We start from the raw sequence: 72089 nt of genomic DNA on the forward strand, positions 1-72089 counted from the left end.
AGAGATATGATGGGTGAGGAAGTCGGTTATGCAAGGGGAAGGTATTAGCACCTCTAACATCCATGATACTCCATAGGAATTATTTTGATTGTTCTCGCTCAAATGAGTGTTATCTAAAGATTACTCGCAAAAGAATGGGGGAAAAGGATAGATAAAGTGCTCGGTGAGGATTGGGGCCCTCAAGCCTACGTATCCTCATAATGGAATGAGGAATTCAGAGCTTCGTAGTTCATAGAACTAGTGATGGGAGATGAAAAGAAGTGTGAAAAAGGTAAGGTCTGAACCAAAGGATAATGTTGTGTGAACTCCAATAAAGGTGAAAGACGTGAACCCAAGAGTAAAATTGGTATGAACCAACAAGTGAGTGGTCTAAGACATGGTATCACTGTATTGGAATAACCTAAAAAGAAAGGAATTAAGTGTTTGATTTCACAACACAAACAACTTTAGGTTCACAAAGAGGTACAAGATAGAGCACAAAGAAATACTGTATTTGGCTCAAAGGATAGGTGAATCACATGAAGTAAATGAAGGTAGATTATGAATGCATCATGGAGATGAATGGAGGAATTCCCTAAGGTAGGAAGCATAAATAAGTATGTTCGCGGAGGATTCGAACCCTCGTGCCTACGTATTCTCATCATGCAATGAGAAAATCGGAGCAATCATAGTTCAGCCTACTACGGCTGAAACAAAAGGGAACGAGATTGATTTTCCATGGTTCAATACCCGTCAAAGCTGAAAAAGTAGTGCCAAGGTTCATGACCTTCAAGGTGAGGTATCAATACCAGAGTTTATTGCTGATGATGTCGGGGAATCGAATTGCCAAGGTTTAACACCTACAGGGCGAAGAGAATCACGTGCTAGAGTCTAAGACTCTCAGGGCGAAGACCAAATCAAATAGTCAAGGTTTAACACCTCACAAGAAAAAGAGAGACTTATGCCAAACTCCATGACTCTCAAGGCAAAGATCAAATTTGAATAGCCAAGGTTTAACACCTTACAAGGCAAAAAGAGACTTATGGCAGAGTCCATGACTCTCAAGGAAAAGATCATAATCGAATAGCCAAGGTTTAACACCTTGCAGGGCAAAGAAAGTTAAATGCCAGATTCTACGACTCTCAAGGAGAAGATCTAAATCGAAGATCCATGGTTTAACACCTCTCAAGGCAAAGAGTGGTGCCAAGGTTTAACACCTTACAAGGCAAATAATGTGCCAAGGTTTAACACCTTACAAGGTAAAGAAAGTTAGATGCCAAAGTCTACGACTCTCAAGGCGAAGATCTAAATCAAAGAGCCGAGGTTTAACACCTCACAAGGCAAAGAAAGTTGCCAGAGTCCATGACTCTCAGGGAAAAGAACTGGATTGGAAATCCAAGGTTTAACACCTTCTAGGCAAAGATTGATTAGAAGAGGGTGTACAACCACAAGTTGCTAATAGCAAAAGATGCTCCACTATTGGGGTGTTGAAAGATTGAGGTTTGCTTGAAGAAGACTTGTCAATTGCATGATTCAAATTGCACTAGAGTTTAAGAATAGGGGCAAGTGCTTTGAATAGCTAGGGCCTACGCCCCGTACGCAAAGTCACTCTAGACAAGGATAGGAGAAACTTTGTCTCATCATTCCTTATTACTTAAGGCTCGTAGTTTGTAACTCGAATCAAAATTAACAAGTTGCTGACAGGAGATCCTGCGTTGATCATATTGATGTATTGTCATTTGTTGTTTGTTGTATTGACGAGGCTTGACAATTGTTTGATACAAATTATGCTAAAGCCCATGAATGAGGGTGAATGTTTTGCATAGTTGGGACCTACGCCCCGTACGCAATATCATTCTAGACAAGGATAGGAGAAACTCCGTCTCATCATTCCTCATTACTTAAGGCTTATAGCTTACAATTTAAATCACACTTGTCAAGTGTTGACACATTTGTTGTGTTGGAGAATGTAGTCCACTTTGCTAGCTATGCTTGAAGGATGTTGACTTGAAGTCTTGATCTTGAATTTGAACCTTGAGGTCTTGAGCTCTTGAGATTCAGCATATCCATGATAGCTTGGGCGTAATGAACTTGTCATATCAAGTGATCAATGGTCTTTTGATCACTTGAAGTAGGCTTGGGCTTATAGCACGATTGCAAAGGATTTGGTTGACCAAAGCAACCTTTGGTCAACACTAATCAGTGAGATTGAAATAAATTGAATTATGTACGATAATACTCCAATTGAATTTATCAACTAAGTAAAATTAGACAATTCTAATTAAGGCCTTAAGTTAAGGGATCATGTATTGAAAATCGAGATTTTAAGCCCCAGGGGAAAAATGCTCATATGCATAAAAATGATTAATTAGAAAGAAAAAAAATTCTAAAACAATTTCTAATCAAAAACTAAATTACCTAATTATATTCTAACAGTATATTAAAACTAACTATCATAAATCTAATTAGCATCTAAGAACTTAATCAACTTCCACAAACTTAATGAATCTAATTAACCACTAAAATATAATTAATTCTTAGAAACTAATTCTAAAATCTAATTACCTTATAATCAAATCCCAAATATTCTAAAAATTATAATATAAATAATCATAAAAACAAATACTATGAAACTACTAACATGATTAAAAGAGAATTAGTGATGCACGTCCATGAAGTACAGATTCCCAGCCTTTTGACTTGGGTCTGAATTTAAGTTCCATCTCTAAGGCCTAAGCATGACAACAGGGCGGATCGGGAACGGTTTTTACCTCCCACAAACTCAAACCTAAATCCCCAAATAATCTTCGTTCCCCGTCCCAACCCAAACAGGAATGGAGAATCAAAATCCAAATCCGTCCCAAACGAGTTCGGGTTGGGTTTGAATATCTCCGTCTCGCCACCATTCATTTAGTAAAATTAATTTTTTTAATAGAAATGTTTATTTTTCTAAAATAAAATTACATTACAAATAACAAAATAAAACATTCTAAAAAAAGTCCATACATCCATTTCCAATATTTTAAATAATAAATTAAAATTAAAATATCAAAATATTTACCATATATTTAATATTCTAAATTATCAAAAATAAATAATAATATAAATAATGAAATAAACGGGGCGAGTTCGGGGACGGATTCGAGGTGGGTACTAATGTCCCCATTACCCGACCCGTCTTCATATTTTAAAATCGGGGAAAACCCAAGCCCAATCAAAACGGATTTTCCTCATCAACTTTGGGACGGGTTTGGGTTGGTACCCGCGGATACGGGTTATGTTACCATGCCTACCAAAGCCCACTCGAAAGAGGGGTTGCAACGGCTCATGTGGAGTGTATTTCCAGAATGTTTAGGCGTTTGGCCAAATCCAATCTAAAGCATAAATAGTACAGTAAATTATTACCAGCCAGGGTCGGACAAAAACGCTACAAGCTCAGACGCAAAAACACTTCTACTCATAAGTTGGCCATTTCAACAAACTGGAGCAGATGAAAACTCTTCTCACAAGAAGGAAAGAGACGTTTCTCAAAAGGTTGCGGTCTCTCCACCATTTCAAAACCTTCATTCACTTGGACCGAAACTTTACCTCCGATAAGGGCAATAAACCGAAGGCCACACGATCATCCAAAACGCCCCATTCCTCTCCTTGGCGCGCATAGAAGCGAGGACGGTGAAGTCCACTCCGATGCTGTGCGAAACAAATTCACGTGCGGAATCTGAGTGAAGACTCAAAAAAATGCGAGGCCTACCGGAAAAAGATCTCTGATGCGGTGGTTCTTCTACGGCTACGACGACGGCTTTACCGGTAAGGCTTCTTCCATCTTCTTCCTCGTTTCACTTATTCTTCTTCTCAGTGCATGTAGTATTTAGGGAATGAGGAATGAATTATAGATCAAGATAGAATGATGTGAGATTCTCATAGATGAACTGTAAAGAAAGAGCTTCAATCTTTGAGTTTGAGAGCAAAGAGCATTCGATTCTGAATATGAGAGTGAAGAATCTTTGATTCTGGTGCAGAGTTTCGATCCAAATGAGATTGGAGTATAAGAGAGAGTTGAGAGTGAAGAGTGGTATGGGATTTCTGTGATTCTTTGCTTTGGGATTTTGATGAACTGGGTTGAAATGAATGAAGAGTGCAGAGCATTGTGTTCTCGCAAATGGTGATTGAAAAATTCATCTGGTGAATGATGAATGTGTTTAAATTGACAGTTGGATTTAACAGAGATAAACTTTGTTAAATCGTGCTTAGTTCAAATCGGTTGAGGGTTAGAAGTTCTGTTTAAAATATTAGGATTCATTATGTCAGTTTGTTAGAGTTGTTTTAAATGCAAATTCTGTTATAATGACATGAAGATGAATTTGAGTTAATTGCAAATGTGAATTTCAGTTAGATTTTGGTTTTTGATTCTCTGCATTGCTTCTGTAGTGTATGGTGGGACTTGATTTTGTTCTTGTTTGGAAAATTATGCAGGTGAATTAGTGATTGCCAATGATTCTGCAGAAGGGTCTTTGCGTTTCTGCTATGTTGTTGTTGTACTCAACTTTTTCTCCTTTTATTATTTGGACAGGATTGTGGATATTATAACTGGTTTGGATAATTTGGACATTTGTAATGGATAATTTGGATGTAGATATTGTTTTGGATTGGTAATGGATAATTGGATTAGCTAAATGGGCTTAAGAATCTGAATTTTTTAACATGGGCCATTAGTGAAATAAAAAAGAAGTTTCAAAAATTAAAATAGAATGTCAAAATTAATTTGAAATAATAAAAAACAATGTTTTCTACAATTAATTTGCTAAGAAAATGATGAGATAATTTCCCCAAAATTAATCTAATTCTCAAAAGTCAATTTTGAATTATAATCAAATTTGAACTTCAAAAATCAATTTGAAACTTCTAGAATTAATTTGAATTTCCAAAATCAATTTGAAAAAAGGCGAAATGATTATGGGCACTTATGTTAAACGGGACGATCAAGTATGGGTCCACATAGAAATTAAAACGATGCCAAATTCAAATTCGAACACATGTCATGAACCATATATCATGCAATGGATGACATAACCAGAATCATAGACTATTATAATATGCACCACAATGGATGAATGACCCTGACTGAAAATGGATCGTGGTCAAAGGAAATGAACGGAAGTACAATTGTACTGATGAATCATGAAACATGTAGTCGAGAATCAAATGGATGATTTGAATGATTAACACTATAAACCATGATCCTCTAGTGAATTTAATGAATGACATGATGCAGATCATAATGATTAAACAACCCCTCCCATGTGCTGGGGTTTCACAATCCTCAAATCCAAAATTCTAGGGTCTTGATTAATCTCCAATCCAAAATTCTACCAAGCAAGTCATTTGAACACCAATTACCCCTGATTAGGGTTTTAAACCAAGCACAAAGCTGCTCAAATACATATCAAGCCATTGACCCACCATTAGGGTACAGAAGTCAAGTTAAGAGATGATTGATTCCAGATACACATAGCGTGATGCATACCATAATGGACAAATGTAGGGTTCCAGATGCACAGATGAAAGCTTCATGAGTGTCAACACCATGTAAGATCAAGAACTAGGGTTTTAAATCTATGAAAGAATGTCATGATTGTAGTCTTCTTGCACCAAGGTCCAAAAGGGCATGGAATTAGGGTTTGTATTCCTTGTAGTGAGAAATTCCACATTCTTCAAACAAAACCCCAGTTTTAATTAACCCCCAGCTTTAATTCTATGAGATTAACATGAATGCATGATACAGATGAATTTCAAGTCATAGGTTGGATAAAATATGGAGAAGGAGAAGGAAAATTTTGGGGTACGACTCCTGGGAGTAGAAGTATATAGAGAGTAAGAGTTTGGTGTGATTGTTTAGAATTAATAAGAATTTTAATTAATTATTAGAATAAATAATATTTTTTTCGAATTAATTAAATAAATAGTAAAATAATAGAATTTGGCCATTTGTGAGATTTGGAGAAATAGAGGGGAGCAAGGAGTTAGAGAGCTGGGGAAATTGTGTGAGTTAAGAAAGTTAAGGATTAATGAGGTAGTTGTAAGGAAGTGTTAGAAAACCCTAAGGATATATTGGGAGTAAAAGGAAATTAGCCTAGTTTTGTCAGTACGTGAAATTTGAGAAAAAAGGCAAAAGGAGAGAAATAAAAAAAACTAGGAATTTGAAGAATGAACCATAGAGATTGCTTGACTCATCATTAATTGTTGGAAATCTAAGGTAAGGGGGGAGAAAGTGATACCAATTAGGTCTATTGCATGATGGGGTAGAGATGAGAAGTCCTTAATCTCATTAAGGTTCTAGGTTTTCTTTTGATGATTGTTATATGATGAAATTCTGAAAATTGATTGGTTGCTCTTGTGTTTATATGTCTTGTTATGATTGAATTCATGTTTGAATGATCATGAATATGTATGTATGAGGTTATGTCATTGATGAGAATGTGAAAGCTTGAGTTTTATTCATGATTGATGATGAATTTGATGTTAAAATTATGGATGGGATTGCTACGGATTATAGTGAAATAAGTGTTGTTTATGTTAATGATTATGCTAACATGAATCACTGTCAAATTCGTTTTTTAATCAATGGATTTAGGGAAAAATTAGTTAGAGACATGTATGAAGGTTTAGGGGTAAGACGGGGGAAGATCGTATGATGAAAACTGGAATTTTTGGAAAAAAAACTATAGTGACAATCGATTGCACCAGATGACAATTGATTGTATCAGTTGAATTTTGAAAAGAAATAACAGTGCAATCAATTGCACCATATGACAATCAATTTCATATCCTAGAAAAGTGATTTGGGTGAAGTCAATAGAGAAATATGTTTTGGTGACAATCGATTGCACCCTATGACAATCGATTGTCATAGGCCAAATAGTGAAAAATTATGCTTTTGTTTTTGTTGCATTGTCCGACGATTTTGGCCGTATCTTTTGATCCGTAGGTCCAAATGATGCACCATTTGAAGAGTTAGAAAGTAAACATGTAGAGTTATGCCATGGTAGTGCTTGGTCAAATGTTTGAGTCATAGTAATTTACCTACTGTAGGGGTGTTTGTGCTGACTTGTATGATTGGTTAGTGAATCATTATGTTTCTAGGATGATGTGTTGTTGTTTTGATGAAGTAACATGAATGAATGCCTATGACATTAATTTGGGTGAGTTGCTGCAGTTTTTTGTTATTTATTGATGTTATAACATTGATTAATTGTTGTGTATGATAAATGATGAGTGCATAAATGGTGATATGGGCTTGTTAATGCTTTTAGTGAACCTTTTTGGTGAAAATACATGTTGTTGAGAGTCATGCATCATGGTGTACAGAATTCAGATATGTTTTGGTGTGTTATGGTCCAGTGGTATATATCAGAAGTGAGTAGCCTATTCTATTTTGGAATTGGTGAAGCGTTACTTATGGTGATGGTAATGAACTTTGGCATGCTCTTGTCCTATGATGGGGATCGGGAGCGAGTAACCGATTTCAAGTAAGAACCGGTGAAGCGTTACCTATGGTAATGGTAACAAAATTTGGTGTGCTCTGGTCCTATGGTGAGGATCGGGAGAGAGTGGTCAATTTTATGTGGGAATTGGTGAAGCGTTACCTATTGTGATGGTAACAATTTAGCGGCTCTGGTCCTATGGTGGGGTTCGAGAACGTGATGAGCATGAGTGTTCATGAATGGTACTTCATGCATAATGAGTCAGTCGTGGAGTACATTTGCATACATGATTGCATATGTAGTTGAGTTTTCATGATGGTGTCGATTAGATGTGAATATGTAAATGTTGTCATGATTTGAGTGTGAGAACATGTTGTTGATTGGATGTGAATATGTAAATGTTGTCATGATTTGGATGTGAGAACATGTTGTTGATGGATGTGTAATGAATATGTGTTTGTTGTATATTCTCGACCTTTCCATTCTTTACATTATGTATATTAGTTTGTTGTTTCTCACCTCCTTTTCTTTGATGTTGTCCACCATGGACATCTTGCAGATACTCAAGAGTAGAGTTTGCTGGTGTAAGTGGAAGTTAGCTCATGGAGTTACTTCGTTTAGTTTTTTATGTTAGAAGTCTTGCTCTGATTCTGTAATATTGGGGTCGTGAACGTTATTCGATTATCACGTTTTATTTGAGTTTAAACCTTTAATTGGTTTTGTGTTGGAGTTGTTGAGAGTTGCTTATGAGAACTGTGTTTTTTAAAAATATTATATTTAAGTAGAAATTTGAGACTAAATGTCTTGTTGTGACAGTTTTAGTTAAATCGAAATAGGAACGATGTTGCCGCAATGATACCCTGGGTAAAGGTGAGTGTGCGATGACAGGTGTTGATTGACATTAGTAATTTTGTTGTATTGTTTCGTTGACTGTTAAATGTTTGTTTTGTTAAAGTTTTTGTCATTGGTGACACATTTGATTGCCGTGTAATTCTTAAAATATAAGTTTCGGGGTTTAGGGTGTTACATATCCCTCCATTCGCCGAAATATCATACTTCGTCGAGGTCTTTTCCTTTATTTTGGTTGCGCTTTCATCGTCGATGTTATTGATTTAACTTCATTACATGTTTATTGGTAATAAATTGTAGTATTTTATGGTTAATTATTGGATTTTTGCACCTAGGTTTTGAATTTGGAACACGGCTTGATCTAAATTTTTAGTGGTTTTTTGGTCAAATTGATTGCAAATTAGGGTTTAGGAAGGGATTTTAGGTAATGTTGATGTTTTTTGGATTTGGAGTGTTTTTGTGGATTTCTGGGAACGGTGGGATGAACATGATAGATGTTTGTCTGTGTTCATTGTGTCCTCCCCAAGGACCACCGTGTTTAATCCTTTTGGTGGTGGAATATTGGTGTAAAATTTATTTGTGTGGAGAGAGAGAGAGAGAGAGAGAGAGAGAGAGAGAGAGAGAGATGAGGGGAGAGGTATGGATTAAGAGAGAGAATGAGAGTTCAGGATAAGCCCTCTCTCATGTGTCCTTTTTTTTACCTGGTCATCCTTCATTTCCCAGGGTCACACGTGAAGGCCCTGATCATTGTTGGGTTTTTTGACCTAGCCATGGTTGACCAGGACTTATATGTGCCTCTCCAACCTATACCATGCACCTGGCTCATTTATGAACTTTTGATCTGCATGCAGTTAGATCATGAGTCTGGGGTTGAGTTAACCTAGTTGAATCCCTCAGACCTCTCTCTTGGGCTTGCAATGCATGGGCCTTCTTGAGCCTCGTGACTATTAACACCCCTTATCTCTTCTATTGTTGTGCAACTTCTTTTTTTATTTTTGTTTTGGATTGTTGTTAGGGCCTTGGCGCATGTTTTTTTTATTTTACTATCCTCATAATCCCATAATACTATCTGCACCCCTCCTATTTTCAATACAACCAATTTTTTTATTATTTCCTTTTGATTTATTTTAAGTCATTTGGCCAATGCTTGTCTATTTTTTTTTCTACTATTTCCATAATCCCATATTCCTCTCTTGTACCTCTCATCACTTATTTATTTTATTTTATCATTTTATTTATTGCTTAAATTAATTAAATAAATGATTGGTAAATGAATATTTTCAATATTAAAAACCATTGATCCAACGTCAAATGGTATTTTCAAAATTAGTTTCTTTTGATCGATTTTGAATTAAAGGAAATAAAACCTCAATCTATATCGAGTGTATTTTTTAAATCAAAATAAAAATACTTAATCATTTTGAATATATTTTCACAAAGAGGGTGAAAAAGGAATGGTCTAGTGTCTACTATTATTTTCCTAATTGCTTGGATACGAGTTGTCTAGCTCGACTATCCAAGCATTTGTCATCCGTCTAAAAATATTAAAGCAATTCATCTTAAACCTCTTTCGTAATCAAAACTTAAGTGATCTTATTTTCATAATAAATCGGATGAAAAAGGAGCAATCTAGTGTCTAGTACTCTTTTCCCTGAATACTTGGATACGAGGTGTATAGCTCGACCATTTAAGTATTCGTATTCCATTAAAAACACCTAAACCATATTTAACCATTTTTAAATTAATTAGGTGAAAAAGGAACGGTCTAGTGTCTACTATTCTTTTCCCCAATTGTTTGGATACGAGTTATCTAGTTCGACCATTCGTCATCCACTCAAAAATAAACGTCAACACATCAGACTTACTTTTTCTCGCCCAAATGCTTAAGGCTCCAATCGCGAGCATACAAGTAAAGTTTAACCGCTAGAACGTTATCTAAACATTCGTTCAATAAAATCAACCAACCAACACATAGTTTTCTACAAAGAACTACATAGCTTTGAATTCCTCATTGCACCTGAGAATATGTATGAGCAAAACCCGCAATCTTGTCAAGCACCCTAATAAAAACCTTTTTGCGACCCATTTTCCTTTCCTTTTGAATTTTTAATCATTCAAAGAAAAAAATGGCATACGCTAACATTCGAATAGCAAATCTAACTAAATAATTCTCATTGAGTACAATGGATGTGAGGTGTGTTAGTACATTTCCTTTGTATAATCCACTCCCGAACCCGAATTTGGTTACAACGACCATTTTCTTCTTTCTTTTAAGGGTTTTATCAATATTTTCCGTTTTGTTTTGGAATAAATAAACATAAGTGGTGACTATGTTTATCATCTCGAGCATGTGAGCACTTCATGTCATTTTTCACGTTGCGGCATCTGGAGACTTTGTTGGGGAATACGCTTTAGCTAGAGAGTCAAGCCTAATTTGGTTAACTTTGCGATTAATATGTTGGATTTGTTTAATTATTTTCCTCTATCTATTTTATTATGTGTCATTATTGCTGCTTGTTCATATGCTATGGACGGGGTCTTTGATTATTGGCACTGTGTGAGATAGGCTCTACACCCGAGTTTGAGAAAAACTTAGGATTAAGATAGTGGTTGTGTAGTATCAGCCTGCGAGGTGTATACCTCCTTGGGATGGTACGAAGACCCCGCCTAGAGTAGACCATCTTGGAGGTATTGTTGTCTGATGAGTCTTCATCGAGGCGATAATATTTTCATATAGGATAGATGACTCTATTAACCTTTTTAGAACCTTGGAGTCGATGGTTGTGTAATGTCGACCTGCAAGATGTATGCCTCGTGGGGTTGATATGAAGATCTCACTAAGAAGAGATCGTCTTGAGGGTATCACTTTCTTACGAGTCTTCGTCAAGGCGGTGATATTCTCGATAAGCGTCCACGACTCTAGGAACCTACAACCATATAGCCTACCTATGAGGTCCCATTAATCAGAGGTACATGTACATTCTCCCATCTTTTACTATGATTGACCTGAAGTTGATATACATGTGATCCTGAACCATGCATATGCATTGCATTTTCATGAACATAACACTTAGCATTTGAATTTTTGTTTCCAGGGAATCTAAGAGACTGTAAGCATTCGAGAGTATGGGCTCAGGTAGAAGAAACATATATTCATGCTGATTCAGATCTCCCAAGCTGGGCAGTTTGCTAGAGTTGGTTTCTCGACTACATACACTTAATAAGACCAACTTTGAGGCAGAACATGGGAATCTCCTAGGCCTCTTAAGTCAAGAAGTAGATTCACTAGAACTTCTGACACTAGCTCAGTTTTATGATCCTCCATTGAAATTCTTTACTTTTTAATATTTCCGTATAGCTCCTACATTAGAATTTTTTTGAAAATCTTGTGGGTATCAACATGAAGAACCAACTTACTTTCCTTGGTATAGAAGAGTTCCCTAAGCATGAATTCATAATTGTTGCTCTCCATATGAACAAGTAAGATATCACTCTCAACCTAGAGACCAACAGAAACACTCAGGGTTTATCAATCAAGTTCCTAGTGGAAAAAGCTCATACCTTTGTTGACGCCCAAAGTTGGGAAGCATGTTATGTTATGTTAGCACTCTTTATCTATGGGATCGTCTTATTTCCAAACATTGACAATTTTATAAATATGATAGCCATATGCATTTTCCTCACAAAGAACTCAGTTCCCACTTTGTTAGCTGGTGTGTACTACTACTTCATCCTAAGACATGAAAAGAGAGGATGAACAGTTCTTTGTTGTGCTCTTTTGCTATACAAGTGGTTATTGACTTACCTCCCAAAGAAGGGACCTTTTATGGATCAGTAAAATAGTTCCATTTGGCCTCAAAGAATAGGATACCTATGAGCAAATGATGTATCATGGTATTCATGAGATTATGATGGCATTGAGATCGTCTTCGGATGTGAGGAATTCCCAACATACCACTCATTAAGACCCTGAGGTTGCATCAACTCCAACCCAGTCTTATCTTTAAGACAATTTGGGTACCCAATAGAGAACCCGCCAAAGGAGAGGATGTTAGAAGCTTTCATCTTGCATGACCTTGGGGTTAAGAACCCAGCCATGTTCAAGAAGATCAAGAAAGCTTGGGGAAGAATCAGTATAAAAAAGGAAAGTTGAGCTTGGAAATGAAAATTTCATTGCCATGGAGCCTTACACCAATGGGTAAGGGAAAGGGTGAAGTTGATCAAGTTACCCTTTAGAATTGAGGTTCCTATTCCACCTCCAGTGTCTGGGCCTACTCGCATTCTGATAGAGGAAGCAGAGGAACTCATGGCTACCATCTCCAAGATTTAGGAAGAGAATAAAGAGTTACATTTGAAGCTTAACCAAGTAACCTATGACAAAAACGGGCTCAGATTTGATCTTGGCCAAAGGGAGAAATAGCTTGGCAAAAGCGAGGAAGTTGGTGCAAATGAAAGTAAGAAATGAAAAAATAGTTGGGGAATGCCTGGTAGGGGCAATCCTTAAGCTTAGTAAGAGAAACCAGGAGCCCTGAGATTCTAAACAAACGAATAGTGAGTGGAAGAGTCTTTGGGGTAGTACTTTGGAATGACAGAAGAAGATGAGGGTGGGATTTGAAGCTCGAATCCAATAGCTCACTTAGCTACTCCAAGAATCCCAAGATCATGCAGCTCATGAGACTCGTCTCCAAGAAGAGATTGAGAGGACTTCCTCAAACCCTTATGCTAGCCTCAACAAGGCCCTCAAGGAAGTGAAAAGTCTCAAGCCCTCCAATCAATGCTTAAGGGAAGCCACAAATACTATAAGGAACTAATGGGGATGAAGATTCCAACAAATGGAAAACATGATATGACAAGACACGAGAAAATATTCACCATGCACCTCTAGAAGCCGGAAAATAGTATGGGAGGTTATTCAGGTAGTCGAGCTTGCCAATAGTTTGTTGCATACCTTACCTTTGAGGTTGAGAGACACATTTGAGGAGATAACACCTGAGAATACTCCTCTGGTCATATTTGATTTCATCATTTTCTGTAAACATATGGTTAAAGATCTCCAAGATGAATTAGAGTAGCTTAAGAAAGCACGAGGCAAACTAGTGGCTAGGAGACTTTGTACTTTTACTCTCACACATTGTATTTATCTACAAATGAATGAATGAAAGATGCAGATGAATACAATGAACGGAAAACATAAAATTTAAACTGATGCGTTTAATGATTAAGAAATTAAAGCATGGGATGCACAAACAAATCACATACATAAACATGTATACATCACACAACATATTTAGGAAATAGAATAATTACTCATATGCATACTCAAGAAATAAATGAGGGTTGGAACAATCATACCAATTTAGATGATCTAAGCTTAACCTGTTGCATATGATATTAATTGGAAATCAATAATAAGAATAACACAAGATTTTAAAAACATGAACAATCAAATATGAATTGGATATAACTCATATTGCACATCTGAAGTACATTATCAAACTCTCCTTCATAAGACTTCATATGAACTTTGAAATGGCAACATTATGATTATTACTGATTGACATAACTTGTCAATCCCGAATCACTAATTCATATTTTTTACAATTGATTAGAACTTCAATTATATTCCTTGAATATTTTGTAGTTGGTTGAAACTTTGGAGAATCATTGCCAATAGCCACAAAACTGCCTTCATCTTCTTTTTACGATGACCTTGGAAGACTAGGTCACTAGAATATGCTTTTGTTTTCTTATCCTTTTCTTATAATAATTTCCAGGATATTATCGTGTGAATTCATAATCATTTGAATTAGGATCAATATGGAACAAACTTTAAGAAATAATGTCAAAACACATTGCACATATCTCAGAGAAATTGTTGGTTTAATCTTGGATGAATCAAAACTTAGATAACATATCAAATACAATTAATGCTTGAAGAATATTCTAGTAAGATTTTACTTTGAATTAATATGTGTAATGCACTTAAACAAATAATAAAACACAAGTAAATTAGTGTAGTTTCATTGGGATTCATTGAATTGCATGAGCTTCCAAACAATTTGGAAAACTCGTCTAGGATCGAAGGAACGATATCCTCAACTTTTTGAGTCGTTAGACTTTGATAAAAAAAAATAGGCTCTGGTGCCAAATGTTGGGTGAGAATATGGTTACAAAAGGGTCTAGAAGGAGGGGTTGAATAGACTTTTATTCCCTTAAGACAATTTAAAAAACTTTTTAGGTCCCATAAAAGAAATCATTGATTTTAAGAAGCGCAAAAGCAAAACAAAAAAACATGAGAGATTGGAAGAATCTCAATGAATCAACCCACATGAAATGGTGCATGAGGTTACCATGAGATTGATTATTTCTAGTGCAAGTCACTTACAAGACAACCAAAGCCGCTTTAGACGAAGCGATTTAAAATCACATTACTTAGATGTTCTTAACAATGCATAATTGACTTCATAATGAATCCATAAGATTGATACACCACAAGCCTAAGATTATACATTAAATCGTTATAAGCATGTTTAAACCTATATGGTATACAATCAATGCAATCATACAATGATGCAACAACAAATATGAATGAATGCTTGCAAAATAAAAGAGATCGGGAAAGATAAAGATACACAGAGATATATAGTGCTTCAGAATTCATCCTCATTTTGCCTACGTGCATCCTTCAATAGATGATACCATCGGAACATAATTACGGTCTTCCACTATTTTGATGAAAATGATTATAACATTTTGATCACAAAGAACTATCACGCGATAAATCCCTCTATTGATGCAGACATTAAACTGTCAACAAAAAATAAATCCCTCAAGATCATGATCCAATAACCTTGCTATGCACAATAACCTACTCCAAGTATTCGTGTGTGGCGATCCCCTAATCCCACTTATTTCTTGTTTGAGTGATTATATTTAACTGAGTGTATATTTGACAACTCTCAACTTTGTCTACGAGCAATCTTTCTCCAATGCCACCAAAGAAGGACAACTTCCAACTCCTTCTTACGGACCGTTGATACTTGATCTCACCAGAGTCTTCCTTTGAGTATATTGGAAACTCTCTTCTTGATAGATAATAAATCAATATCAAACTACATTTGAGAAACAATATCTGAATCTATTACATAACAACCAGCTCCACACAAAAAATATTAGATACCCTAATGTGCCACTAGTCTCCCTTAACACTCAATCTTTAGAGGAAAGGTTCACAATCAAAGGAAAAAGACTAAGGATGTAGATGATAAACAGTGCCATATAATCTCAACCAACCACTGACATTATAAGGTGTTAGTCAAGTAATTCAGTTTTGGTGAATGAAGAACAACACACAAGGCTCAATTAAGTTTCTAGATGAATGGGTTCTGGTTCTCTATTGATATTAAGAGCTTGATCAATCACAAGAAGATTGATCAACTCAATATGTAACTCACATAAAGACAACAACCAATTTTCACAAGAATAAGATGCAACAAAAAAATAATGAGTTGACATGGATTAAATATCAAGAAGTTGATTTTAGAGAAGAAGAGAGAAACATGGTGTAAGAATGAACACACTAAGAAGAGAAGACAAAATCATATTTTTGTCTATATGGATTTCACCATAGGTCCCACACACTTGTTACTTTCACCAAAAGAAACAACTATTTAAATAAGTATGGAAATTTGGATTTTTTGATTCGTGATTTGAATCAAGAAGGATTTATGATTCTAATCAATCTGGATAGGCCCAAAAAGGGTGTTTTTTAAAGCTCATGGTTCGAATCATGATTTGCACTTGATTCGAATCAAATGAGCTTATGATTCGAATCATGTTCAATTTGTGATCCAAATCATTAGATCCAGAAGTGAATTCCAATTTTCAAAGGTGAGTGATTCGAATCATAGATAACACATGATTCAAATCAAATACCAAAACATCCAAATCCAAATGTTCTAACTTGTGATTCAAGTTACGCATGTGAAAATGATAAAAGAGTAATTTCATGGGCCCCAAAATGAAATACTAACAAGGATAGAAGGAACTTAATTCATGAAATGTAGAGGGTTTTCGGTGGTACAAATTAATACTAGCCAAAGTGATTACAATCAAATAGAAATGATATAAGCGTACAAGCACACGGATGAAATAACATTCAAATTACAAATATGTGATTCTACTTATATCAATCAATAATCGAATTGTAAAAACATAAAAACATACAAATGATACTCAAAGCACATAAATGATACCAAATGCTACTTTGTGATTTCATAGCTTACAAGTCTTGACTTATGTGCCCACATCTACATGAGCGAGTATTTAGGTAGTTCGGGTATTTGCATGGTATCACTAGGAAACCCATTTTAGTTGTGCCTCAAATAATATACCATATAGATTTTGATGGGATATTTATGAGTATCATGAGCTTTCGATATCATAGGGTGTATAAAATGTGCCAGCAATTAGTCCACGTGGTATGGTATATAGTTACATTTAATGGTATTACTGAGTTTTCCACATGTGTATGACGTCAATGCTAGATGGAGATCCCCCAAGGCATGTTCATCGAAAGATCTTAAATTAGGAACATACTAGGGTGGATCATGTTTTGGATGTCTAACCTAGATGTTGTCACGTCATCACTATGCTCGGGGGTGTCATCGCTAGAGGAGAGGTATATGAAGTCACTCGTATTTAGGACTTCATATAGGGAAAATTAGCAGAGACACAATGTGCTCTTTAATATATGAGGCAAATGAGGAACATGGGTGTCTATTAGAGTCATCAGTTATACTCTCTTATAGACCATTTTGTATTTTTATAAAAAAATTTAGTTGTCATTTATGACATTGGTCTTAGGAATTTCATAAGAATATGTGATTATGAGTCAACTTATGTATGAAAATCGGTTTTATATATGTTATCTTGTTTTATATGTTTAAACAAAGTGACTTATATATGTTAACTTTTGACTTTATTGGTGTTACTAAAAACATGTATTGTTATTCAAATAGAAGATTTATAGTTGTATAATGGGTTTATCCATATATTAATATATGGATTCACCTGGTAGAAAATATGTTTACTATACGAGGTTTATAGTTGAGGTTTATAGTTGATCAGGGGTTTGTTCTGATAGTAATATGTGAATACACAATGTGTTTAAAAATGTTGATAAACATGATTATTAGCTAAGTCCATGTTTTTTTATAATAATATCTAGATACGTTTTGCGCGTAAAATATGTTGGATAAACATGATTGTTAGTTGAGTTAGGGGTTTGTCTGAATAGTAATATTCAGATACACCTCGCATATTGCTAATATATTTAATCAATCTCTTAAATTTAAAATTGTACATACTAGAAAAATAACTCATGCCTTGTCAACTCAATAAAAATGTGTCATACTCATTTACTACAAGATGGTATATTTTACGGAAACACATTTATTTTTCACTCGATATTAGAAGACCAGTTCTACCCGGAATCAGAGCTTCTAATCTATTGTTGTATCATTTTTTATTCTCATATAACCTCGTGTAGTCTTCCTTGTAAGAAGGTAACTCTTTCATTAAATGTTTACGAACAAGTTTATGATTCTCCTCCTTGTTACCTAAACGACTGACAATAAAATGACCGACTTACTTGTTATTCACTCCATGATAAAGTACAATGCACAATATATTAAATGTCCAAACATTTTTGACTAAGTGGTAACGGTGCAAAATAAAATGACAATCACACTTTCTTATTTCGGTGTCATAATATTTCAAATTTCAATTATTCCGACTCTTTCTTTAAGTGATGTTATTTAAAACATGTTGATTATTATTTTATAAATTCAGCAATAATTTATTAAATTGATAATAATAATAATAATAATAATAATAATAATAATAATAATAATAATAATAATAATAATAATAATAATAATAATAATAATAATAATAATAATAATAATAATATAATAATAAATAAGACGACATGCTTATCCATATGGTATACAAGAATACTAGCAATTACCTTCAAATTCATTGGGTCGTTATTCTATTGATATTGGGAATAAAGAGACAACAGTACGGCAGCACAAACCGTCGTTTGCTCTCATCCAAAACGACCACGCTTCCAACTTTCGTTTCACTTTTACCTTCTTACGCTCAAACAATTAGAATCTGAATTCAAAACAAGAATGGGAATTGGGAAATTTTGAAGATAAGCATCGACCATAGATAAGGTGAAATCTTTCGCTAACCCTTTTCTTCTTAATTGCAGTTTCATTCAGCTCAATTTTCCCTATAATTTCTTCTCTTAATGCGTTTTTTCCTTCCAATTTTCCATCTTTATCGTTTAATTCACACGGGTTTTGCACTTTTGCTCCGTTTTCTATACTACCTTTAAATTAAGTTTGATCTTAACTCCTTCGTTTTAAAAATTTTAACTTTTTCTCACTTTGACAGTTGAAGCCCCTAAATCACTTCGTTTCCTTGTCACTTATAAGTGTATGAACATTGTTTATGTGTTTAATCTCAAATTGGTGTTTGGGGTTAATTGATTGTGTAGTGTGAGAAATTTAGAAGGTTTGCTAGTACTACATGAATGAATGTGCTTTATTGAGAAGTTGATTCTAATCAGTGTGAGAAATTGGTGTTTGGGGTTAAGATTTGTATTAGTTTACTTATGAGTAAGGAAAATTAAAGGGGGTTTATCATTGTCAATTGTTTATTTTTTTCTACAATATTTTGATGACTATCACATGTAGTAGAAGCATGGTCCGGGATAGAACATTATGGCAGTAGTTGGTCCATATAGCCGACCTCACTTAGTGGGATGAGTTTTGGTTGTTGTTGTTGTATAATTTTCCTATGGTCTTATTTCCAACTTAAGCAGTAATGGAACATCACATAAGATTAAACTTAATGGAGAAAAATAACATTTTGGTAGTTTTAAAATAGGGTTGGTTCTATGAATTTGATTGCTGAGAAGTTAGGTGATTATTCTATGAAGTTAAATACCTTTATCTGAAAAAATGTGTAGGGACAAACTATCAAGCTGTGGTTTTTGGAGGCGACAAAGATTACTGCTTGAAGAGTTGTAGTAAATTACTTACTTTATTTTGATAGTTTTGGTTCTCCAAGGCTGAAATAAGTTGTCTAAGTATCTAACCTTTGATTTGATTGTTTTGCATTTTTCGGAACTTATGTGTCTCCTGCCAAAGGTCTGAAGTTGAACTGATGGAGTGTACACCTGCTAGAAAGACGCAGAAAGCTGATCGAGAAAAGTTAAGGAGGGATCGACTCAATGAACAGTTTGTAGAACTGGGTAACATCTTAGGTAAATGAAACTTCGCTTTCTTTACATAGGAGAGTAGCAAAGAGTAAGCAGACTGATGAAAAACATCACTGGTTCTTTATATGTTCTATTATTATTTCTTGCTTTCTGATGATATACCACTTCCAGATTCCCATTGGTTAGATAATGTTTTACTAATGAAGCACTATAACCGACACTTGGTTATTTTATTGTTATACAAATGTTGGCATCGTTTACATGTGGCAAAGATTCCTTAAGTTTATAGATGCTGATAAATTTTACCAAACTATTGTTGGTTGTTGGTTCTCTAGAATTCATCCTTGTGTTAGGAATTTGATGCTTAGAACTAATAAAATAGAATTCCTCTTAAATCACTATGTGCCTTTGCTGACTCTGAAATGCAGACCCTGATAGACCCAAAAATGATAAAGCAACCATTCTAGGGGATACAGTTCAATTGCTGAAGGACCTTACTTCTCAAGTTAGTAAACTAAAAGATGAATATACTATGCTAAATGAAGAATCTCGTGAGGTAATACTATCACAGTTTGATAAATCACCTTGATGCTTTTGGGACCTAAAGTTACTGAAGAAATTATTTTGTTTCTTTCAATTTTCAGTTGTCTCAGGAGAAAAATGATCTCAGAGAAGAAAAGGCTTCTCTTAAATCAGATATTGAGAATTTGAATAACCAGTATCAGCTGCAACTCAGGACTATGTATCCATGGCCTGCAATGGATCCTTCAGTAATGATGGCTCCACCGTCATATCCGTATCCAGTTCCAATGCCTGTACCTCCCGGTTCAATTCCAATGCAGCCGTACCCCTACTACGCTAACCAACATCCTACAATCATCCCTAACCCGTGTTCGACATATGTTCCGTTTTTAGCCCCCAACACAATTGTTGAACAGCAATCCACACAGTACGTATCCCCACCTCTTCATCCAGGTAGCCGGTCCCACATATCAGGAAAACCAGAATCCAAAAACAAATCATCAAGGGAGAGCAGAGCTGAAAGAAATGCAGATTCTAATGATGTCGCCACAGACCTTGAGTTGAAGACTCCTGGGTCTTCTGCAGATCAGGTTTGTGCTATAAAAAAGTTCCGGAAATCTCTTAACCTACATCTATAGTAAAATAGGTATTGGATTAAAGTCGTGTATTTTCTCGGATTTTGCAGGATTTATCATCCGCACAGAAAAAATCTAGAAAGTCTCCTTCGAGGAAGGAAAACAGTTACACAGAAGCTAGTTCTTTAGGCAAGTGTTCTTCATCTCACAGTGTTCAGGATAGCTCATCAAGTAGTGTAGTTGGTAGCAGAAAGGCTAGTGAATGAGAAAGGATATAATGTTAGACAAGTGATTATGCTTTTTGGAACTACTATGATGAGGGTTTTCACTTTGCTTCTGCTGCAGCTATTCTAGAGGTATATGTCGGATTTACTCTTGTCCGAAAAGAAAGCTGCTTCTGTTCTCTCTTCCTGACTAGGAATTTATGTTTTGAGTACTGTGTAATTTAATCATAAACTACTTTTCCTTGTGATGGAAAAGCTTCACAGGTTCAATTGTTTATATTCCTACTTGTGAAAAATTGAAATTGCAGATGGAAAATGTCCAATTTGAGACCAGTGTGACTAATGTGTAGGCTTGTAAATCTCTTATTCACAAACTCTACTAAAAAGACCATGCCTATTTTATCTAATGTATGTTTGAATTATAGTTGAAGATGTTTAACGTACGTTTGGACGAAACATTTATAGAGTTCCTTTGTGTCAAACATAAAAGAAAAATTGTAACAGAAATCCAAATACACCAGGTCTAGACAATGGACAATGCTATCTAGACAATTGAATTTTTTTAAAATAAAATTCCAGACATTATTAATACCAATATTAAATTTAAGAATTGTTTTCAAGTTTATTGAATTTGAATGATTCCCCTGGTTGAATTGAAAATGTGGTTTTGGCACCAACATGGTGTGACACAAATGATAGACATTTAGATTCAAGAAGATTTTGGCAGTTTTTTTTTTCTTTCTCGAAATTGAATTGTGTTTAATAAGGCCTATGATAATTATCTGTTCTCATTCTTCTCAATCAAGAAAATTCTTTTGTACTCTTCCAGAAAAGGTAAAAGAAACACTAGTACCAGACACTTACAAGTTCTAGCACAGACCAAAATATGTTAATAGGTCTTAAGTTACACTCAAAGAATATATGCCAAAACCCAAAACCAACCTTATATCAGAAGTAAAAGAAGTTCATAACCTCTTATATAAACCTTAGAGAACAACAAAGTCCTAATGTGTTGTTCATGACATAGTCTGTTTTTCTGAGTGAGATAAAGAAAGATTCACATGGGGTGGTTGTTCTCCAAGAAGAGGAATGCAGAATGGAAACACGGATACACAGAGCACAACATGGCACCTGTTTCTTCTCCTTCGCCAACTCTTCATCTGTTTGTGATATTTGGCATTGTTATTAGCTTGTTGTGGCTCTCCCATTACAAATTTATTTAGATATGTAACAATCCTTACTCATTTTTCTGTATGTCACTGTCTGAAAGTTTACTAAAAATTACATTATAGTACCTTTTTTTTTAATGATTTGTGCTGAATATGTCATGTAAAAATGTTATTTAAATTTTTGAGCTTATAAGAATAATAATAAGACTTGTGAGAATAACCAAACCTTTCAGAGAAACTCCATGATTTCATAACATCTAAATAGTTACAAACAAGACTATGGGATATGTATCACATATTCAAACTTCATAGTTAATAATAGTTTATAGAAACCAAAAACATAGAGGCTAAAACCAAACCAACCTACAGAAATTACAAAAACAAGTAAAGTAAAACAAGGATTACAAATCAATAAAACCAACCCTCAAGAAAAGAAGATTGAAACTGCACCAATAGCAACAAAACAACAATCAAAGCAGCCACACCCCATGGAGAGCTTCCTTCTGAGGGGGTTTGGTAGGTTGTCCTGCGCCTTCCCCATATGGAAGAACCAGGAAACCATTCTGAATCATCCATGGATGATAACAAACGAACTATAAGTATGAGAACCACTGGTGTGGCAAATAACACCCAACCCAATTGTTCTTGAGCATTTTCAACAGCTTCTTCATAGGAAAAGTACCATGAACTACCAAGGAAGATGAAGATCACTGCTAAGATTAACAGAACAGGATATGGCAGGGGATTCAGAGTGAATCCATCCAAAACAGAGGAACCTCTGTTTCCTTCATAAGCCATTGAGTTTTATGGTTTTCTTTAAGAAACCACTGATATATAGTAAGTCAAAGAATTAGAGATAGTGTTGTGTTGGCAGGTAGAAAATTCAAAAAGAGGTTTCAGGATTTCCTTCCTTAAAAGTAGTGAATGGTGTTGTAGAAGGACATAACATAATATAGCAAGATAATGTTGTTTATCTTTTCAAGCTATAATTAACTATTGATTATGACCTTTAATGATACACGATTTTCCATATAAACAGTACTAGTTGTATAAACATGTTTGTTACTGTCAATAATTACATGTACATTACAGATTAGTAGTGTTAATAAAAGCATATCAAAAGTTTGATTTTCTTTGATGTCACTTTGGCCCATTTCCTACTCAGAAGATTTGTATTGTACCTACTACAGTAGGTTTTAAAAAAGAAAAAGTGATAACCTCCAACACAAGAACACTATTTACATTTCTAACGCAACATGGGTGTCTCTTTCAGCCGACTCATCCAAGTGCTTTCCTACCACTGCTGCAAGAATTTAACTTTTGCAAGTAATGTATAGTCCACTTAAATGCCGACATCATTTTAGACTGGTTCACATAGCTATCATATTGTGGTGATGTGTGGTAAATGAGCCACTTTAAGATGCTGGGTGGTGATTATTGATTTAACCATTACCTACTAATAAAATGAATTTAGTTGTCTCCTTTTTCTTACACTCTCTCATTGAATACAAAAATCAATGCATTTCCCCCCGAAACCCTCTGTCTTGTAACTTGTTTAACACCAAAAAGTGAAGACACAGACATATAAAATATAACATTATATTATATTATAACGTTAAAAATAATACTATACTAATACATCAGAAAACTATGGTTGATATGAAACATTGGAAGAGACTCAAATAACAAGCACAGATAATGGGGTGATAGAACAAAATACAAACAATTCAATCATCACCCACCACCAAGCTCTTGGACAAACACTACCTACCAGTAACAGTAGCAAGCATGGGTGCAGTGACAGTATCTTGGCTTGGCACAAACCCTTTTCCTAGAACTTCCCAACCATGACACCAAAAGCAAGATCAGAATTACAATTATTGGTACTACAAAAGGTGAGGAACCACTCTCTTCTTCAGCTTCTTCCTCTTGTTCACCAGAGAAGATCTTTGGTATAGCCAAAAGAATCAACGCCACAGCCAAGATCAGAACAACATTTGAAGTATGAGCATCATTAGCCCTGGGTTTACAATAGTAATAACCCATCAATTGATTAGAATAGAAGCCTCAGAAAATGGGATGGATGAGTTTATAGAAGGGATTCACAATGATGAAGTTGGAGCATACAATGATGACAAGGGAATTGCCCCAACCATATCAACATGGAATTTTATAAAAACAGGTGGAATCTAAACAAAAACGGATAATTATTCATAACATTATTGTCCACCACATAACTTTTTGGTAGTTGCTCATTTAATATTATCTTTTTAGTTAGGCTATCACATTCCGTGAGAAAGAAGATAATATCATCACACATACACAACGGTGGGGTCAATATAGCATTTATAGAAAATTTGACTTAAGGCTGTGTTTGCCGTTTGGTATGAAGTGTACGATTCCAATACTTCTATTTTAACATAAAATAATTGTAGTACAGATTATCATTTGATCATTCACAAGAACATAAAAAATGATTTATTTGTTTGTACTAATTAACCAAAAGGTAAATCCACATTCCGGACTCACTATTTCTGTGACTCAGAATTGACTTTTACGGAGTGTAGAAGTTTAATTTGTCTTATATCACTATCACTATATAGGAAAAACAGGAAAAATATTCTAATGTCAGAACTTATTCCCGTACAAAAAACAGTTGGGACTAAGATAAATTATTGGATATTAAATGTTACATCATATTTGGAAGCATATGGCCTACAAGAAATCAGCTGTTGATACACCTCATTGCCTAATATTCAACACTGGCAACTGATATCACAAACTTCAAGCAGAGTTAACCAGTTTCTGTATATTTGAATTGCTAATGTTATCACTGAAATGATCGGACAAGTACACCATTGTCACAAAATTTCCAATTAGACAACAGCAAAATTGGACAATTTAGTTTAAGTTATCTTCATACTACGAATGAAAAAAAAATACAAGAATCAGTTAAATAATTATCTATGATAGTGTTGACTGTGGAACTATTACAGCTGAACCTAGTGACATCAATGGCGCTAAAAATTTCCTCAGTATAATGTGTCTCCCACAACCCAATAGATGGGGACTTTGAAAAATGGCCACCCGGAATGTTGTAAACCGAGTTCTGTCACAACGTGCAAAATTGACAAAACACGGTTCCCCACAACAACAAAGTTGGCTTTCCATAAATATTACATGAAACTTAAGTTATCAATCGCAGCGGAAAGCGTTCTGTGTGGTAATAAAATGAGGACACAAAAATTTACCATCAACAGAGTTTCAAGGTCACACTTTTCCTTCATATTTAAAATTGAGTTTGTAACCATGTTGAAGAGTTGCCAAGGTACTTCTGCAAGGTCCCTCTACAAAATGAAATAAAATATTGAATTTAGATTCTTCTTTTAATTGCTTTTCTAGAATTTGATTAAATCAAGGTTTGCATACCTCCAAAAACAGTGTGAAGATATTGAAGATCATCAACGGAGCAAGCATCTATCAAAGCATAGACACCAGGTTGTAAAGCTTCATCTATTTCTCTGCAAATTATGGTGCGAATAATTAGTATTACCTAATGGTATTTGGCTACGCTTTTCTAAAGTTAGCCAGAGCCTACCAAACTTCATCTCTATAGATACTTTTTTTTTGTTATTCATTTCAAAATATGGGCAACAGAAAATTTAAATGCATAGTCAACATTGGTATTTTGAGAAACTCTGAGATGACAAAGTTGAGTGAAAGTTGGGGAGAGAAAAAGAGTATATGAGTGATTGAAAAGTGTAATCCTGCAACAGATAGACTATGGCTGAAAAAATAAATGAGTCAACAACAACAATAATATACAACCTTCTGATACCACTTCTCCTGGGACCATATCCTGAATAAACTGATATGTAATTGGATAAAAATAGACAACATTGCCGACCAAATACATCTTTTTGTTGTTTTATCTGCATCATGATCATAGAAACAATCTGGGTAAGCAATCAAATATAAGAAACAAATACATGATTTGTTAAATAAAGACTGGGCCTTTTTGGAGGCTTTTCGTGATTTGAAAACAAAGAAGGTAAACACATCATCCATTTAAATAAGAAAAACAAAACAGAATCTTGGAAGATAAAAAATAACTACGGAAAACAAGTACTAGCTGGTGAAGTAATAATGCCATATCGACTTTAAGAAGAATACAGGCTTAGGAACTACAAATGCCTGTTACAAACTACAATTGCCTGCTACAACTTACAAACAACTTCTAGACGGTGTTTCATGTCAGCTAGCTGAAATAGGCAGCTCTAAGTCCCTCCCATGACCACTTACTAGACCGTGTTAACTTTGCTATTAGTATAAAAGTAGGCAAAAGTATATTGATGTGTACAGAATAACACATGGACTCTTTGAAATTTGACCCACTTACCTCTGTCCTTTGTCAAAATTAACATCAACAGAAGCAAGAGCATAGAAGCAATTATGCTCTTTATGCAAAAATAAACTTCTGTTTTTGAAAAGGCAGGACAGAGAGTATCTGAGATGAGACAAGGAAAATTACTAAATGGAATGCAAAAGATGTTAATGATGCATTTGTGTTAGCTGCTCAGAAGGTATAGACACACTAATATGGGCGTACATACCTCTTCATATATTCTTCGAAGAAAACAAGCACATTTCACTCCCTCTTCTACTTCCCAACAAAACCAACCTTCATTCACTGTTGATTTGTTCTCTAAAACTGTCTCCAAGCAATTAAGAAGAACAGTGACAGAGGCTTCAAGATGGGCAACACACTGTTTGCACTCACTGGAAAGATTATAAATGAGCAGAATATCATGCAAAGTCTAAATGTTTGGGATTAGAAATAAGGCAGCAGATTGCACAAAGATGCTACTCCTTCCGTCTCGTAAAAAGTGTCGCATTTGAGCAATGCGCGGTTCTTAAGAAAATAATTAGATGGGTTGATTTTTATGATAAATCTAGTATCATTTACTAGAATACCCTTATCAATTGTAGCTAACAACATAGTTGAAAAAAATGAAAGTTAATAAATAGGGGTATAATAGTGGAAAAAAATAATAAATGTTGCATTGGTATTGTAAAAGGACAATTATTTTGAGACAGAAAAAATACAAATGAGACACTTTTTATGAGACAGAGGGAGTATTAACTTATTAAGTACTAGTACATCAAATAATAATACCATCACATATTTGATATCTCAATCCATTCAATATGTAAAGTTGTACTTTGAACAAAGTGAGTCAAAAGTAACAAAAATCAAACATACCTTGGACGGTGCCTTATAATGGTGCACAATAGTTGACAACAAGCAACAAATAGATTAATTGTGAACTGGTGATCTACATGACAGAAATTCACTCCATCTTCTGAATGAGAATTTTGCTCTTCCAAGACCATAAATGAATCTGAAGGACGAGAAGCTTTAGAAATTCTATGCTGATGGAAATTCTGAAAGAGTGCAGCGGGGATATGTAACATGTGACCCACATGACACACATCCATTGAGAAAAGACCATGTTTCCTTGAAACTGTAGTTAGCACTTCAACACACATGAGAATGGCTGACCCTGGATCTGGAGTACCGGCAACTGTTTTACATCTCAAGTTAACATAAAATATATGTGGGCTCTGTAAATGCACAATAATGTTGAAAACAGCAGATACTAAGCTCTGACAGTGTCTTTTGATCAGCTTCAAGCCTTTCCGACCTTGAAAACAGGAAGAAGAAAAAAAGTCATAGAAATAGAATAACAAATGAATGATACTAGTATGCCCTGCCCATATTTTGTACCCATCGAACATGCAATATATTGATAGAATAGAAGCAATCAATAAAAGGCATCAATGTCAATCTGATAATATATGTATTTCTATTAAGGATTATAAATAGGGAATGCAGTATCATAATATGAAAGCTGCAGAAAATGTTAGGATTCCCAGAAAGTGATTATAGATAACATTTGAGTGGGAATTTAGGGTAAATTAACAAAACAAGTGAATACATGAAAGAACCGAGTCCTGACAGTTTAATTTTGGAGAACAGAAACAGTATAATAAATAACATTCCTGTGTGTGTTTGTATAACATGTACTTATATTATATCATAAGTTAGATTTATTTATTATAGGATATTATGACGCATATGATGTGTGAAGCGCGCCACATTTAGTGGAAAAGGTTTTGGTTATCATTGTTGTTTGTATACAATATTCACTACATTCATCAACAAGTTATTTTACCCTGCTAGTTCTACATCTCCATCAGCATGTGAAGCAAATCATAATTATTCAACAATCAACAAATGACTTTCATAACCCAAAGTGTGCACAGTGCCGAATCCTTTTTGAATAAAAAAATATAGTAAAACTATAAAAATCATTTAATATTATTACAAATTTTCTGAAGTGAATCCAAATGCAGTACTAATGCACTAGCTTTGAGAATGGCAAAAGGATATTAAAGGGATGTAGTTTGCAAACATTAATTAGACAATGAAATGAAAACTTTATTTTCAAGCCAAAGTATGTGCCCTTCGCAGATGTTCTTAATACCTGAAACAAATTCGAGAATCATGTCCAAGCAATCAATGCCAGCTGCCACAAGTGTTGAAATTTCACCCCCATCTTTATTTGTTTTTATGCCATAGATTATAGTGCATCCTTCTTGTACTCCAACTAGTGCTCTCTCAATGGCCTGTATAGTAGACAAAAGGTGCAACTCCGATTGCCCCTCTATAAAAGCTTTGAATGACACCCGCAACCTAGTTTTCAATTCATTCAAGCAAAAGTAGTGCATCTCATTAGAAGAGCAAGCTTCAAATGGTCCTTTATGCAGTGTCTTTGTGCTCGACTGTCTTTCGTGCAAGGTTAGTTTTGCCCTCTTTCCTTGCAACAATATGGACTTGCCTATTGCCCTCATGTGAATTTGTACTAATTTTGTATAAACTTTACTCGATGAGGTAGGATCTGTGAAAGGAAAATAACTTGCTAATTCTCTCAGATAGCTGAGAGCACCATCTAACAAAAGAAAAGCAGATTGTTGTGGGACCCCAACCATCTCTGTAAATTCTAATAACAATACTTGTGAGATCTCAATAAATGCAGGCACACAACTTGAAGGCAACGGCGAATCATCCATCTGCAAATTTAGCCTCAAAAGAGACGACGAAGCTATTAACAGTTGTCTTAGTAAAACAGCTACTTCAGGATTATCACCTTTTACCAAGCTTTGTAACAAAGGTTTATTCAAACCCAGTGGCTCAGGGGAATCATTCCTAGCCAAAATACTGGCAACAAAGTTTACACTTTCAGGATTTGACATTATTTCAACATCACTGCCACTTTCGGAGACATTATCTGTTTTAGGTTCTTTTTGCATTCCAGCTGAGCCATTTGTCTTAGAAACAGAATATTTAGATGACAAATACTTTGTACCAGATAAGTTGAAGGCTGGCTTCTCAAAATTCTGGGTATCATGTAAGTTTTTGGAGAGTTGATTATTCTCGCTGAGCAATTTGTCTATGAAAAAATTAACAACTTCCACAAAAGAAAATCTACAACTATTTAGTTCAGAGCCATGTTCATGTTTCCACATCAACACTTTTTCTTTATAACCACTATCTTTAGCATCAGTTTGACCCAGGGCAGATGTTAGGGCCCACAAAACTCCACTAAAGCATGAAACTGCCGAAGACAATCTATTCATGTTTTCACAAGTAAGACCATGTCCCACATTGACATGGCAAAGAATACCCTTTTGAGATACAAGTAAATTTTGCATCTGCTCTTTCAAATTCTGAGCTATTAAGGTTAAACACTTCAATGGCTCAAGCTTGGAAGAATCTACATGCTGAGAAGATGAAAGCAATTGATTCTCTGTATGATTAATTTTGTGATCAGAGATCTCTTCACAAGGTATCTCAGCTTCTTTATCAAAACAAAAAGCTTGGATATATTGATGTTTTCCAATGCCCAACAAGGCATATGCAGTGTGATCCATTAAAGAAAACACCAGAGATTTAAATAGAATATTTTCTGCTGAGAATACCTCTTGAAATCCAGCAATCACAGTTAATGACTTTGAAAACCACAAAACAGGATATGAACTTTCAGAAATAACCGAGTTTGGTGAGGAACGGACGGTGTGTGTCTTCTCACTTAAACCCATTAATATATATCTTAAGGCCTTCCGGCAAGAGACAAATAACCTCAAATACTCACAATGATAGTCCTGGTACACTGTGGTCTGAAAATATATCAAGGCATTTACAAGAAGCCTGCAAAGATTATGCAGATAGAAATTGAGAATTAATTCCGTAAGCGTTTCACAAATTATGCTCGAGAGAAATCCTTGGCACAAACAATTAAATGTGTCTAAGACATCTTTACTGAAGGTTCACAAATATTTGGATTTCCTTATCGTGAGCAAGGTGCATAATAAATAAATTTGAAAAATCATTTGCAGAGATAGTTTTGCATTTTCATCAAATTAATTTCTTATTTTTGAAAATATGACACAGAACAGAAGTATGAATGCATTGATTTTGTCTTATTGGCAAAATAAAGTCGTCGAAAATGATAATCAGTTTAGTTTTGATGAGCTATTGGATTCAAAGCAACTGTGATCAAATTATGGCATAGGATAGGACTATATTTATAGTGTGAAAATTCCAATTTACTATCTCAGCAAAAATTAGAAACTCGTGGCATTTTTGCATTATTTTTATCTCTTCCATTCATACTCTCTTATAAATAATATCTTTGTTTTGGGAGCTATCTTATCCTCAGCACTAATTGAACTTCTTACTTTGTAATACAATTTTTTCTTTTATTTACACACAAAAGACAATAATGCTGTATCCAACACAAAGATGACTGTACCTTTCAAGGTTGAAAATACAAGACACAATATGTGAAAATGATCCTGCATTGACATCTGACATCAAAGTTAAAAGATTAAGCAAATGGTGGCAATCTGTGAAACTCTTGATGGTAAGAGGGGAGGCATTTTCTCTGCTGCTGATATCTGCATGAAGCTTATCACATGAATGATTGACCGGCATTTTAACTGCAGAACAATCAACTGGAACCTCTTTTGAGTTGTCGAGGGCCCTTAAAAACTCGATCCAGTTAGGTACTGACCCAAGCTCGACAGCAGTACATGTGATATTACTAAACAGTGGTAATACAGATTTCTCTAAAGCACTGCAAAAGATTGTGGCTAGATTCCTGTGGGCAAACTAAAACAACAAAACCAAATGAATACCTATGGATATAGTCTTTTTCTTACTCAAAATACTGCATGAAATAAAAGCATCAATAAACAAACAAACTCAAGTTTACAGAAATCAGAACTAAAGCTGAAACAAATACTGGCAAAGATTAATCTGTAACTCTTTACTAGATAACACAAGAGTGTGTCTCTGCGACAAAAAAAAAATTCTGCATAATCGAAGCATATTACCTTTAGCTCATACAAAATTGAATCACTTAGAAGGTCTGCTGATATATGCGGCAAAGTGACTCTCTTGAGCAGCTTACAGTTATCTTGCATGTCTGGCTCTTGAAAACTGTTTGATACACAATGAAGGGAAGTTTGAAGTAAATGTGAGAAGAATTTTTTCAACTGCTTCTTGGAACCATGATTTCCCCAAATATCAACATTTTTGCAGAGATTTGACCAAATGGCTATTGGCAATGAATTTTTGTTAGCAACATAAATTCCCTGATTCCATTTGTTGATTTGAGGAGCCAAAGAAACTAAATCTTCACTCTTAACATCATCAGAAACCAAGATCGGGGACTGATACACACACGATAAGTTTTCCATAATAAAATTAGTCAGTCCAGCAGCCTCTTCCTTCAGGGCCTTGATTTGTGATCTATAAAGCTTCTTTTGCAAATACTTCAACAATACAATGTGCCTATTCAAGTCAACAAGCCTCTGAAGAGCCATAGACTGAAAGATATAAACCAAAGGGGAGGAATCATTGAAGCCATACTTTAGATAGAAGTCTGAAATTAATTGCATAACAACAAGGAGGGAGGCAGAAGGTTGGGCAATCCATGAGAAGAAACCAATGTCAGTCTCATCAGTCCTCTTCATCAACTCAAAGGCAGAATATGCTGAATAATCCCCCATCTCGGCTGACATTTTTTTTGATAGACTAGGAGGCGCGAGGCTGATTGCTTGCCTAAGCAAGCTTCGGCAGGACAAAAACAATTGCAAAAAGAGCACAAAGACCCATTGACTGGACCTGCCAAATTTCTTCAAAACTTTGTCCTTTCCAACAGCCCGATCAGCAGTTTCTCCTAATATAGATGAAAAAAACTTGGAAATAGTATCTGGTTGTTGTACAACTAGAATACTCAAGTAGGGACGCAATACTGACATAAGTTCTTTAACAGCAACTCCAACAAGATTGCTATTGCCTTCAGTTATAGTGGCTGAATCAAGCACTAAAGAATACAGTCTAGAGAGCCCTCTACCCAAGAGTTCTGCATGCAGATTAATCATTCTCAATTTGTTTCCATCAGCCGATGGAGAGCAGTTTTTCATCCACCTAAGAGTTTCAGATATATCATCGGTTACCTGTCTAATAAACCCACTCACTTGCCCTTCTGGAATAGATTCCATGGCTTTATAAATAGTGTGGATGAACTTATGTGAAGATAACAGTCTTTCAACTGATTCGGAATAAACATTATTAGACAGAAATGTCAATAACTTAGAAGAACTTTCTTCAGCATCACCGTCACAAGTCATAAGCCTTAGCGCTTTGCACAATGCTAGAATGGCAATTTGCACCTACATCATTTAACAGAAAAAATGTGACGTTAGCTCAATAAAACCGTGACCATAACAATTCTCTGTTAAGACTTTCCCTGAATATTTTTTCCCTTCCCTCTGCCAGATGATCATACCTATAACTAGTATGAGTTACTGACAGTCTGACACACAGTATAGTAATGATACCACAAGAAGGACAAACCAATGCGAACCTCTAAAACATAAGTTGCTTAGTGATCAGAGTTTGGAAACAAACCTGGCGAAGTTGACTGTAGAGATTAACTATTTGGCATCCCAAGGCAGGAATAGTTGAAGATAATGAGCTTCGATCAAAAGCACTTGCCATATTGCAATTGACGGTGGAGTATGATAACAAAATAAGCCATAAATTCACCAAATCTTCTCCAATAACCTCATATTCAATTTCCAAAAGGTAGCCCATTGCAACTAATATCTCGTTAGCGGATAAAAAAAATGTTTCCATCCCCGTCACATCAGTTGTATCGTAGTTGGATAAGCAGAGTATACTAGTGGAACTAGCTATTAAGGTATTAAATATTTTCTTCAAGAAATTAAGACAAGCTCCTCCAGATGTGTCCTCTGTTTTCACATATACTTTCTCTTGCATAAAACTAGCAAGCAAATTGCCAATAGACTTTAGTATACCATAAAGATCAGAAAAAAGGAGCTTGGCGTCTATTTTAGCTTGGAGAAAGGCATTCATCTCGAGCAAAAGAGGCTCCATAATCAGTACCAAAAAATTAAAAAGGGATTTTTGAGTATCTGCAGAAATATTATTGGAGCTACAAGATTCTCCTGGCACAGGTGGCCTTGAATCATTTACTTTCTCCGTAGTATTGCTCCCTTCATGCAAAACCAAGGTTCCCTTGAACTTTCTTGCGGAATCGGCAAACAAGCGAAATAACAAACCTAAGCTACCCATTGCTATAGCATTCTTTCTGGATATAATTTTGTTCAGCACATCAAACAAATGTCTATGATAACTCTTAATGGTTGCTTTTGAATCTTTTGGTTTATCATCACATGAAGCGGCATACTTTTCTGAACCATGTAAGCTTAAAAATTCATCAATATGAACTGGATGAAAAAGTCCGTGAGAAATAACTTCTTCCACCACCTTCACCAATCTCCCTGTCCAAATGGGATCACTTCTATTAACCCGAAGATGCAACTCACCGGACAAATGCAGCAATGGTTCAAGAAGTTTGTCCACAAAATTTTGAAATCCTTTCCTAGCTGGATGGACCCTCAAAAATTTGGAGAAGGGCTGAAGCACCAACCACAAAAAACGGAATACACAAGCACCCACACAGCTTCCATCAAGGTTCTTGTTGTACATTTTTAAGACAAGCTCAAGCACTGCCCCAGTCGTTTCAACCCATAAGTCCAAATTTTCATTTGACAACCCGCCATGGGATGAGAACACCAACGAAATACAATCAAGAGCAGTATCGTATAGTTTAAACTTTTCATCAGATTTAAAATGTTCTTCTGAACAGGTAGAGAAGTCCTCTAACAGAGATAGAGCATTTTTTACAATAAATTGGACAGTCTGTAGGAGGTTCCGCGACATATTCAAAGAGACATGAAACTTCAAAGACTCCTGCAAGCAGAACTTGAAAATTTCCCAACAACGAAGATCCATATATGCATCAATTCTATCAAGCTGAGGTGTTTTACCGTCACCCCAGTTTTCCTTCCCATTTGGAGGGAACAACACTGTCAGGATCCAATCATTAAGGTAACCTAGTAGTCTTGGTAGTTTTACAGTTTCACAATGCTGATCAATGTCAGCACCATCACCCACTATCAAACGCACAAAATTGAATGCTTGATTGACCTTACTGCACTAACACACAAAAAAGTCTCAGTCTATCATGGATAGTTTATATGGTGAGAGAATTCATATTAAATTTTTTATAAAAAATCAAAACACACAGTTGAAAGTATTCAACTACTTCAAAATTGGTTGCCTAATTCAAAATATAAATTAAAGATGGTTGAAATTAACCTGTGAAGATCAAGTTGTTTGTCTTGAATACACAGTATCAGTTGAAGATTGTTCCATGGAGTAGAAAATATCACAGGGTCCTGAGGCTTCTGAGCAGACTCCAAACGGTGCAGTTTGGAAGGTTTTTCGGGTTGGGCATGGATTTTCTGCTTTCGCTTACGTTTTTGAATCTTTCCATTCGCTTCCGAATCCGCCATTGTCGAGTTTTAGTTAAATTCAGAGGGTTTCTGAATAATGCGTATATTGATAAACCCTACAGCGCAATGAAAATATTAAGGGTTTAAGCTCTTATAACTAAAATCAGCTGTGCAGAGAACTGAACTAACCTGAAGCACGGAGAAACGAAGAAGACGGCGAGAAGAAAAGACGGACACGGGGGGACGAGGGAGGTGGCGGCGAAACACGAACGCTTACAAACAAGCAGTACGTTCAATGAGTGCAACAAAGTGAGGTGGCGGCGAGAACAAAAGGGGATGGAGTCGAGAGACAGGGAGAAAGATGGTAATTTGGTATGGTAAATCTATTATAACATCTGTGGACTTTTGTGATTGAATGGTTTAAAATGGTGCTGCATGGTGCACCACTTTAAGTAGTTTATGCATATTAAAATTCTTTACTTTTCAAGTAAGAATTAGGTCTTAAGTATAGAAAATTAAAAGAAAAAGTGATGACAACGGGCGGCTGAAGAAAGTGGTGTCACCGTCACCGTCAAATCGCGTTGAAGTGTCATTAAAAATTCTAAAAGCATGAGTATCGGAAGCACGTCTAAGGGAGGCAATATCTCTGAGAAAGTAGAGGAACAATCGAAAAAGATTAACCTAGATAAAAAAATATTTGAAGTATCTAAGGAATCGAGGAGACTCTGGATTGATGTTTTCACTAAGAATAGAAATTCGGTAAAAGGGATGACAAACGAGTATGTAGCACCAAAGCTTATGAATGGGGAAATTGAAATTGAGGAAGATGATATTGAGTCTGAGGTGAAGTTCTGGGAGTCATCGTTGATCATTTATGTTCTTGGGTGAGATATGAGCATGAATATGGTGAAGCAGTTCATGATCAAGTCGTGTGATTTTATCCAACTACTTGACATGTATTATCACGATGATGGTTACTTTCTCCTCAAATTTAAAATCCACAAGGCTATGGAGATAGTAATGATGAATGGGTCTTATTCTATTAGAAATATGACAATGTTACTAAGAAAATGGAAGTCGGATTTTAATCTAAAGGATGACATGTTGCGCGCCCTACCAATTTGGATCAAGCTCCCTATGTTGCCTCTTCGCCTATGGGGGTCTAAGAGTTTGAGCAAAATTAGTAGTGCCCTTGGGACGCCTTTGCTTACCGATGAATGTACTGCTAATAAATTACGAGTTTTATACACAAGAATTTTAGTGGAAGTGGACATCACGCATGAACTAAAGAAAAAAATTATCATTAAAGACTGTGAAGGGAGAAGGATGGCTCAACTTGTGGAATATGAGTGAAAACTCGTGTTTTGTGAGAAACGCCAAAAGGTGAGTCATAAATGTGGAACTATGAAACCTAAAATGCAGTGGAGACCGTGAACTAAGCCACTTGAAGAAGAAAAACAAGTGTCTCTAGAATATTTCAATGATGCAACTGACTTTCATACAACCTTCTTAATCCATATATTTCTGTCTTACTTAAAACATAATTTAGAGTATGTTTGGTACGCAAAAGTTTAATGTGAGATAAAATGAAGAAAGAAATAGCATAAAATATTACTTGTTTGGAGCAGCTAAAGAAATACATAAGAAAAAGTAAAACATGTAGGATCCATCTACTTTTTACTTCCCCTCGAACATGCAAAGAAACAAGAAAACATATGATTATACTCATTAACACTCCTTCATTTTGTCCTATATTTATTTTATATTATACATTGCACTATTATATTTTTCAAATTTTGAAAATTGAATAATAAAAAATAAAGGTGTGTTAAGAGACTTAATAATTAATTAAATCAAAATAAATAATTTATTTACTTTAAATAATAATTTAATTAATTATATAAATTAACATTAACAAATAAAAAATGAAAATTTATTTTTAGTACATATTTTTTAAATTAATAATACTGTGGTACTTTCATACTTAATCAATGTTTCACTCTCTTCTATTTCTTTTATCTTTCTATTGTAACAAACAATGCTTCAAATATATTCAACTTCTTATATATTTCTCTCTTCTCTCACGCTCTCACACATATTTCTCTCTTTAAAACTTCTCTTTATAACCAAATATACCCATAGGGTCATCAAGATCCATGGTGGTCTTCATCTAGACAAAGATTCACCATAGTAGATTTTCACTCTTTCGTTATTAACCTTAAATTCATGTCATGTTTTTCATCATAGATGTCTATAACCTCATGAGGATATACTTTAATGAGTTTGAAAGAGTCTAGCCACCTAGACTTAAGGTTTCAAAAAAAAAAAGTTTAAGCCTCGAGTTGAAAAGGACAACTTGTTTTCCTTCCACTTACTCTATTTTCTGACAATTTTTATCGTGTTATTTATTGGTTTTTGCCTTATAATTTCAACATTCTCATAAGAGTGTATCATATGTTCATATAACTCATTGGGTTGCAACAACCTCACACTGTCAATAGCTTGCAAATTGAAGTTCAATTTCTTAGTAGCCAAAAATGATTTGTGTTATAACTCAATAGTTAAGTGGTAAGCCTTGCCATATTGTAGTTTTATAAGCACTCCTATAAGCTCATAAAGCATCTTCAAGGTGCTTTTATCAATCCTTTCAAGAAGTATTTATCTTTTTTCAAGAATTATTTTTATCTCCCTATTGGACAACCCATCCTGGCCACTACATTATGGATTTTATGATGTGGAAAATTTATGTTTTACACCATATTTAACCATTAAATCCTTACTAAAATGAGTTCTCTCATCACTAATAATTTTCTTGGTGTTTCAAATCTTATAAAAATATCTTTGATCAAAAAATTTGTTACCATTTTGACATTACTTGTTGGTGATGCCATAATCTTTATCCACTTAGAAACATAGTCAACAACCACAAGAGTGTATAAATTACTAAAAAGTTGAGGAAATGGTCTCATGAAATCAATGTCTCACGCATCAAACAATTCACTATCCAAAATGTTTATAAGTGAAATTTGTTTCTTCACAAAAATATTATCCACTATTTGGCATCCATCACACACTTTAACGAATTCAATGGCATTCTTAAATAACAAAGGCCAAGAGTAACTAGATTTCCATAACTTTGATCATGTTGTAGTTCCACCCAAATGTCCTTTATTTGGTGATGCATGGCAGGATGACAAGAGCAGATGTGTCTCTTGCTCAACAATACATTTTCTTAGCAGTTGGTCAACACATTTTTTGTACGTCATAAGATCGTCTTAAAAACAATTCTTTAAGAGGTTAACAAATATTTTCCTTTGTTGATAGTTAAATTTAGGGGGAACATAACCATTGACTTAATAATTCACTATATCAACATATCATGGAGTCATAACAATCGATATCATCAACAATTATTCACAAAGAAATTCTTCTCTAATATACATATTGTAATGGCTCTTAACTTCATCTAGAAGATGTGAGAGATGATCTTCCACTTGATTCTCCACATTTTTTGTCTCTAATTTCTAGATCAAACTATTACAATAGTCATATACATCTTATCAGCTTTGGCTTGACGTCCTTATTGGATATTAAGTACTCGATTGTAGAATGTGCAGTATATACAACCACTTTAGTTCCCACAAAATAGGATTTGAACTTTTCAATAGCAAATAGAACAACTACCAATTCCTTTTCAGTAGTGGTATAGTTAATTTGGGCTTAAATAAAATTATTGCTTGCATAGTAGATGGAATAGAATACTTTGTTATGCCTTTGGCCCAATACAACTCTTATAGAAAATTCACTTGGATCACACATTAATTCAAATGCCTTAGATCAGTCTAGTGAAATATTACATCTACCCAACTTGTTGCAATGTTTTGGGTGAGAAGCTGGAGAGGGATGATATCATCTTTAATAACATAGTTATTATAAGGTAGTGAATGATTCGTACTTTTGGCTTTAAGAGGATTGTTCTAAATGGGAATTTTATTTTCTCCATGGGGTCAGTGACAATAGTGTTTAAGGTTATAGTTCATTTGAAGTTTTTGAGACCTATGGGCCTCTATGACTTGTAGGACGTTCCTAGGAATGGTATTTCAAGCATTCTACTGAAGCATTCTCTCTGGATCATGATTCTTAAATTTTTTACTGACGATGTCAGAGTTTTTCCAATCACATGCAAGTTCGAGTAGAATTCTTTCACCAGATTTGGGAAGATTTTATCAGGTGCCTTAGTAAATAATGCTCTCAAAGATGCTTGACGCATATGAGAGTATGACTTATAGCCTCTCATGAAGTTTTCTTCCATATACCATGGTTCTTTTATCTTATTTTCTAGGATCAATGTCTTTTCTTATTGCTTTTTACTCATTAGCATAACCGTGATAATATCTCTTCTTAGTGGTGGTTCTTTGAATTTTTGGTTTGAGGATGCCATGATGATACACATGGCGAATGAACTCTCACAGGAAAAGATGTAGGAAAGTATGAATGTAATCAATAATAGAGGAAGCATACCTATTTATAGTGTGTCTTCTGAAGCTTTGGTTGTATATTTTAGGCAAGTATTCATTATCAATTGTGCTGATTGAAATTCATATCGAAATCTTACCAAATTGAGTGTGCCAATTGATTGGCTAACGCCTCCAATAGATGGTGAATCAAATATCCCCATATTTTATTTGTTTATTGTTAATGTTTATATCTTTTTTGTGTAGAAGGCAAGTTTAGCTTGGATATGGTTTGCAGTTAGGCGCGTCAAACTTCTCTAATTGATTTCCACACTATGTCAATCAATTGAGCTTTCATTATTTAGACTCCTTGGTGTATATTTGGTCTTAATGATATATGTGTTTCTTTTTTGTACCCCCATTTAGGATTATTTGCAGCATTTTACTATAAAACACTTGAATACTCATCTTTTAAGTTAGAAAAAATATTTGTTGAGATGAGCAAAAATTAAATTCTCTATTTTTAAAGATTAATCAGAGTTATCTAATTAATTTTAACCTTAAAATGTGAAGAAGAAGGGCGATACAAAATGCAGCGAAATTTAAAAAAAAAAACTTCTCCTTTAGTGATTCTTACGAATGAGCATGATCAGTGATAAAATCGTTACCTCTTGTGGCGATTGAAACCTTTGATGCAGATCTACGGAGCGATCACGAACATTGAACGGTGACAACGCCTCTACTCAGTCCACACGAACGGATTTCTTCAATCTCAGTGCTAGTTGCTACGAATGAAGGCTTTGAGTGAGAGTGAGAGAGAAACGAAATTGCAACTACACAAATGCTTCTGCACAAGGGTTCTATTTATAGAACCACTTGTGTGGGCTGCAAGCTAAAAAACCCATTTAAGTGTATGTGGCCCATATCTTATGATATGCCAAAATCACTTAAGCGTGTGGTACCTTACCATATTTCGTATTCTACTTAAGTACACCGTACCTTACAATGTTCTACAATTCACTTAAGTGCACCGTATCTTACGGTGTTCCTTAGTTACTCTATCTCTCATCACTCCGTCCTTTTGTGTGTGACCCTGTAGGTTTTCGCGACATTAGTAATTATATTAAATCACATATTTAACATGATAAACAGTGAGCGGTATCTAGCAACACATCACTGCTACCCAAGACACGAAAATGTCATGTGATCTGACAAATCCTTTTGTAATAATACTTATGTGTACAATTACACTTTTGGCCCTATGTCTATATTGAACACAAGGTATAGATCGTGTCATCCTTGTCCAGTTCAATATTGGGCCCGTAGACATTTATCTTGTTACGCAGGATGGGCAAATTCCATCCAGGTCACTCATGTCCCTCAGCATGTTTCGTGGAGTATCCATCAACTGTCTTTATGGTCATCCAATTACGGACAATGTTTGATAAGCAATAAGGCACTCGACTCTACATCTAGGGTCCATAGTGGTTTCAGGTCGAAGGGTGGTATACACCACTATCACCATTAGAATAACTTATGACACTTTGCATAACATTCTATATAGTATTCTCATAGCAGGCCAATCCAGTATAAATATTACTCTTAATATTCATACCTATGTTTAAGACTTGATAACTCTTTATCCATGATCCATGAGATGTGATCATCAGTCTATATACATAATAGTCTTAATGCTTTAATGTTATCCCACTTTACGACAAAGCTCGACTACGGATACTTTAAGAATAGTGTCCTTATGTTTAATAGGATCTCATGATTAAGTCACACTTGATACATTAAACTGACTAGCTATTCTATGGACTTTATTAAACAAACATAATAAAGAAAAAGCCTTTTATTATTAATAAATAATTCAATACAAGTACCAAAAGTATTGGCCTCTAGGGCTTACACCAACAATCTCCCACTAGCACTAAAGCCAATCAGGCATACCCCTAATGCTCATAGATCTAGTATGGTCATCATGCTTCTGCTGCGCAAAAGGCTTTGTCAGTGGGTCAACAATATTGTTAAGTGTAGGTACTCTGCATATTTTCACATCTCCTCTATCTATTATCTCTTGAATGAGGTGATAACGCCTAAGTATGTGTTTGGATCGTTTGTGAGATCTAGGCTCCTTAGCTTGTGCGATAGCACCATTGTTATCACAATAGAGACCAATGGGATCCACAATGCTAGGAACTATGCCAAGTTCACTAATGAACTTTTTGATCCAAACAATTTCCTTTACTGCACTTGAGGCAACAATATACTCGGCCTCAATTGTAGAATCAACAATTGTATCCTGCTTTGAACTTTTCCAGCTTACAGCGCCACCGTTTAAGCAAAACACATAACCAGATTGCGATCTAAAGTCATCCTTATCTGTCTGGAAGCTAGCATCGGTGTATCCAATTACAGCAAGCTCTTCCTGACCTCAATATATCAAGAATGTGTCCTTAGTCCTTCTCAAATACTTAAGGATATTCTTGACAGCTACCCAATGAGCATCACCGGGATCAGATTGGTACCTACTCGTTGCACTTAAAGCATACGAGACATCTGGTCAAGTACATAACATGGCATACATGATAGATCCTATTGCATATGCATATGGAATCTTATTCATGCGACCCCTTTCTTCCTTAGTTGAAGGGGATTGTGTTTTTTATAGACACAAGCCATGTTGCATAGGTATGAATCCTTTCTTGGAATCATGCATATTAAAGTGTCTCAGCATTTGTCTATGTATGTACTCTGACTTAGGCCAAGCAGTTTTTATGATCTATCTTTATAGATCCTGATTCCTAATATATAGGCTGTTTCACCTAGGTCCTTCATAGAAAATCATTTCCCCAACCAAGACTTTACTTATTGTAGGGTAGGGAAATCGTTTCCAATGAGTAATATATCATATACATATAATACCAGGAAAACAATCATGCTCCCACTAACCTTCTTGTAGACACAAGGCTCATCTTTGTTCTTGATGAATCCATATTGTTTTACTTTTCATCAAAACAAAGATTCCAGCTTCTGGAAGCTTGCTTCAATCCATAGATTGATCTTTGTAACTTACATATCTTTTGGGCTTCTTCTAGTATGTCAAATCCTTCAGGATGTGTCATGTACACATCCTCAAGAAGATTCCCATTAAGGAAAGCAGTTTTGACATCCATCTTCCATATTTCATAATCATGATATGCAACAATAACAAGTAAAATCCGAACAGATTTAAGCATTGCAATTGGTGAAAAGGTTTCATCATAATCAACCCCATGAATTTATTTATATCCTTTTGCAACCAGTCTTGCCTTATAGGTATGTACCTTACCATCCATGTCAGTCTTCTTTTTGAAGACCCACTTGCATCCTATAGGGTTAACTCCTACAGGAGGCTCTACCAGGGTCCAAACTTGGGTTGTGTACATGGAATCCATTTTAGATTTCATGGCTTCTAGCCACTTCTCAGACTCGGGACCAGTTATGGCCTCTTGGTAGGTCACACGCTCATCTTGATCCATGAGTAACACATCACCTTGATAAGTTATGAGATATCCATATCTCTCAGGTAGGTGACTGATCGGAAAAATAGCAAGTGTACTATTTTTACCGATGTAGTAATAAGGAGTTTTATTTCCAAGTATCGATCTCAAGGATTGCGTAGGAATTACTTATTTTAATTCGATTCTACCAGAACAAAAAAGATAATGGTTTGGTTGTTTTGGAATTTATAATCGTAAACACAAAAATAGTAGAAATAATTGATTAAGATAAAAGATGCTAGGGTGAGTGGTTGAGTTAACCGGTTATGAATTCAGTCCTGATTGCTTTAATACATATGAAACATTCAATCACCTAACCTCTGGTATGTTCTTACTTAAGTCCTTAAGGAAGAAACTATTAAACTACCAATTCTCACTCAAATGTCCATTCAATTAATCATTGGTTTTAATCATACAAAATATCAAGGTTTACGGTGATTTACGAAAGTTACTAGTCCTAGATGATGCATTCATAAACCCAATTGTGTGAAAACCCTACCAATCACAATCCTGTTATTGGAAGTCATAGATCAATTTGTATTTGTCCGATACAAAAGCATAATAACATCACACAATTGAATTGAAATACGTAACATAGTAATCAAGAAATCATAGGTTCAAATTCATAACATGTGATAACATCATGACCACCCCCCTAGCATCAGGGGGTTTAGCCTCTCATAGTACTTAAAGAACTCATAAAGTAAAGATTAGACATTACAAAGAATTAGGAGAGTTTGATCTTCAATGGTTGATACCCTTGAATCTCGCCGTCTTCAAATCCGTCGTATTCGTTATCTTCTCCAATGCAATGCTTTCGTTCGTCTCTCCAAAGGTCCCTTCTTCTTTCTCTTCCAAGCCTTCTTATAGCTTCAGATGACTCTCTTCCAAGCTAAAGGTCCAAACTACCCTTAATGAGCAGAATCGATTCATACAGCAAAAATTAGGTTTTCCAAGTTGCGTTCAATCAACACGGCCGTGTGGTGGCACACGGGTGGCCGTGTTGTTCTTCAGCATTAATTATTTTCAGCATAAGTTACAGTGGCAACAACACGGGTCGTGCCCCTACACACGGGTGCACGTGTTAATGCACTGTTTTAATCAACACGGTCGTGTGGTGGCACACGGGTGGCCGTGTTGATCCCTGTTTTCTGCTCCCTCTCTGCTCTGCTTGATCAACAACACGGGCAGTGTTGTGGCACACGAGTGCCCGTGTTGACCTGCTGTTTTCTCATATTTTTATCCTTCAGAGTGTCCAGAACTTCACCATTCTTGCTTTTTAAACCTGTAACAATAACACTACCAAACGAAGCATAAACGAGATCTTTTTGACATAAACTCGTAATCGAATGCAATGCAATACCAAACCAACAAAACATGCTAATTGACTCAAATGCAACTAAAAACAAACATAAATCTTACCAAGGTGATGAAAATATGTCGGATTAGCGGCGGGAATTCAATGGAAATGGTGACCGATCACAACCCCAAACTTGTCTCATTGCTTGTCCTCAAGTGATGTATTGAGTCCAAACAAAGGTCACCCCCGAATTCGCTTTCCACAATGCAACCTAGTCTTTCACCATTTGTGTTCTTCCTTTCCAATCGAGTTTCAGGTCTCTCCGATTCAGGCAGTTTACCATATTTCCACATCAGAAACCTCTTCACCTGCAAGCTTTTCACACACTCACAATATCTCTCAGGGTTAGGTGTGTACACTCACAGCACAGTATGTAATACCAACTCTTAACTTTGAATACATTCTAATGTCACTACCACAGCAGATTCCACACACTTTTTGAGGTCTTTTTAGGTTGTAACGGGGCTTGGGTACGGTGGGATAAACAAAAAAATTGGATAACAAAGGGTTTTGAACTCGGTAGTCATGTTGTGTGATTTTTCTTTCTCTTTTTTTCTGTGCATCACATATACTCTAGGGGTTAATTTCACTCTTTTGATTCTTTTTCTACTCAAATTTTCCGAGCATTTTATATTTGTTAGAATCTAAGGTCTCGGCAAGTGCATTTTTCTCTTTTGTTTTTCTTTTCTTTTTTTTTCTTTTTTTTCTTTTTTTTTCTTTTAAAGAAACTACATACTATTTTCTTTTTGTATGATCTCATCTTATGCACTTGTCTTCTCTTTCAAGATTTCCACCCCAAACTTAGTTTTATTGCACATCTTGCAATTCACACAATCATACCGAGTTATGACACAAAAGGGAATGGATGATTAAAAGTTAACAGGGGGTTCATGATGAATAATGCTTAAACGTTAACATGGGGTTTACAATGAATAAAATGGCTAAGGCTCAACGGGGTTTACGAAGGGAAGCATACATATAGGGATGGCTAAAAAGGCCCTGGCTAAACAAACAATTTGTCTCAGTGTGTGTTGTCATGTTGTGACGTGTCAACAGGACATACGCAAAATCAGAGTGATAAAGTCATACCTGGATGAACTCTCATGTTGATATTTCGTGTTTGGCTTTTTGTGATCTCACCATGTTGGTTAGCTTGCAGGCTCTGAAATCTCTTCGTGTTATGTGGTTCTTTCCTGACTTGGTCTTTCCATGCCGCTTTCTTGGTCCGGTGTCCCCAAAATGTGTCCGACTTCTTTTCTCAAGGTTGCATCAACTTCCGGGATGCCTTATCAGCCTAAGTTTGAGGAGTGTCATTCAACCACTACCATTGATCCCGGGCTCGTCCAACCGTTTCTCATCACCCTGTACACACAGTAGGTCCAAAAGAACAGAAAACAAACAAAACAAACAAACCTACTAATATAATGATAACATAACAAAAACAAAACAAATTGAAAGAAACTAAAACATGAAAGGAGAAAAACCCCCCCACACTTGAACTAAACATTGACCTCAATGTTTAAATTCAAACACGAAGGAGACTTACAGTGCTCACTGTTGAGAAGGAGGCGGAGGATCGTGCGGGAAATGCAATATCAGACGTTGCATCATGGCCTGCATATCATCCATGATTGTCCCTTGCCGGAACAGTTCCACACTCTGTCTATCAAGTTTTGCACCTTGCCTGGTCTGCTCGGTGCGGAGAGTTCCCATCTCCGTCTGGATCCAACCCCACTGATCCTGAGACATAAAAGAGGAGCCTTCACCTGGTAGGCTCGAATCATGTGGGGGTGGCATACTGTAAGTAGTTTGCCTCTCGTCTTCTTCCATGTCCTCACCTGAAAGGTCATGGTCAAACGGTGTATCTTCCCCTCCCGCTTGGGTTGAACCTGTATACAACCAATTAGCAGCATTGGCAATGCTAATGGACCCAGGTGCTGGTAGTGCGAGCACTTCCACATTGTGAATCATCAGAGCGTAATGAGTCGGCCTGATGACAATCATTTGTTGATTGACTAGCGTGTGCATGTCAATCCTATTCTTGCCCATTACTGCAGTCTCTTCCATCAGCAGTTGATCATACCCGAAGTGGCCCGCAATCTGCGTGATCATACCACCTACAGAAATATCCCCAGTAGTTGCATGGCCAACCTGTTTTAGATGATTGGCGACGAAAGCCGCTGCATTGGTTCTCTCATTGTGAGCCATGCAATACAGAAAATATAATTCTCTCTTTGCCGCAACCCCAGTACTATCACCCCGTCCGAACAGGGTGTACGCTAACCCTTTTTGTGCATACCTAAAGCACGGGTTGTGAATTCCAGAAGCCTTTCCCGAGCTGGGGTTATACCCAGTTTTAGCTGTAATAGCTTGCTAGAAATCAACAGCAGAAAAAGTGTCCGGAGGGGATCCGGGTCCAGATACTGGGAGTTTCAGAATACTCCCCAGTTCCGCAACCGATAACTCATGATCTTCATCAAACAGGCGGAAAGTAATTTGCCCATAAAACTCCAACTCCGACCCTGTCCACCTTCTTCGCATCTTGAACTCAACCATACTCAAAAATTCAAGGGTTATCCGAGCGAAGGTCGGTGCCTCAAATTGCATGTATTCCAACATACCAATGTTGTGGAACATGCGGTGCACCTCTTCTTTCAAACCTAACTCATCCAGGGTGGCATCACACATATATCTGGTCGGAATAAGCTTACGTTTGGCTAGAATGACATACCTTTCTTGATGCTCCGGTTGGTCAAACAAAATGCCATTATTGTTTGTAGAGCGTCTAACCCGTTGCTTTGGTCGAGAAGACGTGGCTACCTCCTTCTCCTTGCTTGCACGCTTTGGAGGCATAATGTACCTGACAAAAATTTCTCAAAATCCAACGAAACGGTTAGTGAAAACTACAACCGTCACTGTGTAGAGGACGACGAGGGGAACACTTTTTGTGAAGGTGAGTGGATGTGAAAGTGAGTGGAGCTAGGAGAAAATTGAAGCTTAGCTTGATGGAGGCTGGGTTAACAATGGAGGAAGTGGGAGAGAGAGGTTGCCAAAATCAGAAAAAGTGAGAATGAGTGGTGAGGAATAGGGATAGTAGCAAGTGAGGCCCATTACTTAAAATACCCAAAATCAAAAATTTTGAAAATTTTACCCGTTACGAACAACACGGCCGTGTTCCTGCACACGGGCACCCGTGTTAATTTTCTGTTTTAATTAACACGGCCGTGTGTCAGCACACGGGCGCCCGTGTTAATTTTCTGTTTTAATTAACACGGTCGTGTGTCAGCACACGGGTGGCCGTGTGGATGCCCCTGTTTTTCACATTTTCTGAATTCGGAAATGCTTCTTTGGTCTGGCATCCTGTCACTGCGACGTGATTATGATTATGGTATCCTTTCTCCTTACCTGCAACAACATTTCACACCCATACAGAAAAGAAACGAAAAAAAAATAGGTTAGCAATCGAACACGTGGGTTGCCTCCCACGAAGCGCTTCGTTTAACGTCGCATGGCTCGACGGTTGCCCACCTCATTAGGCGAGGCGCATATGGTCAATCAAACCCGATTGAAGGCCTCTGTAATATGGCTTCAGCCGTTGGCCATTCACCTTGAATATATCTCCATTGTCTTGGTTCTTAATCTTTATTGCTCCGTGTGGAAAAACTTTATGCACGACAAATAGCCCGGACCATCTGGACTTTAATTTCCCAGGAAACAACTTGAGCCGCGAATTTAACAACAATACCAGTTGTCCCTCCCAGAAATCTTTCCTGATGATTCTCTGATCATGCCACTTCCGTGTTTGCTCCTTATACATCTTTGCATTCTCATATGCCTGATTACGAAATTCTTCTAACTCGTGAAGTTGAAGAATTCGGGATTCACCGGCTTTTGCAAGATCACAATTTAAGAATTTGGATGCCCAAAAGGCTTTGTGCTCCAATTCCAAAGGAAGATGACAAGCCTTACCATAAATCAGCTGATACGGAGACATGCCAATTGGTGTTTTGAAAGCGGTTCGGTACGCCCATAGCGCGTCATCCAATTTGATTGCCCAATCTTTTCGTGAAGCACTGACTGTTTTTTCCAAGATCTTTTTAATTTGCCGATTAGACACTTCAACTTGCCCACTCGTTTGGGGATGATATGGTGTGGCAATCTTGTGCTTCACATTATATTTCTTTAATAAGTTCTCCATGAGCTTATTCAAGAAATATGTTCCTTCATCACTGATAAGTGCTCGAGGCACACCAAACCTGGAGAAGATATTTTGTTTAAGGAAGCTTACCACTGCTCTAGCGTCATTAGAGGGGAGAGCTACAGCTTCCACCCATTTGGAGACGTAGTCCACAGCCACCAGAATATAATTTTTTCCAAATGAGGGTGGAAATGGGCCCATAAAGTCTATTCCCTAAACATCAAATAATTCCACTTCAAGCATGCCCTCTTGAGGCATCTGATTCTTTCTAGAGATATTTCCTGTCCGTTGGCATCTGTCACATTCCTTCACCACGACTTGGGCATCCTTAAACAACGTGGGCCAGTACAACCCGGATTGGAGGATTTTTGCGGCTGTCCTGTCTCCACTAAAGTGTCCCCCATAATCGGAGTCATGACAAGCCTTTAAGACTTCATTTTGTTCTTCCTCAGGGACACATCGGCGAATCAGTCCGTCTACCCCTTTCTTATAAAAGAATGGTTCGTCCCACAAATAAAACCTGCAATCATGAAGAAACTTTTTCTTTTTGTTATAATCAAAGTCATCAGGAATTATACCACCTACCAGGTAGTTTGCATAGTCTGCAAACCAATGAACACCCACCACCGCGAGGATTCTTTCATCTATAAACTCGTCCTTTATGGGATGTTCTTCTTCCGTCTCTTCAATCGGAGACATTCGGGACAGATGGTCAGCAACGGTGTTTTCACACCCCTTTTTGTCTCGAATTTCAAGGTCAAATTCTTGCAACAGCAAGATCCATCTGAGCAGCCTTGGCTTCGAGTCCTAATTAGAAAAAAGATATTTCAATGCAGCATGGTCAGTATAAACAATTACCTTTGTTCCCAACAAGTATTGCCGAAATTTGTCAAAGGCATAAACCACCGCCAGTAACTCCTTCTCTGTGGTTGCATAATTCATCTGGGCTGGATTCAACACATGGCTAGCATAGTAGATGACGTGAAGGCGTTTGTCTTTTCTTTGCCCCAAGACTGCCCCTACTGCTATATCGCTCGCATCGCACATTATCTCAAAGGGTAGAGACCAGTAAGGCGAGATCACGATAGGAGCAAACACCAATTTATTTTTCAGAGTCTCGAAGGCTTCGTTGCACTTTTTGTCAAACAGAAACAAAGTATCCTTCACAAGCAGGCTAGTCAATGGTTTTGCGATCTTGGAGAAATCTTTGATGAACCTACGATAGAATCCTGCATGTCCTAAGAAACTCCATATACCTTTCTCGTTCACAGGGTGAGGTAGATTGGCGATCACTTCCACTTTTGCCTTGTCAACTTCTATCCCCTGATGGGAAATTTTATGACCTAGTACTATCCCTTCTCTCACCATGAAGTGACACTTTTCCCAATTCAGAATTAGATTGGTTTGTTGACACCTTTCCAGCACAAGTGACAGATTATACAAACAATTTTCAAAAGAAGATCCAAATACCGAAAAATCATCCATAAACACTTCCATGTGCTTTTCAAGCATATCGGAAAATATGGATGTCATACACCTCTGAAATGTTGCGGGTGCGTTGCATAAACCAAATGGCATTCTTCTATAAGCAAAGATTCCGTATGGGCATGTGAATGCTGTTTTTTCTTGATCCTTAGGTGCCACCGCAATTTGGTTGTACCCTGAGTACCCATCCAGAAAATAGTAGAAATCATGACCTTCCAATCTTTCCAACATCTGATCGATAAAAGGTAAAGGAAAATGATCCTTCCTTGTAGCAGTGTTTAGTCTTCTATAGTCTATGCAAACTCTCCATCCTGTAACAGTACGGGTGGGGATCAACTCATTCTTCTCATTTTTTATCACAGTTGTCCCTCCCTTCTTTGGTACCACATGAACTGGGCTCATCCACGAATTGTCAGATATTGGGTAAATTAACCCTGCATCTAAAAGTTTCACAACCTCCTTGCGAACAACTTCTTTCATAGCAGGATTCAATCTTCTTTGAGGTTGGACGACCGGTTTCTGATCATCCTCCATCAAAATCTTGTGCATACACATTGTCGGGCTGATTCCTTTCTGTAACACCTCAAAATTTGCCCTCCTTTCTTGGGACTAGCATAACATATTGCATAACATTTTTAGGTCATTAGGCATTGCATATTGCATATCATGTGGTTACATTGTGCAAGTTATCCTCTTAAGTCTTGATCAGAAGATAAGAGGTCATGGTGCAAGCTAGGGTTTCATTGGACTGGTTATTAATCATCTGAGGATGGAAGTCCAAATTAGGGTTTCATAGTTCTCAAAAGGAGATTGAGCTACATCTTGGTTGAGGTGATACATCATCATTGTCAGGGTTTTGATATCATCCAAGAGGTGTAAGTGTTTGATCATATACCTTGAGATTAGGGTTTTGACCATTGGTCAACCCTAATCAGTTGCATTGGGCCAACCAGGGCATAGCAAGGAGACGGGGTCTACAATGGATATGAGGATCATTTCATGATTGTATTGAGCTTATGGAGGCTAGGGTTTCATCCTTGAGCCATTTCATCAGAAGATTGGGGCTCAGATTGATCAGTGCATTGCCAAATTCATCTATCAGTTGAAAAAGTCAACTGTGGTCAACTGTGATTGATTTTATGGATTTGGAGGTAGGAGAGAGTTGGATACACTTCATTCATGTTGAAACAAGTTTCATTTGACATGTCAAAGCTCAAGAATGAAGAAAATAAAGTCAGGACAAAAATTTCCAAAAATAGAAAGTGACTTGTAATGGAGGTTTCCAAAAATGGAAAGTTTTTCATCACAAAATTACGTGTCCAAGAAAGCTTCAAATGAAAATTTGTCCAACATGAAAGTTGTAGATCTTATTCTCACCTTTCCAAAAAGTCCAAGAACTTGAAATTCCCATGTATGGTTGGCAAGTTATGGTCCATTCATTTTCCAAAAATGCCTATAATCAAAGTGGCATAACTTTCACATGGAATGTCCAAAATGGTTGATCTTTTTATGAGCAAACCCCATTTCACATGTACTTTCATGGTGCATAATCAAAATTCATCAAAAATGGTCAATGCAAAAGGTCAATTTTCAAGTGCAACAATTAAAATCCAAGGGCAAAATGGTCCAATTTGAGAATTACATGGAATTTTGGAATGAGACTTTTTGCAACACACTCCAAATGACATTTAGAAGTTGCTTGAGCTGTCATGAGCTGTCACATGGCAATATTTGGCAAGGGCATTTTTGGACTTGCACTTAAGTTTCACATTACACTAATTAAACTCATTTTTGCTAAATTGTGATTAAGAGAGTGATTAAGGGATTGGTATTTAGTTCTAATCATAACAGAATGTTAATCATAATCACAATTATCAAGAATCATAACAAACTTTCCCTCCATTTTCCAAATTCTCTCAAAAAAACTTCATCAACATTTTTCAAGATTTCTCCACCATTTCTTCATGAAATTGCTTGATTCTTTTTGATTCGTGATCCACAAACCATAAGCTACGTCTGTTTTGGTAAATTAGGGGAAGAAGCTTCAGATTCGTGGACTGTTCATCACGAGCTCAACAATGGCATTTTGAGAATTCTCACATCTGGAGCAACCTTGGATCGAGCTAGCTTTTCTATTCATCTTCCTGGACATTAATCTTCTTCTGTTTTCACAATTTGGACGGTGAAGCTTGCAGATTCGACACTGTCTTCATTTTAAGGTAAGAACTCGAACTCTCTAATTCTCAAAATCTTGATGTGGTTTAGGTAGATCTTGTGATGTAGAACACGATGCAACTTGTGGTTTGTGAATTGATTGAGTGTGGAGAGAGATATCGTGAGTTGAATGTTTGGATGTGAAACTTTAATCGTTCGATCCCGTGGCTGTGTTAGGAATTAGGAGAAAATAGTTGCATATCTTGAATCCTTGTTGAAGGACGGTCACGTTGATGTATGGATTGTTGCGTTTCGTTGAAAAGTGTTCTTGGCGAAATCTGGAAAAATTTGAAGAGTTCTTGGTGAAGAACGAAGGGAATAGTGTGTTTGATCTTATTTTTTCCTTTCCTGGTTCAAATTCATGTTACCCGCCTGTTTGGTCCAATAGAACGCTGGCAACACATTAAATTGAAACGCCGTCGTTTGGTGCTGGCGCTTAAATATTACGAAATTGCCACTGGATTTAATTATTTATTATTATTTCATTTCTTTTTCTTTTGGTTATTTCATTTTGATGCCATAACTTAGAAAATTCATATCTCACTCATTTTGCATCCAAATTTTGTGAGAATTTTTGCATTGTTCTCATGATGATGTGAAGAATTTAATGATGATTTTTGTGGATTTTTTGCATGTGTAGAAAATTAATTGGCCTAGGGTTTACTTGATGTTGTCACATTTGCACATACCATGCCATATCTCTCATGAAATAGTGATGCTTTCAAATAAATGGATGAAAATTTATGTGCTTGTTCTGGACATGTTGATGGTGATTTTCATGTAGAGTTTGTGATTTTTGGATACTTGGTGATGGAGATATGATTTTTTGATTAGAGGTGTGACAATTTGTGTCACACCAAGCTAGGTCAACTTCATGATTTTATTTAAAATGCTTAGGGATGTTGATTTGAGCTGAAATTTTGTGTGGATGAGCATTGATATGTCAGGATTGCATGTGATTTTTGCTGGAATTTTTGATGGAGTTTTCTAATTGATTGATAATTTTCTTCTCAGTGTGCTCATTTTGTGACATTGTGTGACACATGTTGGTAATTCATTTGTGAAATGCTCATAGTGTATTGGATGAAGATGAAATTTGACATGAGCATTGTAGACACATTATAGGACATTGTGGTTTTGATCCCATTCATTTCTTAATTGTTGTCACTGTTTTATGATTTATTGAAGTGGATGCTTGTTTGAATGCCTTGTTTTGGCTTGTATAAATGTGTCTGGACTTTTTGATTTTCATTGACCTACTTTCTTTTGTCCAATTGAGCTGAAAATTGACATGCTATACATTGAATGTGTCCTGTTTAGGTGTGAATTTTTGTGGAATTAATTGAATTGATTTGGTATGCTTTTGAGTGAGATAGTTCTGTTTGGTCTTTTGAAGTGGCAAATTGCATGTTGGATGCTATTTTGTGCATGAAATGATAATGGTGAATGATATGAGCATGGGACCAATTGCAATTGCTTTTAATTTGTTTGAATGTGATTTTGGTTGGTTTGCACTTGCTGTTTTGATTTTTTTATCCCCCTTGGACCCTAGGCTTGGCCTAGTGGTCTAGTTTCTCACATTTGGTTTGGACTTTCAGGTTGAAATGCAAAAGGCTTAAGGAGATAAATGCAAGTTGCAAATTGAGTTTTGTGTGATGTTGTAAACTAACATTGATTTTGTGTTGTAGGATTTGATGCTTGAGCTTGGGCTCATGGCTTGCACTTATGTGCATTAACTTGTGTTGTCTATATAGATTGACTTTTGCTGTTTATTGTTGGTTTGTCTGAGTACTGATGATACTTGATTGATTTCAGGTACATTTAGTCGCTTACAGTTCTTTAAGAACTTGCTTGCTGCTGCTTGGTTGTATAAACCAGTTGAGGTAGACTCTCTATACTTCATGTAGTCTGGAAGACCTGGCTTGTTATTTAGCCAGGCAACTGTCTGAAGTCCTCCTTAAGAGGCGATGTTTGTGATTGTTTACTTTTGTGCCAAGCAGGTGAAGACCTCTATGAGGCAATTGGCGAAATCCAAGGGATATGCAATCTATCCCCCGCTATTCTGTTGAGTCGTCCCTCTGCTCACACCACTGTGTAGATGCATTGGGACATTAACCCAAGATCTTGTGCTGTTGCACAATCTAGTCAGAGTCTTGAGCGTAGAAGGGTCCCTCCATTCTGGACCCACGCTCCTTTGTCTGAAGCTCTCCCTGGACAGGGATAAGAGCTGTGAAGTCTAATCTTCACTCACCTTTCATCAGCTTCACCTTAGCCTCTCAATGGCAAGGTTAAGAGCTAACTCTACCTTGTACAGATGACTTGCCTCAGCAGTCCACCTTTTGTTTGAGCCTCACTTGACTGGATATAGTGTGTGCTATGTGAAATGTTTGTTTTATTTTGATTGATGCTTGCATGCTTGCTTTCTTCCTGGATAGGATTAGCTTGTTGTTGTGCAAGTAGGTAGAAACCACAACATAGGGCAATGATGCATGATAACACTGGGCTCGAGTACAGCTCCCTGGTAGTGTGTCTCCCCTTGGTTTCTGGCTAGAATTTCTTTCCTTTTCAGGGGAACTACATCGCCCTGATCCTCGTTCCAGACGAGGTATGTAGGCAGGAGACCGTGCGAGGTCTCTCCGGGCACTTTTTTTTCTTTTTTGTGTGTGTTTACTTGTTATCTTCTTGTGTGTCAGGATATGGACGTAAGCCCAGCGATTGGCTGTACGTATCCTGATTGTGTGTTTGGTTCGGATGCTGATGTAAGTCCAGTGATTGGTATTCAGGCTCCATGTTTGCCTGTGGGTGTGTGTGTCTTGTTTGGCGTGCGTGAGCCGAACTACGGCAGCTCTGATTCTCGTTCCAGACGAGATACGTAGGCATAGGATGCGATGTCCTATCGAGCTCTCTTCCTCTTAACCCCACCTGTGTTGTCTTCGGTGCGTGTGTGTGTGGTGTTTTAGCAACCTTTTCTTTTCTTAGAGCGTGGATCCCGTCGAGTACGACGGACGTGAGGGATGCTAATACCTTCCCCTTGCGTAACCGACTCCCTTACCCTTTCTCTTTGGTCGCGAGACCATGCTTTTTTCAGGTTTCTCTGAGCGTTTCCTTTCCCTATCTTGGGATAAATAACGCGCAATGGCGGCTCTGTGTTGTTTTTGTTTCAGCCCGCCGGTTGTTTTTCGCGGATGCGACAGCTGGCGACTCTGCTGGGGAATTACTGTTGTTGACCTGTGCTGGTCCATCTTCCCTAAGCGAGTCTCTCCTAGCGTTCTAGGGTAGTTTAGGTTGCTTGTTTTGTGTTATTTATTGCATTTATTATTCTGACTGTGTATATATTTGCATAAATATTTGTATGCATCATACTATCATGTTGCCGTCCTCTGTGCAGGTGGTTCCTCTGTTTTGGGGTGGGTGTTCTGAGTGGGGCTAAAACCCAGGCCCGAGTATACACCTAGGATTAGCGTGGTCTCACGTCGCTCACATGCCGGTTGGGCACATTGTTGCGACGTGACATACCACAAGCCGGACGAGGTTCATCTGAGAAGTGCTCTTCCAGTGGGGTTTTCCACTTTGGTTGGGTTATCTCTTTTGAACTATTGACTCCGGTGACCGATCATTTCTCGGATCTTTGGTTTAGACGATCTTAAGGGAGCTACAATGGAACACCCGAAAGGGCAAACCCATTGAGTATCTCTGCCCGATTGTCGAGACCATTATCCGCCTTAGGATGACCTGATTAGAATTTACCTGTGAGGGGAGGGTGATTCTTTCAGATGCATGTTCAGATGGTGACTCAGATGGTGACTTTTGGTTCCGTTGATCAGAGTCATATTTATAAGTCGGATTTATGACCATTTATTTCCGAGACGCCGGAGTGCTGTCCGCAGTATTTATCAGTGGGGATCCGTTTATTTCAGGATTCCCCGGGCCGATTCAGAGGTTATTGTGGTGATCTGCTCAGAGATTGTCTGGTGATGATGATGATGTATTTGGCAGTTCCGTTTATTTCAGAACCCTTTGAGTTGGATTTGTGGTTACATATTCCTTCAGATGGTTGTGATCAGTTCAGTGGTCCGGGATGTGATTCAGGGCAACAGATGATCAGAGGACTTGGAGGATGGCAATGCATTGCATTCATACATCTGCATCATTCCCGTTTTGCATTCATCTGCACTTAAACTACGTCTAGCCATATGGGGAGTATCATTGATTGAGAATCTGGTTGAGAGACATCTTGAATTTCAGAATGTGGATGTTAAAATATTATCTGTCTCGATGAAACCAGGATCGAAAGACAGAAGCTTCCTCGTATGGATAGACGTTGCATTCATGCATATTAACCTGTTTGCTGTTTTGCAGATGTCGGGTTCTAACGTGCTTGATTGCTGCAGGAATCATTGCTCGTGCTCGTAGAATTGTACCTTTGCACTCAACACGCCCTCACAGATACTTCACTCGACGCAACACCCCCAGATTGATGGATCTTCCAAACACGGATATTCTCGAGCTGAAGGATAAGATGAGCGAACTGATCAACATCATGCAAGGGTTTGCAGTTGGTCAGAAAGCTTTGGCTGACAAAGTCGAGAAGCTCGAGCGGGCTTCAGCGGCTAATAGTGGTGTCAACCTGGATGGTGTCTCCGACCAGGGGCTGGGTGGATCCAGAGACGGTGAAAAAAGAGCGACCGTAGGTATGGTGAACAATAATGCTGGTGGATTTGGCGCTGCCACAGGTGGTCAACCTGGTCAGAATCTGAAGGATAGTCTGTTCCCTCCATTCTTTGGGGTTGATGACGATAGAGAGGAGGACCGAGAAGCTGATCAATTCTCCATGCACAACGAGCCTTTTGGACAGTACAGTGCCCCGCCACAGAATAAGGAAATTCAGTTACTGGCAGAGAAGGTAAGGGCTCTGGAAAGCCATGCTACTTCGGGATTTGTCAACATGTCAAACATGGGGCTAGTTGAGGGGATTGTGATCCCACAGAAGTTCAAGGCGCCCACATTTGATAAGTATAATGGGAGTTCCTGCCCGGAGACCCACCTCCAAGCTTTCGTTCGCAAGATTTCTGCCTATACGACGGATCAGAAGCTGTGGATGTACTTCTTCCAGGACAGTCTGTCCGGAGGATCTCTGGAATGGTACACCAAGCTAAAGGCTGCTGACATCAAGAGCTGGCAGGATCTGGGAGATGCATTCTTTAAACAGTATCAGTTCAACGCTGATATGGCTCCGAGTCGTACCCAGCTGCAGGGTATGTCTCAGAAGAATAACGAGGGGTTTAAAGAGTATGCACAAAGGTGGAGGGAGTTGGCTGCCAGAGTTCAACCTCCACTGGTGGACAGAGAGATGTCTGATCTCTTCATGGGTACCCTGCAGGGGGCATTTGCTGAAAGAATGGTGGGTTGTCCCGTCACTAAATTTGCTGACATTGTGGTGGCTGGGGAGAGAATTGAAAGTTGGCTGAGAATGGGGAAGATCCAGGGAGGTAATGCTTTGTCATCAGGATCGAAGAAGCCATTCGGAAATGGTAAGCGCAAGAATGAGGGTGAATCGAGTGCTGTGTATGCCCAGAGAGGACACGGCAGGGATCATTACTACCAGCACACTGCTGCGGTAACCATCCCTGCTGGTAATCAGTCCGTACGACAGCAACGTCAGCCACCTCAACAGAGAGCCGGATATCAAGTGAAAGGAAAAGGGGTTGATCGCCATTTTGACAAGCCGCCGGTGACATACGCTGGTCTGTTCAAAAAGCTGATGGATCTTGGGTTGGTTCAGCCGAGGGCGATGGTTCCGATGAGATCAGATCAGAGGCCTCCTAACTATGATGAGAACGCCCAGTGCGAATTTCATTCTGGAACACCGGGGCATAACATTGAGGGCTGTAGAGCATTCAAGAATGTTGTCCAGGATCTGGTAGACTCCAAGGCTATCAATTTTGTGCCATCACCGAATGTTAACGCTAGTCCTATGCCGGCACATGGTCAGGCAATGGTGAGTGCAATTGCTGAAGATTCGGATCACGCCTGTGGGATGGGTGAAGAGACTGATGGTAACTGCAAGTTTGATGGTTGGATAAAGTCGTGCGTACCAGGGATGGAAGTCCAGAACTGGAAGGCCTAAAAAGATCATCACGGTCACTCTACTTGAAGAGTAATAATTTCTGTTTTCAGTTTTATTTGCATGAAAGTCATACGTGTTGCCCGACACGTAATGGTTCATTGTAAGGGCCACCTCATGTTCATAATTTGCAACATTTCTGCATCATTAATAAATGGATGTTTTTCAGTCAAAAAGCGGTGTTCCCTGTTTTTCATTTATTTTTGCAGTTTAAAAACAAATAAAATGGCAATGTTTATTTTCATTTTTCCCCTTTTGATTTGTCTCGTTCCGATATCGAAAAGTAATTCTCCGGATCTCATTGATAACAATTTGGTTACACCTCATATGACTTCGACAATCCGAGCAATCAGGCTGAAGAAGAAGGCAAAGAAAATTGTGATCTGCTGGAATATTAGCCAGGTTGTTAAAACAAGAGGAGAAGGTGATTCAGCCGCTCGAGGGCGATGCGAGATTGTTACTCCAAGCACCGCCGAGGTCAGGGAGGAAAAAAATTGGGGCCGCTTCAGAGGCGAGTCGAGAGCAGAATGGTAGTCCTGTTGAAGGGACATGTGGATACCTTCGCCTGGTCATGTCAGGATATGCCAGGGTCGGATACCGATGTCATTGTGCACAAGCTGCCATGGAAAGAAGACTGTCCTCTAGAGAAGCAGAACGCCGGTGCTACTTATCAGAGAGCCATGGTGACTTTGTTTCATGATATGATTCATCATGAAATTGAATATTATGTTGATGACATGATAGCAAAGTCCCAAATAGAAGAGGGGCATCTGGTAGATCTGGCCAAGCTGAGTAGACCAGTTGAGACAATTCAAACGGAGGTTGAATTCAGATAAGTGCACTATCAGAGTGCGGGCCGGTAAGCTGCTGGGGGTTTATTGTAAGTAAGAGAGGAATCGAGGGTGATCCTGCTAAAAAAAAAAAAAAACGCCTGAACCGAGAACAGAAAGAGAGGTTCGTGGTTTCTTAGATAGATTGAACTACCTGTCATGGTTCACATCTCACCTAACAGCCACGTGGGAACCCATTCAGGAAAAAAGAGATCAAACGGTCAGGTGAAATAATGATTGCCAAGGGGCATTGGAAAAAATAAAAAAAAGAATGACTAGCAGGAACCTCTGATTCTGATACCTCCTGCGGAAGGAAGATTGTTAATTTGTACTTGACAGTCCTCGAGGGGTCTACTAGGTGTATTGGGTCAGCATGACGCGTCTTGTCGAAAAGAGCATGCAATTTACCTAAGCAAAAAGTTTATCGACCGTGAAACAATACATTCACTGCTCGAGAAAACTTGATGTACTTTGGCATAGGCTGCTCGCCGACTGAGACAGTATATGCTGGTTCATACCACTTTGTGGATTTCCGAGATGGATTCGATCAAGTATGGGTTTGAGAATCCAGCATCGACCGGACGGGTTTGCGAGAGGAGCAAAATAATGTTGACTGATTCAGTATACTCTCAGAAAGCAATCAAGGGGTATTGTCTGATTACCTCGCTCAACAACCCATTGAGGATTATCAACCGATGAAGTTTGAGTTCCCTGATGAGGACATCTCGAGGTGCTCTGATCGAAATATTGAGAGTAACCGATCCCGGAGGAGGGGCCTGACCCTGAATCCGAACGGATTTTAATGTCTGATGGGGAGGTTAAGGCGGATAAGCTTTCGTTGCCCGGATAACGTTGGAATGCACCGATAGTGTGATTGTGCAGAAAATGGTGGTAACCTACAGCGACTGGCATGAGATGTTGCCGTTTGCATTGCATGAGTGTCGAACGTCGGTGCGTACAACTACTGGGGCAACTTCTTTCTCGTTGGTATATGGAATGGAGGCTGTATTACCTGTTGATGTTCAGATTCCCTCTTTGAGAGTCCTGATGGACGTCAAGTTGCAAGAGGCTGAATGGGTAAGGACCCGGTACGAAGAGTTAAGCCTGATAGAGGAAAAGAGGCTAGCAGTCATCTGTCATGGGCAGTTGTACCAGCAAAGGATGAAGCGTGCTTTTGATAAGAAGGTGCGACCTCGGGAATATCACGTAGGTGATATGGTGCTGAAAAGGATCCTTCCTCCTCAAAACGATCGAAGGGGTAAATGGACACCCAATTATGAAGGTCCATTCGTGGTCAAGAAGGTCTTCTCTGGTGGAGCCTTGTTGCTAACGACCATGGATGGTGAAGATTTTTCATCCCCTGTGAATGCGGATGCAGTTAAAAAAATACTTCGTATAAGAGACCCGCTGGACGGAAAGAATAAAATAGTCCAGGCAAAAATGGGCATCCTGGCGAACCAAAAACAGAAAGAAAGGTTCGGGCAAAAATTAGGGATAAAATGAAGAAAAATGTACACCCGGCGAGTCGAAAACCTGAAAAGGCGACTTGGGCAAAAATGGGTATCCCGGTGGACTGAAAACCCGAAAGGGCGGTCCAGGCAAAAGAGGGATTGAAACGAACAACTGCGTCTAGCATGATCGTTTGCGCTTTGGTTAAAGCATCATGGATAATACCCGGTAGGGATCGATCAGAAACGTCTTGTTCAGAAGGCAAAAAGCATGGAGAGTCTGAGGACATATGGGGTGTAACCGAATTGGAACCCGATGAGATCACGAGTTTCACATTGCCATTAGGATATATTTTTTCCTTTTGTGCGCAATTACCTTTTTTCAGGAATTGCTTCCTTTGTATGGCTCAATTTGAGCCACTTTTTTTCAATCAATAAAATGCATATTCAGTCAAATAATTTTGTTTTTGTTTTTCATTACCGCTTTGATTGCGAAAACATCCAAATTGTTTGTGATAAAGAATCTTGCATTTTAAGACATACATGTCCCTTCCAATGCATGTTTATAAGATTGAAAACTTGAAATCTTATTTGGAAGGTTGAGTGACCCAAGTGTTGAAATCTTGACACGCCTGGGGCACGGTTTTATCTAACGATCTGTTTTACAGGAACTGTTAGATATTTTCACTCGCTTGCAGGTTGTGGTGGAAGCTGTTGAAGAGAAATCCCCATGGAGTCCAATCAGGGATGAGGGACGATGAAGAGACGTTGAGACGTACGACGATCCTTGATGATAATCAAGAAGACTCTTCAAAATCGGAAGATTGGAAAGTCTGTAGAAAATCCCCGCAGGGTCCAATCAGGGACAGGCAAGTGAGAGAAGCGATGAGAAGACGTCGAGACGTACGACGACTCTTGGAATTAATCAAGAAGACTCTTCAAAATCGGAAGATTGGAAAGTCTGTAACAAATACCCATGGAGTCCAATCAGGGACGAATGGATAAGAAGAACGATGAAGAGACGGCAGGACGTCCGACGACCTTTGGAATTAATCAAGAAGACTCTTCAAAGTCGGAAAATTGAAATTTCTGTATAGATCCCCAGGAGTTCGCTTTCCGTCGAGCGCGGAGCGGTTGGGAATACAAGATGATGGAGCAGAAAAGGTCCAGACGAGTCTGGGAATTCTCAAAAAGTGGAAAGCTGATACGAGATTGGGAGGCGGATACCGTGGTTCGATGAGTCGACGGGTGTTCTGTACCAACTTTCCTCATTTCCCCGGCGGGGTCCCCAAGCAGAGTTGTGAGGGCTAACTCCCCAACAGATCCAAAGGTCTATGGATCCCTTAGCCGAGTCGAGATGGTTATCCCCGGCAGGTTTAAAACGGTGTTTCCTCAGCAGCCAGGTCTGGAGGTTGCTATTCCCCGAGTGGAGCGGGTTTCAATGAAATATATCTCCAGCAGTGTTCATCCTACCAGTGGATTGGATGAGTTTCCGTAGCAGACTGATATCTGCATCCCCAGCTGGGTTGATTCTACCTATGGATTGCATGGGTTGTCCCCAGCGGAGTGGCATTCGCTTCCCTAGCAGGGTCAGGATGGTTATCCGCAGCAGGTGTCAGATCGATGCTTCCCTAGTCGCCAGGCCTGAAGGTGGCTGTTTCCCGACAGAGTATCTGTGAGCATTTTCCCAGTGAAGTCGTCAGGTATCTGTGAGGGTTCTCCAAGCAGAGTCGGGATTGATATCCCCAGCAAGTCAAAGACCGATGTATCCCCACAGAGCGTTGGTGGTCCTTATCCCCAGCAGTTTCTCGAGCGGATTGGGTGCAAAGGAGGTTCTTCCCCAGCAAGGGTTATCTTTTCCCAGCAACATCAGTGTTATTCCCCAGCGGGGTGGTGATCGGAGTATTGACGAGTTCCTCAACAGAGTGTCTCGTGCTCCCCAGCAGAATCCCTTGAGGGGGACGTTTTTATGCATTCATCATGAAAAAAAATAGCATAGCATGTTGCATAGAAAAATAATAAATCGTGTAGCATTTCCATGATTATGGAGCATTACGCAGAAAAAAAAAACAATCATGCATCATGTTGCAAGCATAAAGCTAGTCTCAAGCCGTGGTTACCGTTTGAGAGGTGGTTTGCCCAAAGGTGAAGGTGTTACTCCGAGGAGTTTAGCATCGTGGTTTTAATCAAAGGTATTTCCCAGTAGTGCGATGCTGGAAGGATTTTTTTCCGTCGGACAGAGATGGAAGTATTACGCGATCAGTGCGACTCAAGCCGTGGTTACCGCTTGAGATTTTGGTTTCGCCAGATGGTGAAGATGTTACTCCGAGGAGTCTAGCGTCATGATGTCAGATCAGCAATGTTCTCCGGTAGTACGATACTGGATGAGACTTTTTCTGTCGAACGGAGATGGAAATGAAATCAAGGATGTTACGCGATCAGCGCGATTTTCGGGGTTCAACCGGAGAAAAGGAAATGTTGAGGCATTTTCTGGGGTTCATATGGAGATTGGAGTTGAAGATTATATCCAGGATGAGGTCCGCAGGATTATCTTCTGTTCATGTGTCACCTTAGACTTTGGCGGAGGCCAGTGGAGGTCGTTATAGGTGTCTTCGGATGAAGAGATGCACATGTTGCCTTCCTTTTGTGAAGGTTTACCCTCTGACATGTCACCCTCAGAGTGGTGTTTGGTGTTATTTCCGACGTTGCCAGCGGAATTATCACGAGAGATTGGAGATCGGGGTTTAAACGGAGAAAAGAAGATGTTGAGGCATTTTCTGGAGATGGGGTTCAAATGGAGAAAGGGAAGTGTTGCGGCATTTTCTGGAGAATGGGGTTCACATTGGCGATCGCGGGTTATCGTCAGGCGACTGGGGTTCAAACTGGAGAATGGGGTTCATTATTTGGCAAACAGGAGAACGGGGTTCAAATGCAGTGATCAGGGATCATTTGCGCAGAGAAAAATTTCGGGGTTCAAGAAAATGAAAAAAGAGCGCAGAGAAAAATTTCGGGGTTCAAGAAAAGCATAAAAAGAAGAGAGACTATAATCCCGAGCGGATGTGGCGTTCAAGCCATGGTTATCCCTGTGTTACCATTTATTTTGGTATCCAGGTCGACGTTGTTTCGGTATTCAGGCCGACTTTCTCCGTACCAGACGGATTTTTTCTTCAAGATTGTTGCTTCGCCGATTCTGACAGGCATTGTTAATTATTTCCCATCAGAGTGCAAATTGTTCGTCTGTTCTTGGTATTCAATCACTCTTCATCCTGATCATCTGAAAGCCGAGGCTATTCATATCGACAGGTTCACAGTGGATTGAATAGGGGCAGCTGTAACACCTCAAAATTTGCCCTCCTTTCTTGGGACTAGCATAACATATTGCATAACATTTTTAGGTCATTAGGCATTGCATATTGCATATCATGTGGTTACATTGTGCAAGTTATCCTCTTAAGTCTTGATCAGAAGATAAGAGGTCATGGTGCAAGCTAGGGTTTCATTGGACTGGTTATTAATCATCTGAGGATGGAAGTCCAAATTAGGGTTTCATAGTTCTCAAAAGGAGATTGAGCTACATATTGGTTGAGGTGATACATCATCATTGTCAGGGTTTTGATATCATCCAAGAGGTGTAAGTGTTTGATCATATACCTTGAGATTAGGGTTTTGACCACTGGTCAACCCTAATCAGTTGCATTGGGCCAACCAGGGCATAGCAAGGAGATGGGGTCTACAATGGATATGAGGATCATTTCATGATTGTATTGAGCTTATGGAGGCTAGGGTTTCATCCTTGAGCCATTTCATCAGAAGATTGGGGCTCAGATTGATCAGTGCATTGCCAAATTCATCTATCAGTTGAAAAAGTCAACTGTGGTCAACTGTGATTGATTTTATGGATTTGGAGGTAGGAGAGAGTTGGATACACTTCATTCATGTTGAAACAAGTTTCATTTGACATGTCAAAGCTCAAGAATGAAGAAAATAAAGTCAGGACAAAAATTTCCAAAAATAGAAAGTGACTTGTAATGGAGGTTTCCAAAAATGGAAAGTTTTTCATCACAAAATTACGTGTCCAATAAAGCTTCAAATGAAAATTTGTCCAACATGAAAGTTGTAGATCTTATTCTCAACTTTCCAAAAAGTCCAAGAACTTGAAATTCCCATGTATGGTTGGCAAGTTATGGTCCATTCATTTTCCAAAAATGCCTATAATCAAAGTGGCATAACTTTCACATGGAATGTCCAAAATGGTTGATCTTTTTAGGAGCAAACCCCATTTCACATGTACTTTCATGGTGCATAATCAAAATTCATCAAAAATGGTCAATGCAAAAGGTCAATTTTCAAGTGCAACAATTAAAATCCAAGGGCAAAATGGTCCAATTTGAGAATTACATGGAATTTTGGAATGGGACTTTTTGCAACACACTCCAAATGACATTTAGAAGTTGCTTGAGCTGTCATGAGCTATCACATGGCAATATTTGGCAAGGGCATTTTTGGACTTGCACTTAAGTTTCACATTACACTAATTAAACTCATTTTTGCTAAATTGTGATTAAGAGAGTGATTAAGGGATTGGTATTTAGTTCTAATCATAACAGAATGTTAATCATAATCACAATTCTCAAGAATCATAACAAACTTTTCCTCCATTTTCCAAATTCTCTCAAAAAAACTTCATCAACATTTTTCAAGATTTCTCCACCATTTCTTCATGAAATTGCTTGATTCTTTTTGATTCGTGATCCACAAACCATAAGCTACGTCTGTTTTGGTAAATTAGGGGAAGAAGCTTCAGATTCGTGGACTGTTCATCACGAGCTCAACAATGGCATTTTGAGAATTCTCACATCTGGAGCAACCTTGGATCGAGCTAGCTTTTCTATTCATCTTCCTGGACATTAATCTTCTTCTGTTTTCACAATTTGGACGGTGAAGCTTGCAGATTCGACACTGTCTTCATTTTAAGGTAAGAACTCGAACTCTCTAATTCTCAAAATCTTGATGTGGTTTAGGTAGATCTTGTGATGTAGAACACGATGCAACTTGTGGTTTGTGAATTGATTGAGTGTGGAGAGAGATATCGTGAGTTGAATGTTTGGATGTGAAACTTTAATCGTTCGATCCCGTGGCTGTGTTAGGAATTAGGAGAAAATAGTTGCATATCTTGAATCCTTGTTGAAGGACGGTCACGTTGATGTATGGATTGTTGCGTTTCGTTGAAAAGTGTTCTTGGCGAAATCTGGAAAAATTTGAAGAGTTCTTGGTGAAGAACGAAGGGAATAGTGTGTTTGATCTTATTTTTTCCTTTCCTGGTTCAAATTCATGTTACTCGCCTGTTTGGTCCAATAGAACGCTGGCAACACATTAAATTGAAACGCCGTCGTTTGGTGTTGGCGCTTAAATATTACGAAATTGCCACTGGATTTAATTATTTATTATTATTTCATTTCTTTTTCTTTTGGTTATTTCATTTTGATGCCATAACTTAGAAAATTCATATCTCACTCATTTTGCATCCAAATTTTGTGAGAATTTTTGCATTGTTCTCATGATGATGTGAAGAATTTAATGATGATTTTTGTGGATTTTTTGCATGTGTAGAAAATTAATTGGCCTAGGGTTTACTTGATGTTGTCACATTTGCACATACCATGCCATATCTCTCATGAAATAGTGATGCTTTCAAATAAATGGATGAAATTTTTTGTGCTTGTTCTGGACATGTTGATGGTGATTTTCATGTAGAGTTTGTGATTTTTGGATACTTGGTGATGGAGATATGATATTTTGATTAGAGGTGTGACAATTTGTGTCACACCAAGCTAGGTCAACTTCATGATTTTATTTAAAATGCTTAGGGATGTTGATTTGAGCTGAAATTTTGTGTGGATGAGCATTGATATGTCAGGATTGCATGTGATTTTTGCTGGAATTTTTGATGGAGTTTTCTAATTGATTGATAATTTTCTTCTCAGTGTGCTCATTTTGTGACATTGTGTGACACATGTTGGTAATTCATTTGTGAAATGCTCATAGTGTATTGGATGAAGATGAAATTTGACATGAGCATTGTAGACACATTATAGGACATTGTGGTTTTGATCCCATTCATTTCTTAATTGTTGTCACTGTTTTATGATTTATTGAAGTGGATGCTTGTTTGAATGCCTTGTTTTGGCTTGTATAAATGTGTCTGGACTTTTTGATTTTCATTGACCTACTTTATTTTGTCCAATTGAGCTGAAAATTGACATGCTATACATTGAATGTGTCCTGTTTAGGTGTGAATTTTTGTGGAATTAATTGAATTGATTTGGTATGCTTTTGAGTGAGATAGTTCTGTTTGGTCTTTTGAAGTGGCAAATTGCATGTTGGATGCTATTTTGTGCATGAAATGATAATGGTGAATGATATGAGCATGGGACCAATTGCAATTGCTTTTAATTTGTTTGAATGTGATTTTGGTTGGTTTGCACTTGCTGTTTTGATTTTTTTATCCCCCTTGGACCCTAGGCTTGGCCTAGTGGTCTAGTTTCTCACATTTGGTTTGGACTTTCAGGTTGAAATGCAAAAGGCTTAAGGAGATAAATGCAAGTTGCAAATTGAGTTTTGTGTGATGTTGTAAACTAACATTGATTTTGTGTTGTAGGATTTGATGCTTGAGCTTGGGCTCATGGCTTGCACTTATGTGCATTAACTTGTGTTGTCTATATAGATTGACTTTTGCTGTTTATTGTTGGTTTGTCTGAGTACTGATGATACTTGATTGATTTCAGGTACATTTAGTCGCTTACAGTTCTTTAAGAACTTGCTTGCTGCTGCTTGGTTGTATAAACCAGTTGAGGTAGACTCTCTATACTTCATGTAGTCTGGAAGACCTGGCTTGTTATTTAGCCAGGCAACTGTCTGAAGTCCTCCTTAAGAGGCGATGTTTGTGATTGTTTACTTTTGTGCCAAGCAGGTGAAGACCTCTATGAGGCAATTGGCGAAATCCAAGGGATATGCAATCTATCCCCCGCTATTCTGTTGAGTCGTCCCTCTGCTCACACCACTGTGTAGATGCATTGGGACATTAACCCAAGATCTTGTGCTGTTGCACAATCTAGTCAGAGTCTTGAGCGTAGAAGGGTCCCTCCATTCTGGACCCACGCTCCTTTGTCTGAAGCTCTCCCTGGACAGGGATAAGAGCTGTGAAGTCTAATCTTCACTCACCTTTCATCAGCTTCACCTTAGCCTCTCAATGGCAAGGTTAAGAGCTAACTCTACCTTGTACAGATGACTTGCCTCGGCAGTCCACCTTTTGTTTGAGCCTCACTTGACTGGATATAGTGTGTGCTATGTGAAATGTTTGTTTTATTTTGATTGATGCTTGCATGCTTGCTTTCTTCCTGGATAGGATTAGCTTGCTGTTGTGCAAGTAGGTAGAAACCACAACATAGGGCAATGATGCATGATAACACTGGGCTCGAGTACAGCTCCCTGGTAGTGTGTCTCCCCTTGGTTTCTGGCTAGAATTTCTTTCCTTTTCAGGGGAACTACATCGCCCTGATCCTCGTTCCAGACGAGGTATGTAGGCAGGAGACCGTGCGAGGTCTCTCCGGGCACTTTTTTTCTTTTTTGTGTGTGTTTACTTGTTATCTTCTTGTGTGTCAGGATATGGACGTAAGCCCAGCGATTGGCTGTACGTATCCTGATTGTGTGTTTGGTTCGGATGCTGATGTAAGTCCAGTGATTGGTATTCAGGCTCCATGTTTGCCTGTGGGTGTGTGTGTCTTGTTTGGCGTGCGTGAGCCGAACTACGGCAGCTCTGATTCTCGTTCCAGACGAGATACGTAGGCATAGGATGCGATGTCCTATCGAGCTCTCTTCCTCTTAACCCCACCTGTGTTGTCTTCGGTGCGTGTGTGTGTGGTGTTTTAGCAACCTTTTCTTTTCTTAGAGCGTGGATCCCGTCGAGTACGACGGACGTGAGGGGTGCTAATACCTTCCCCTTGCGTAACCGACTCCCTTACCCTTTCTCTTTGGTCGCGAGACCATGCTTTTTCCAGGTTTCTCTGAGCGTTTCCTTTCCCTATCTTGGGATAAATAACGCGCAGTGGCGGCTCTGTGTTGTTTTTGTTTCAGCCCGCCGGTTGTTTTTCGCGGATGCGACACTTTCAAATCGTCCATCGCCCACCCAATAGCACCCTTGTATTTCTTTAGGACTTTGATTAGCTCTCCTTCTTGGGTCTTTCTCAAACCTGAATTGATGATTGCTGGACATTTTTCCTCATCGTCAAGAAAAACATATTTAAGATGTTCATGTAATTGTTTCAACTCGATCCCCTTTTTGATAACCTATTTTGATTCTGAAGATGTTTCAGGTCGAAGCTCCTCCCACCGTTGCGGTCGGGAACGAACCCAAGGCGGTTGTTCTTTTAACATTGCTACCACTTCGGATTCTTTCTAATCAATTCCTTCAGTATCCTCAACAATAGATAAACTCAAAACTCTTTCCAAAGGAAGCCTGGGTGTTGTAGTCTGCATAGATTGAGCAAAAACTGTATCTAACACTTCAATACTTTTACTTGCCCCTTCGTCTTCCTTGAATTTCATAGTATCCCTCACATCAATTTTGAGCTTTTCATCATAAACTTTGAGGGTCATGGTTCCTTCCTCAATATCTATCATGCATCTTCCGGTTTCCAGGAAAGGTCTTCCCAGTATGAGAGGAATCTCCTCATCTTTCGGCATCTCGAGTATCACAAAATCCACCGGGAATACAAATTTATCAATCTTTACCAGAACATCTATTGCTATACCATAGGGTCTCTTCATAGAATGATCCACAAATTGCAGTGTCATGCGAGTATCCTACACCTCCCCTAACTCAAGTTTTTTGTAAATTGAGAGGGGCATTAGACTCACACTTGCTCCCAAATCGATCAGTGCCTTTTTGAAGGATCTATCTCCAATGCTACAAGGAATAGTTACTGCACCTCTATCTTTTTTCTTCATCGGAATCTTTAGGCCCTGCAAAATGGCACTACAGGTTTCAGTTAGCATGATTGGCTCGCTGTCAATCGACCTTTTCTTTGATATGATGTCTTTCATGAATTTGGCGTAGATTGGCATTTGTTCCAGAGCTTCAGCAAAAGGTGTGTTGATCTCGAGCTTCTTGAATAATTCTAAGAATTTCTCAAAAAATTTCTCATGGAGATCTTTCTTCTTTGTTCTTGTCGAAAAAGGAAGAATGACTTTTGGTTTTTGTTTCTCTTGCTGGCTTGTCGGCTTGACTACCACTTCTTCAGTTTGTTTTGGCTCTTCTCTAATCTCCAAGTCAACTTCCAACAATCCCTCTTCTTCAACCTGTTCGTCAACTTGTGGTTCCTTAGCCTTTCCTTTTCTGGTGACCACAGCTTTAATGTGATTTTGATCACGGGGATTAACGATTGTCCCACTAGGAAGTGTGCCAGGTGCATGGGAGTTTGAAGCTAACTGTTGGGCAATTTGACCCATCTGAATTTCAAGATTTTTTATGGAAGCTGTAGTGTTTTTTTCTGATTATTTCGAGTCTCCTCTTGGAATTGGATGTTGTGAGCTGCCATTTTTTCAATTGCGATCTCCCAATCTGCCTTCTTAGGTACCTGTTGTGGCTGCTGTTGATATTGATTTTGATATTGACCTTGTGCCTGCTGTTGCACGTTCCCTCTTTGATCTTTCCATGCAGAGTTAGGATGATTTTTCCAACCCGGATTGTATGTGTTGGAGTAGGGATTGTTCTGCTTCAAAAATTTTATATCTTCGATCTGTTGCGGTGTTGCAAAATAATGAACAGTATTGTGTGGTCCATTGCAAATGTCACACACTTCACTCGGTGCCTGTTGCACTTGAGCCACTTTCTGAGCACCTATGTTTAGTGCTTTCAACCTTTTCTCTACCTCTGCAGCAACAGCTTCTTCAATTTTCACCTGTTTATTTGTTTCAAGCTTCAAGTTAATAACTGCAGATTTGCTTGATACCCTGTCATATAACTCTAAATGCTCGTTCGAGGCAATAGCTTCAATTATCTTCTTCATACCGGTGGCTGTTGCAAAGTTGGCTGAGCCACCAGCTGCTGAATCCAGGATTTGTCTTGTTTGAATTCGAAGACCATTGACAAACATTTGCATTTGTTCAGTTTCATCCATGTTGTGAGTAGGACAAGCCACTAGGATCCTCTTGAATCGTTTCTAGGCATCTCCTAGTGACTCACCCTCCTTCTGTTTGAAGTTTAGGATCTCATATCTTTTCCGCAATGACACAGATGCGGGAAAATACTCATGCAAGAATGTTGTTTCCATGTGCTCCCATGTAGTGATACTACCAGCAGGTAAGGAATAGAACCACTCTTCAGCCTCATCTGCTAAAGTGAATGGGAACATACGAAGTCGGACTGCTTCTTCGCTATGTCCAGGAATTTTCAGTGTTGTACTCATGGTTAAGAATCTTTGCAGATGCTTGTTGGCATCTTCATTCACTCTTCCAGAGAAGGACCTTCTTTCGAGTTGATTAATGATGCTGGGATGCAGCTGGAATTGTTCCATAGTAACTGGTTGGTTGACAATTGTCATACGACCACCCGGGGTGTTGGTTCCACCATAGTCACCGAGGAGTCTCTCTGGTGGTGGTGGATTAGCAGCCATGATTTCAGGAACTGTTTCTGTGTCTGAATCTGAATTCTCTGAGTGCACTGAAACAACTTCTTTCTCCGCTTTCTCTGCTAATTCCAGTTTCTTTCTCTTAGCTTGTCTGAGTCTCGCGCGAAGAGTTCTTTCTGGATCTGCGGCAAAAGGAAAGTCCGCTGAGGCCTTACCTCGCATAAACAAGTTAGACAAAGATTAGAATTGAATAACAAAATTGTCACAGATAGAATTTTGGTTGGCAAGCAACAAAATTTTGATAGAATAAAAATTAAAATATGTAGTTTGGCAATCCCCGGCAACGGCGCCAAAAACTTGATCGGAAAAATAGCAAGTGTACTATTTTTACCGATGTAGTAATAAGGAGTTTTATTTCCAAGTATCGATCTCAAGGATTGCGTAGGAATTACTTATTTTAATTCGATTCTACCAGAACAAAAAAGATAATGGTTTGGTTGTTTTGGAATTTATAATCGTAAACACAAAAATAGTAGAAATAATTGATTAAGATAAAAGATGCTAGGGTGAGTGGTTGAGTTAACCGATTATGAATTCAGTCTCGATTGCTTTAATACATATGAAACATTCAATCACCTAACCTCTGGTATGTTCTTACTTAAGTCCTTAAGGAAGAAACTATTAAACTACCAATTCTCACTCAAATGTCCATTCAATTAATCATTGGTTTTAATCATACAAAGTATCAAGGTTTACG

General features: G+C 37.9%; 3 protein-coding genes across 7 annotated transcripts; 1 reads left to right on the forward strand and 2 right to left on the reverse strand.

Annotated features, from left to right (window-relative positions):
• Window positions 1-18317: 18317 nt before the first annotated feature.
• On the forward strand, window positions 18318-21366 carry LOC127101399 (transcription factor bHLH121). Of its 5 annotated transcripts, none has more exons than XM_051038804.1 (6): window positions 18333-18550; window positions 19351-19407; window positions 19532-19647; window positions 20031-20158; window positions 20247-20714; window positions 20810-21366. In XM_051038804.1, the coding sequence occupies exons 3-6, from the start codon at window positions 19548-19550 to the stop codon at window positions 20963-20965; spliced, it is 852 nt and encodes a 283-aa protein (XP_050894761.1). In that variant the 5' UTR covers window positions 18333-18550; window positions 19351-19407; window positions 19532-19547; the 3' UTR covers window positions 20966-21366. The 5 variants fall into 5 exon arrangements, with proteins under 5 accessions (XP_050894763.1, XP_050894762.1, XP_050894761.1 ...); XM_051038808.1 differs by having other exon boundaries at window positions 18334-18550; window positions 19351-19410; window positions 19509-19647; XM_051038807.1 differs by having other exon boundaries at window positions 18334-18550; window positions 19351-19410.
• A 953-nt stretch (window positions 21367-22319) lies between these two features.
• Window positions 22320-23423, reverse strand: LOC127101401 (uncharacterized). Its single transcript, XM_051038809.1, has one exon. It carries the CDS (start codon window positions 22888-22890, stop codon window positions 22501-22503), a length of 390 nt encoding a protein of 129 aa, XP_050894766.1. The 5' UTR covers window positions 22891-23423; the 3' UTR covers window positions 22320-22500.
• Window positions 23424-23675: 252 nt separating this feature from the next.
• On the reverse strand, window positions 23676-35453 carry LOC127101398 (uncharacterized). Its single transcript, XM_051038803.1, has 11 exons — window positions 35236-35453; window positions 34910-35162; window positions 33134-34742; window positions 31552-32895; window positions 30969-31327; window positions 28641-30364; window positions 27356-27797; window positions 26706-26871; window positions 25921-26024; window positions 25522-25613; window positions 23676-25439 (listed from the first exon to the last, which is right to left on the reverse strand). Exons 2-11 carry the CDS (start codon window positions 35104-35106, stop codon window positions 25363-25365), a joined length of 6114 nt encoding a protein of 2037 aa, XP_050894760.1. The 5' UTR covers window positions 35107-35162; window positions 35236-35453; the 3' UTR covers window positions 23676-25362.
• Between the last annotated feature and the right edge of the window lie 36636 nt (window positions 35454-72089).

Source organism: Lathyrus oleraceus, chromosome 7, assembly GCF_024323335.1.
Source record: "Lathyrus oleraceus cultivar Zhongwan6 chromosome 7, CAAS_Psat_ZW6_1.0, whole genome shotgun sequence".
Taxonomy (NCBI): Eukaryota; Viridiplantae; Streptophyta; class Magnoliopsida; order Fabales; family Fabaceae; genus Lathyrus; species Lathyrus oleraceus.

Coding starts and splice junctions, on each gene's coding strand:
- LOC127101401 (XM_051038809.1), bottom strand. CDS start 22,890: ATGGCTTATGAAGGAAACAGAGGTTCCTCTGTTTTGGATGGATTCACT.
- LOC127101398 (XM_051038803.1), bottom strand. CDS start 35,106: ATGGCGGATTCGGAAGCGAATGGAAAGATTCAAAAACGTAAGCGAAAG. Junction 26,025..26,705: donor TTCGAAGAATATATGAAGAG/GTATGTACGCCC, acceptor ATCATGATGCAG/ATAAAACAACAAAAAGATGT. Junction 25,614..25,920: donor AGGAGAAGTGGTATCAGAAG/GTTGTATATTAT, acceptor CATAATTTGCAG/AGAAATAGATGAAGCTTTAC.
- LOC127101399 (XM_051038806.1), top strand. CDS start 19,548: ATGGAGTGTACACCTGCTAGAAAGACGCAGAAAGCTGATCGAGAAAAG. Junction 20,159..20,246: donor TAAATGAAGAATCTCGTGAG/GTAATACTATCA, acceptor TTCAATTTTCAG/TTGTCTCAGGAGAAAAATGA. Junction 20,715..20,809: donor CTGGGTCTTCTGCAGATCAG/GTTTGTGCTATA, acceptor CGGATTTTGCAG/GATTTATCATCCGCACAGAA.